The sequence below is a fragment of the Anastrepha obliqua genome, chromosome 5 (genome assembly GCF_027943255.1).
Source record: "Anastrepha obliqua isolate idAnaObli1 chromosome 5, idAnaObli1_1.0, whole genome shotgun sequence".
In the NCBI taxonomy this organism is placed as follows: Eukaryota; Metazoa; Arthropoda; class Insecta; order Diptera; family Tephritidae; genus Anastrepha; species Anastrepha obliqua.
Genome location: NC_072896.1, coordinates 117,220,086 through 117,292,174, shown reverse-complemented (window position 1 = coordinate 117,292,174; position 72,089 = coordinate 117,220,086). Strand labels below are relative to the sequence as shown.

General features: G+C 38.9%; 2 protein-coding genes across 2 annotated transcripts; both read right to left on the bottom strand.

The window, feature by feature from the left end:
• Positions 1-35,218: 35,218 nt before the first annotated feature.
• On the bottom strand, positions 35,219-45,573 carry LOC129248945 (uncharacterized). Its single transcript, XM_054888553.1, has 6 exons — positions 45,342-45,573; positions 38,259-38,816; positions 37,540-38,189; positions 37,161-37,284; positions 36,558-37,109; positions 35,219-36,266 (listed from the first exon to the last, which is right to left on the bottom strand). The coding sequence occupies exons 1-6, from the start codon at positions 45,445-45,447 to the stop codon at positions 35,611-35,613; spliced, it is 2,646 nt and encodes an 881-aa protein (XP_054744528.1). The 5' UTR covers positions 45,448-45,573; the 3' UTR covers positions 35,219-35,610.
• A 5,549-nt stretch (positions 45,574-51,122) lies between these two features.
• LOC129249385 (chitinase-like protein Idgf1) lies at positions 51,123-53,270 on the bottom strand. The gene is made up of 3 exons (XM_054889174.1): positions 52,866-53,270; positions 52,244-52,795; positions 51,123-51,952 (listed from the first exon to the last, which is right to left on the bottom strand). Exons 1-3 carry the CDS (start codon positions 52,978-52,980, stop codon positions 51,300-51,302), a joined length of 1,320 nt encoding a protein of 439 aa, XP_054745149.1. The 5' UTR covers positions 52,981-53,270; the 3' UTR covers positions 51,123-51,299.
• Between the last annotated feature and the right edge of the window lie 18,819 nt (positions 53,271-72,089).

Genomic DNA, 72,089 nt, shown 5'->3' with positions numbered 1-72,089 from the left:
ACGATGCCTTTTTTGTGCAGGGTCAGTTGGCTCATGACGTCATCAAGGACGATGGCGAAGAGAATGGGCGACGGGGGACAACCTTGCCTTTCGATTTAAAATGTCTGATTAATATATTACAAAAAATGTTTTTTGTTTAGTTCAGTGTACGGCATTTTTTTCTTAAAGTATTGGTTTTGCTTGGCATTTGGTTTAGATTGTTCATAATTCTGAGAAGAGGTAATTTCTTGGGCCTTTGCAGAAATATTTTGGGGATGCAAAGCCTTAGTTCTTAAGTCTACTCAGTTGCTCGTATGCTCAAAGTGCTCGGTAAATATTTGTTAATTATTATTAATATGTACAGTTAGTAACATAAATAAGTATACAGGAGCCTGATTTATGGATTTGTTTGACGCTAACGCTTTCCTTAATATGTAATCAAAATATTTTACACATGGTAATTGTGTACTGGGATAAGCTTTCATATGCGCCTTAATTTAGCTGCAAACTTTAGGTACCGTTATCCACGGTTTGCTTTGTCTTTGATGCCAGCGAAACTTATGTCACAAAAATTAGTATACAGCAAACGATTGTTCAGTTAGCATAACATTTATTTTTACGTATTGATTAAAAAAGTTGAAGCTATTAAAGGAAATAATTAAAGTGAGTATAAAAATTTAGGGAAGTACGTTTTGTATTAATTTTTGCGCCATTTTTAGTAATGGCACCAAGAGGAAAAGAGTTTTCTGAGGATTTAATAAACTGATTATAATAATGGGTCGTTTGATAGATAGGAGTTTTGCTACAGTTCAAAAGATTGTGAATAAATGTAAAAGTGCGGGAAGCACCACTAATAAAGAGCGTTGTGGGCGTCTGCCGCTCCCAGAGAAAAAAGCTTAGTCGTACGGAAAATTAGGACCCACCCCAAAGTAAGTGCCCCCAAATTGAAATCTGAAGCTGAAAATGAGACTGGAAAACAATTTAGCATCCAAACTATTCGCCGGGCTTTGCATAGTGCTGGTTATCATGAGCGCAATGTTGGGAAAAGCCCTTCGTGAGTAGTGTCAATCGGAAAAATATGATCAAAAGTTTTGGAGCCAAGTCATATTTTCTGATGAGTGTAAGTTCAGTATCTGTGGATCTGATGGCAGTGAAAAAGTTTGGAGAAAAGTTAACGCGGAATTGGATCCAAACAATATGACCGGCAGTGTGAAGCATGGAGGGGGCTCTGTGATGGTTTGGGGATATATGGCTGCGAACGGGGTTGGAAACTTGGTATTTATCGAAAATATTATGAACCGATATGGTTATTAAAATATTTTGAAAAATAATTTAAAAGAAAGCGCTACGAAATCGAGTCTTTGAGGAACGTTTATCTTCCAACATTGTAAAGGGTTTTTCAATAAGGGCGGGTAGATGTTGAAATGGAATAAAATGGCGTTTGCTGTGTGGCACGTAGCGCCGTCCTGCTGGAACCACATGTCGTCTAGGTCCATATGGTTCAATATGGGCCATAAAAAATTGGAAGAACCACCACGTCTACTGAAAAATGGGCGCAATGCGCGCAACGTTTGCGTTAATGAACACTCATTTTGATAATAAAGTTTTATCATTTGAACGTCCTGTTCAATCGTGTAACTTGCCATGCTGATTTGGCATAAACAACTGAATAAGAAACAAAAGATTTGACAGATGTCACCAAAACAAAATGGCTGCCACAGGGCGCCAAAATCGACCCGCGCCAATTGAAAAACCCTTTACGAGAGTGACTATTATACGAGTACAATGTGCAAAAACAGCTGAAAACACCGCCACTGTCCCCGGATACCAACCCAATCGAACATTTATGTGAACATTTAATGCGACAAATACGTAAACATCCGATTAGAAATAAGGAACAACTGAAAAACGTCTTTCAAGAGGAATGGAATAAAATACCACCAGCTGTAACTGAAAACTTGGTGAAATCAATGCCATCACGACTTAAAGCGATTGTAAAGTCTAATGGTTATCCTGCCAAATACTAGGATTTCATTTTAATTATGTTTTTGATTTCACAAATCAATAATATGATAAACTGTATACTTACTTTTGAGACATGTATTTTTATAAAGTTTAATATGAAAAGCTATTATATAACTTTGTTCCTTTTTAAAACTTTGTCACTATTTGGATTAAATACGATTTTTCTGTTTCATTCATGTAAATAAAACACAATTTTGTTATAACTTATGTTGTTTGAGGGAATCGATTGGGGGAAAATTGAAAACATGTCCGGTGTATACTTACTTCTGTTACTAACTGTATGTATGTATGTATACACACAAATGAAATTATCCCTAGTGCAAATAAATTCATGTGGATCTTTATAAATACCCATTAGCCCTTAGTAAAATGGCAAATGGGAATGATAAAATGCTTTTTAAATTTTTAATTAATTTTTATTTTTAATGTAAACATTTATTGTGCGAAGTTAATGGCAAAAATAAAAATTGACAACGCTAAGAGCAGCAACAGCAAAAACACCAACAGTAATAACAAAAATAAATAAACTATAAATAATAATAATTAATACTGATGAAAACCGCAGCGATGAATTAAAAAACGCGCGGCGAAAACTGTGTAGTGGGGAAGCGGGCAGCACGAAAAGAAACGAAATAAATAAAAATGCTGAAATGGCCAATGAAAAATTGCCAACGCCATGCATAGTCGTAAATTGCGGTAAAAGAAAATTACATAAAATAAAATTAAAAACTGTGGCAAACAAACAAAAATAAACTGCATTCCATGAATTTTAAATGAGAGCCAATTGTTTTTTAATTACATTAAAAATAACGTGAAGAGCGTGAAATGGGCAAAATACGAACAAAACGCAAGGCAACAAAAAAAAAAATAAAAATAAAAATACGTTAAAATAAAATAAAAACTGTGCAACGCGAATATAAAAGGCGTGGCCTGTGTTGCAAGTGCGAGGTTGGGCTAAAAAGTTTAACAAAATTAAAAGGCGAAAAAAAAAATTAAATGAAAAACCAAGCTTTCGCTGTGGCGAGCAAACACATTTTAATTTTATATTTCGAACGCCGAGCATTTATAATGAAAATGAATCTGATTAAATAAAAACAAATTAAGCGGTTTGTAAATAAATTAAAAGTATTTAAATATTTTAACATCGCCGCGTTTTAAGCTTCCACCAAAGCTGTTTATTGTACACATCACATTTTTTTAATGAAATTTTCATAATGCCGTCTATAATATTTTCGTAATTTTGTTTGGAAAATAAGTCAAGTTGACAATATCCTGAAATAAGTATGTCGAAATTTTTAAATTTCCAACAAATTAACTCTTCCAATTTTATACCTTCTCCGCCAGATCTTGCGACTTCTATCTGTTTCTCATGATGAATAATTCATCACAGACGAATGAAAAGGAACAGAATTTGGGTCTGCTAAGGCTGTGCAAAAGAAAGCGAGATGAGAGCTGACATAGGATGATTTCCAGCACTATTTTGAAAAATGGAATCGAAGGCGATAATTAAAAATACGCACAAATAGGAGAAGGAGCCGGGTCCCTGAAATATCGGACCTTGAATCGATAAAGGTTATTTTGCCTTTGATTATAGATATCTGATTCGCACTGACCTCTCCATCCGCAAACTGTGCCTTGAGGGTTGTGCTAGGGCTATCTTTCCGAGCAGGCAAGATTGGAAAGAGGGGAAAGTCGGTACGGATATAGATACCTCTGTTTTCACTGACGGATCCAAAGTGGAGTCTAGAGTGGGAGCGGGGGTTTACTCTAAATCAGCCAGCATTTCGGTCTCCTTTAAACTGCCGGAAACAAGCAGCGTTTTTCAAGCAGAGGTCTTCGCTGCTGGGAGGGAGATATTAATATTTTTCCGATAGTCAAGCTGCGATCAAGGCCCTGTCGTCGCCGTATTGCAGCTTCCTTCTGGTTAACATCTCGAACGTGCCGAAAAAATTTCTCTTATCTGGGTTCCTGGGTACAGGAATATAGATGGAAATGAAATTGCCGATGAGCTTGCCAGGAAAGGGTCGGCAGAACTGGTTCCAGCTCTCCCCTTCTCAGACATCAGTATCCCCTTGGCCGTTGTTAAAGGGAAACTACACAATTTCTTTCTTTAAAAAAGCGCAAGACAGATGGAGGTCTGTCTCATCGTGTGATATTTCAAAAACACTATGGCCCCAATACGATAGAAACAGAACGCCATTCAAACTCATAGCGGTGTTCACTGGTCACTGGGTGATCGGTACTCATGCGAAGAAGCTTGGATTTCCGTACAATCCCTATTGCAGAAGCTGTGGGGATTCTGCAGAGAAAGAGATTGTGGAACACTTTCTCTGAAAATGTCCGGCTCTGGCGGCTAGGCGCTTGAGATTCCTTAGCGTGCCCTTTGGGGATGACTTGAAGAAATTCTCCTGCCTAGATCTCTTTTCCCTGGATGGCTGTAGACGGGTTTTTCTCTTCCCTAAATCTTTTCATAGGTAATGGTCCACATTGTGGTATCAAAACGGCACGTAAGTGCTACTTGTAGTGTACCAGGGGTACTCTTGCCATCTTGCCTATCTACCTATAGATATCTGAGAAAAATAGAAGTGCTATCTAGTGTTTAAGGATCGACCAACATTTTTTGAATTTTTATTTTTTCATTTTTTTTCTTCATTCCGTTTATTATTATTATTATTTTTTTTGTATTTTTTTTTTTTGTTTTTTCTAATTTTTTTTCTCGCTATTTTATTTTATTTTATTTTATTTTATTTTATTTTATTTTATTTTATTTTATTTTATTTTATTTTATTTTATTTTATTTTATTTTATTTTATTTTATTTTATTTTATTTTATTTTATTTTATTTTATTTTATTTTATTTTATTTTATTTTATTTTATTTTATTTTATTTTATTTTATTTTATTTTATTTTATTTTATTTTATTTTATTTTATTTTATTTTATTTTGTTTTATTTTATTTTATTTTATTTTATACTTCTTTTACAATTAATTATATTTTTCACACATTTGTTCATCTTCCTGAACAGCCTACAGCCCCCTCTTCCTCAAACAATATTCATTGCCAATTCCGATTCACTGAACATTTAATGCAATTCATTGAAATTTAATGTGACTTGAGTGAAATTTGCGCGTGGCTTCCTTCACATCTCTTAGCCAGTCGAACTTTGGTAAAAGGGTTAAAATAATAAATTCTTACAATAATAATAACAAAGCTGTAAAACAACAACGTCTGTACGCGCTCCCAGGCAACACAGTCAGTCAGTCTTGTCCTTCCCGATGTAATACGGCAAAGTTAAAAAAATATTTTCATTAAAATTGCAATCGCATTCGTATGGAAATTGTAAATTTCTAACAAAAACATTCAATACCTAAATGATGCGCCTCCATCACTGCTTCACCAAGCATCTACAACTTTTGACACCCCCCCCTTCACCACCGTCGCTCATTGTCGAGTAGCTCATATTTCGCTAGCAGCCGACGACTATCCTCATTCACTTATTTAGCCCAGCAACTCGGGTATCTAAGCAAATCAACCGACCTGAAGATGCTGCGGCATATTTTTCTATGCAAATGTATTTCCTTAACCCTTTCGGAAGCCCTTACCCCGCTGCATTACAATAGTAATTCGTAAATGCGAAATATTTTAATTGCTGAGTTTTCCTAGCAGCCACCCGCCTGCCCTCCTCTTTAACTCTCCTCTCTCTTTACTCCCACCGCTCTAATTACATGTAGCTAACTCTGTAGTGGTTTCCATTTACAGTTAGTTCTCCGTTTTGTATTTATTATTTCATTGCTTCCGTTTTTGTTGTTGCCGTTGTTGTGCTACCCAGTGCAGCCACTCTATGCCACATGAAAAGTTTAACGAAGTGTATAAAGTTTTTATAAAGTTGGCTGGCCAAATTCAAAACTGTAAGTAATTTTTAAGTGGATTTGCTAATGGATCCAATAATTCATTTGAATTTGTTTACTTGCGCTGGAAGTCGGTCTCGGTGCCGGCCTCACTTATGGTTGGCTTTTTGTAAATAGTATTTTCGCATGAAATGAGATTAACGTTTTACGATGTGCGGCAGTACGGGGGTATGGCAGGAATGATGGGACTTATTGAATGGAATGAATGCAAGAAGTTAATATAAAATTTAGGTGTTTCCAAGTTTTGAGTGCTTAGTTGAGTTGATGTGTTTACTCAAATATTACCAAGGTGTTGTGTTGACTACAGACTCATCTTGAATTTCAGTGAAAGCGATGTCGTAATGAGAATGAGTCGTGAGAATAATAAATGGACTGATCTCAATATTTTCTAGTGAATAGGATTCACTTAGGTCAACAGTGGATGAACAAAGCAGGTGGAACTTACGAAGGGTTTTAAAAGCGAATATTCAGCTTTTCGGGGGAATACCAAAGCAGCACTGTACAACTGGTCATACGGCAGCTAGTTTCTCAGCTATCCGTAATGATTTCAGTAGGAACTGTAGAGGCTACTAGCCAATTTTTGTGCCGAGAATGCTAATTGGAGAACAGTACAGGGTCCGGCACTCGAAGTGTAACCAATTAAAACGGCCATGACTTTAGTTAGGAAAATTACTTTTATTCAGTCCAAAGTAAAAAATGTGTGAAAATTGAGAATCAATTTACTTTTGCTCGATATGACCCCCTTTTACCTTGATTATGGCCTTGAGACGGTCCAGAAACGAATCGCAACCTGCCCGAATGTGACTTGCAGGTATTGCGGTCCACTCGCGGACAATGGCTTTTTTCGGCGCCTCGAGACTGATGAAATTTTGAGTTCGGTTTTTGCTCTCCGATATAGAGAAAAATACGTCGCATTAGCGTCTGGTGAATTTGAGAGCCATTGTGTGGACGTTATGAAGTTCGGAAAATTAATTGTTGGCCATTCTTGGTTCATTCTGCCCATGGCTTCAAACCAACCTACAGACTACTTTCCCGATAATATTTCGCATTTACCTTGACGCCAGGTTCGATGAAAACCTTTGGAGGGTGCCCATCTGCGGTTACACCGGCCCAAACCATTACCTGTGGCGGGTCCTGCCTCCTGGTGGTCAATCGATGACACGAATTCTCGTATGAATGGTCGGTCAAATAAATCCCATCGTTTAGGGAGTTAACGAATTTCTCAATTTGAAAATTTCTCTCTCAGAAAACACAATGTTCCTAAATTGACCGCTTTCGACCAAGCGAAGCCACTCCTTCGCTCCTCAAGTCTAGCTTGTTACTTTGGTGGGAGATAATGCGACTTTTTGGGACTTGTAAGGCTTGACTTTGAGATAATTTTTGAGTATGCGACGGATGCTACGATCAGATATTTTCAGTTCTTTCGCCATTTCATTGGCACTTTATCAGGGATTTCGTTCAAGTCGCTTCTTCACTTCCTGAACCATTTCACATGCCGTTGCACTCGTTTGATGACCACCTCCATGACGTTCCGCAATGCTACCAGTATCATTGTAACGAGTAGTGGTGCGATAAACAAAAGCTTTATTTACTTTAAGATGCTCGAGCTCACGAACAATCGCTGGTTGTGATTTTCCAGCCAAATGTAATGCAATCAAACTATTACGTTCGAACTCCATTACTGATTTTCTTTTTTCGCGTTTACTCTCGGCAAAGTGCTTCCGGGCGCTCGTAAAATATACTCTGGTCTGTCATTTAGCCAACTAACAGGCAGCTGATGCTCGTTAGGATGAAGTCCCGCTGGCGTTCATGTTAAACAAAATCAATACACTTATATGATTGTATTTCATGGTGAAAAGATTATGAAAAGTATTTTATTTAGCATACCGTTATTTGGCTCTGAACGAAATTGACAGAAAAAGTTGATGGGCTGACGTAACTGAGGTCACGAAGCGGTTTGCTTATGAAAAAACTATATTAAGATTTGTTTGCCATATACGAAAAAAATGTCTCTCTCTATGTGAATACATGTAAAATGATCGTGCAGATTTCGGCTGCCGAATCTCCCAACATTTCAACCGAAGTTCCACTAACAGTTTTCGTTTCCTCCATAGTTAAAGAGCAAATCTGGTAAATCTATCATCCTTGATTGTATCTATTACATTTTCCATCCGTGCTTGCCAAACAGTCAGACTTGTTTCATAATATCTGCTTACTCCAGCAGTTCCTGCGGCAATTATATCTCGTAGTGATAATATTTCCAGGAAGTTAGAGGAGTTGAAAACAGTGTCGAAATACAGATTATGCCAAGACTTAGTTAACATTTTCCATAAATTAAGAAAAATTGCAAAAAAAAACTTAGCCACTGGACTAAATTCTAGTCGAAGTTTACCTTTATGTAGATACGGAAACCCCGATTTTCTACACAGTACATAATTTTTTGTCCTATCAACGAAATATAATTTTAGGTGTTGTTAAAAAGCTCTAGCGAAAGTGTTGGATCTCAAAATGTCATTCTTGCTATTTAAGATTACACTAATATTTTCACACAAAAAATAAGTTTGTATTAAATGTCATTTCCTCAAAAAGTTCTTCAAGGAAAAATTGCTCAAAGTATTGGGGCTCCAAATATTTCATTCTGGTTGAAAATCGGGCTCAAAGTTAAAACCAGTTCCATAAAATTTCTATCTGGTCTAATTTCCACTTTTGGGGTCAACACAAATGTTCGATCAGTCCTCTTCTAGCTCTAAATAACAATCAATATTTTCTACTTTTAGTGCGTTAAAGTTTTCTAAAAAACTTGGTATTGTTATGTATCATTTGATCAATGATTATTTAATCGTCTTCATTTTACAAAATAAATAAAAAAATAGATAAATGGCGCGTCGGTGTTTGACCGAGCACATATGGCGTACGTCTTGATGTCATTCCATAAACGGAAGGACCTACAGTTTTAAGCCGACTCCGAACAGCAAATGATTTTTTATGAGGAGCTTTTTTATGGCAGAAATCCACCGAGGGACGACCGCTGTTAGAGAAAAACTTCTTCTATCGTTTTGCTGTTTCATGCACGGAGATTCGAACTTACACGCGCTCGAATGTTAGTCACGCACCAACCCATTTCCCGACGGCGGCCGAAGTATGTAAAGGGTGAATGGATTTACTTGGATGGAGGTACTTTCTCCAATAGGGTTTTTGTGTCAGATCACGCGAGACTACTAAATACATAATTTTTTTCAGTACTCATTGAAATTTCATCATGGAAGGACTTACGCCTCAACAACATTTACAAATCGTATAAGTGAATTGCGAAAATCGACCCGCTGTGAGAAGTGTTCATCGCGCGCTCAAGCCAGCTTATGTTGTTCAGCGGCGAAGCTCATTTTTAACTTAAAGGATATGTCAGTAAGCCAATTCGCCGTGAGCAACCCGAAGCGATGCAAGAACAGTCAATACATCCATTGAAAATAACCCTTTGGTGCGGCCTAAGGGCTGAAGGAATCATCAGCCCATATTTGTTCAAAGACGAGGGTGGCGCCAATGTAACAGTGAATGGCTTCTTGATACCAGAGTTTGAAGCCTATGATCTCCACCACATTTGGTTCCAACAAGACGGCGGCTGGCGCTACTTGCCATAGAGTCCGTGAAACAATGAATTTACTGCGTCATCGTTTCGGTGAGCAGTTCATCTCTCGTCTCGGACCAGTGGATTGGCCACCAAGATCGTGTTATATTATATCACACGTTTGGACTATCATTTGTGGGGGTATGTAAATTCTAAATGCTTTGTGGACAGCAAGCTATGATTGAGCCATTGGAGGCCCCAATGACTAAAGTTGTTCAGGAGATACCGATCGAAGTTCTCCAACGAGTCATTCAAAATTGGTGTTTACGGATGGCCGAATTACGGCACAGTTGAGAGTTGCGGCCAACATTTGAAAAGAATTACCTTGAAAAAAATAAATGTCATGAATGGTTCTACACAAAAATATTAAAGGTTGCTCAAACAATTTGAATTTTCGTTGTTTTATTTCAATTTAAAAACCGACACCTATCATGGCGACTACGTACTACTGATACGTGAAATGATTTCGTAGTGAATGGGTGTTTAAAATACTCCATGTTTCTTTTTATAAAGCCAAATATTGCAAAATATTTTCCATAGTCAATTCATATAATTTCAAATCAATCAATCTTCTCGAAATTTTCAAATCAATCAATCTTCTTGAAATTTAACCGTTCACATCTATGCCCGTACATGTGAGTAAATAAGGGCCGACGATGCCGATGCCGCCAGTGTTCTACATTAGAACTTCGCGAACAGATTTATTTATTAATTTTTTTAAGTCAGTATCCACAATTTGAAAGCATTGTTCTGGCATTAAACGATTCCTGATGACTTGCCAAACCTCGCTGAACTGAAATGTTAACACTGTTTGCCATTCTCAGCTGTCAAACCATACTACAATTATCGATACCGATACTTCTCATGGAGCTGAAAAAATACTCGATATTTGCTGCCCTTTAAATTGCCTTTTTAATCATAAGAAATTGTAGTTCGAATTTTGATGAAGCAGATTTAAAAATGGCATTGAAAACTTCAAATTTTCTTCAAGCACATTCCAGCAACAAAAGCGCGTAAGTCGGCAATTAACCAATGCAAATGCACTTATACGAATCGGCAGGCATAATTATTTATCTATGGATTTTGTATATCTTTTCGATGATAAGTTTTCGCATATCTAATTACCTTCATCATTATAGTAATTACATTAAGTATCTTTGCTATTTGCTTGACATTTATTAACAAACAAAACCCCCCAAAAAAAGGGAACACCAAACTACCCTAACTAATAATGAAATGGCAGTAAGACCAACACTGTCCACAGATAATGAGCTTGAGCTACGGCAACAACAAGACAAAATATCACTGCCTTCCAAAAACCACAGAACAGATATTGATTTTCAAATCGATGCAACAAGACAAGTGACTGCCAACAGGCTAAGGTTACTTTTTCCTGGGAGGATGACAACATGTGGAACCGCAGACTGGCGCAAAAAATAAACACTAGCACACTCGCATGCTATCACAAACACATAAAGTACATACACACGCACGCAAAACATGCATAAGTAAGCGACACTTAAGCAGACACAACAGCAACAAAGCAACAACAATGCAGCACATGTGGCGACAAAAGCTAACAAGTGCGGCCAGCAGCTATAACATGGCCAAGAAAAGGCCCATGCCGCATACATACAAACACACATACACACATGCAATGCATTTGAAAAATCTAGAGCGTTCCAATGCGGGCGTAAAAACGCACCAATACACACATATACAAATATACGAATATGTGAGTGTGTGCCAAGGTAATATGACTCCACTGTCGCCGCCACCAACTGTGGCCGGGTTGTTCGAGAGGGACGTAAATTGAGCAGAAAACCATGGGGCGCCAGCAGCTCGGCAACTGACCAGCCATCCAGCCATACAACCATCGAAGTCATTTGAGGCAACCAGTGTTGCGAACTGTGCGGTTTTTGGTTTTTACCAACCGAACTTTACTGACCAGCAGTTAGTAAAGCTGTTGTTGCTTTGCCCCTGCGCTTGCTCCTGTTGCTACCAAGTATTCAACTGAATGCTTCTTCTTTTGCTGTCTCCCTTTTTTATCTGCATACAAATTCTTCTTCTGCTGTTGTATTTTGACACTTGCTGTCTTAGAGTAAACAACAGTTATTTTGTGACCATTATGAATATGAGTAGCCAAGCGAAGGTCAAATGAACTGCATGCACACATACATACGCACATTTTATATACAATATTAGGTGCGCAACTATACGAAAACTTGTAGTACTTTGAGGCGCTATATGGAAGAGTGCTGCAGAAGGAAGAGGAGCGTGGATGAGGGTTGAGTTGGGAATAAATACAGGCAACAACAGTTATAAAAACAGCATGTGGATTTTGGCGCCAGAAATACATCAAGCCATTTCCGGACTGCTTTCTCATTTTTCTTATCCTTTATTTCCTGGCAAAACCGCACAGCCGTTATAAAGGTACTTTTTAATATTTTATTAAATGAATTTTTATAACTACATGAATGAAGAACCGCCAGAAGAGAACAAATTTTCAGTTGAATGATCACTGAAAACCGTTATGTGCTTGTGGATATGCGAGTCTTCTCCAGTTTGGGAGTATTATTTCATTCAATCACTGAATTTCTGGTACACAAATAAAGGGTGGTTAAATTTCAAGGGCCGATGTTGAATGTGAACCACACCTAAATGTCAACGACACCGTTGGACTTCTTTCTTTAAGGTTATTTGAAAGAAAAGGTGTACGTCGATAAGCCAGCAACAATTCAAGAGCTAAGGGATAAGATAATTCGGCATATTTACGGCATAGAACCTCAATTATGCCTCAGCGTCATCGAAAATTTGGACCATCGGACGGAGGTGTGCCGCCGAGACAGCGGTGGCCATTTGACCAAAATTTTGTTCTAACGTAAATCAACCATACCAATATTGTCATAATAAAGAAAAATGATAATAATTTCCTAAAAAAATTCTATTTTATTCAAAAGCAACACCGGCCCTTGAAACTTAACCACCCTTTACTTTCATGGCTGGCATATTGGATTCTACTCGATGAATGTGAACCATCAAGAAAGCTTTCTGAGTAAAATCACTTATCTATCTATGCATGCATACATATCCAGCGAATGCACATCATTTTTTTTTTATATAGAGAAATCGCTCAAAATGGTCTGAGAAAAAAAAAAATTTTAAATCAACGACCTCTTAAAACCAATTAAAACGTGCCCTTTATTGTACTAAAATTTAATGGTCTATTAAACTGCGTACCTCTTGTTTTTAATTTTGTTTAAATTTTTGAAATTTTAACGACATTTTTTCGATTTTTATAAGAAAGAAGCCTTTTCTGCATTAGAATGGCCAAATGAAAAAAAATTTGACTTTATTTATTTAGGGGACTTGAATGGAGACAGCTAGCACGGAAAAATAAACTACTTAGATATGATTGATTTCATAATCGAGAGGAAATCTCAGAGAATGCTTAAAGCAGAGTGGATAAAACTCCCATACAAGATCTCGCAATAACATTCATCGTACTGAAAGCCTATTGGATTCAATTTTATTCCTCTTCGAATCAACCGGTTTCTCACTTCTCTCTTTTATAAATTATCCAATCACTCCTCGCATCTTCTTATATTTCGGTACTTTCTAAAAGAGTTTAACTATTTAAACAAATTTATATACCGAAATTATATTTTGAGTTTCAAAACCAATATTATTAGGTTGCCGAATAATTTCGTAGCGTTTTTACCGAAAACTTTTATCTAAACAAAAAAAACAATAAGTATATTAGGTAGGTAGGTAGGTATAGTGGTTGTCGATTGACACACCTAGGTCTGCGGTAGGCCCATTGTGATACCACCAGGGCTGTCCCCTCTCTTCTCTCTACATTGTCCTTATTGAACCAACCGGTGGCTTTAATATATCTAACAAGACTTGTTATTTTTATATTGGCTACTTCTGCCAAGTTTTTCAGGAAACTTTTTCCTAAAATATTGAACTTTCTTCTATCCAGAGCCATGCACCTGCATAGCAAGTGTTCTATACTCTCTTCTTCTTCAATGTCGTTACAGCTTCTGCAATAGTCGTTATCGGGTGCTCCAGTCTACTGGCATGACTGCCTATTGGACAGTGTGCTGTTAGGACCCCGAGAAGATTTCTCATATTTTTCCTGTTTAGTTTCAACAGTGTGGCCCATGTTCCATTCCGGCCACGTCATTCTACTAGTTACACAGGTCAGGGACTGAGACCATAACCAGTTGCCAGCACTGATAGTGTGTTTATCTATAAAGATCTTACAAGTTGGTAAAGGTATAGGTTAGGTTAGATTAGGTTTGGCAGTCGCATCGTACATAGAGACAACGATGCCACTTAGACCACGAAATGGGTCCGTTGTGAGCCGCGGGGGCTGGGCTACATTTCCCTCTCCATATTGAACCATCCTGAGCTTTTGACAAGGCGTAAAAGTTGTTGATACCTAAAGTGTATAGATTATCTATCTTTTAAAATCGGTTCCTGCTTCTGGCTAGAGCCGGGAAAGGCGTTGAATTGTTTCCAACTCCTCCTTATTTCCGCAGTTACGACAGAAATCATGCGTGTAAACGTCTAATCGCTTTGCATGATTTCCTATGAGACATGTCCTGGGAGGGCCCCTACTAAGGTCCGGATTTGAGGTCTACTCAGTTTTATAATACTTTTGGACAGACGTAAATTTAGCCTTGACCATGTTTGCCTAGCAATTTCACAGGTGTTAACGCTAATCCATCTTTGATTTGTAGAACTGATTAATGCGTCCTTAAGGAGAAGCTTACAAGTTGCGAGAGGTATCTCCATAAAATTACTTATGTCTGGCGTACCGGTACCTTCTCTTGTAAGTTGGTCAGTTCCCTGGTATATCTCTGTGGCCTGGAACCCAGCACAAGATTATACGATATTGCTTGGCCATCTCATTTAGAGGTTGGCGACACCGTCAGGCACTCCTTGATGTTGTTTGGAATGCATCCAGGGCTAAAAGTATAGGCATGTTCGCTTTGTCTGGTTGGATAAATGGTAATGTGGTACCCAATCTCGCTAGTTCATCTGCTTTACAGTTACCTTCTATGTCGCTATGACCCGGGACCCAGAGCAGGTTTATTACTTAAGTACTGTGATAATTCTGTCAGAACGTCGGTACATTATTTTATTGCCTTTGAGTTAGTATTAGGCGATTTTAAAGCTTTCAAGGCCGATTGGCTATCAGAATATATATTAATATCTTTTGTAGTGGGGACACTTGTATTTAGGGCTAACAGGCCTTTCCTGAAAGATACAATTTCAGCTAGAAATACACTGCAGTGATCCGGTAACCGGAATGAGATGTTGGCATTCATTCTTTCCGAATGAAGATCTCCGCCTACTTGATCATTTAGCTTGGAACCATCAGTATAGATTCTGATTCCGCTTCTATTGTCCATTACCCCATAGTCCCAATCTTCTCTCGTTGGGTAAAGGATGTGTTTAAATGCAACTCTACTGAGCTACAAAAGCCTGTCGTTTGATGTAGGAAGGGGTATTCGTATAGTATTCTTGCGTGACCTCTTCTGTTAGTGGCTAAGTTGGAATAATCTCTTAACCTAGGTGCCGATTTCGCCGCCAGCTGTTTGCTGTAGGCCTCAATCGGTAATAAGTGCAGCATGACATTCATCGCTGCCATGGGCGTAGTCTTTAGTGCCCCGCTTATGCAGAGACTACCACCCCTTTGTGGGTGTTTTACTGTCGTTCTTTTCTCAAGTGTTGGTCACCAGACTAGAACACCGTATGCCATGATAGGCCGTACCACTGCTGTATATAGCCCGTGTACTATTTTTGGAGTTAGGCCACGATTTGCCCCCACAATTCTTTTGGATGTATAGAGTGTTGTGACTGCTTGTTTTTTACTCTATCAATAAATGTTAATTATATTAAAAAGTTAGTCAATCATCGTATATTCGCTGTTGCTGTTTATTGTAAACATCTTCCCATCTCTCGACCAATTTGTTGATGCCGTTTCGCCAAAAATTGCCTGGTCTGGTATCAAAGCAGTCTGGTCTGGTTGAGCCAGTTTCATATGGTTAGACAGCGAGCGGAAAAGATGGTAATCGGTTGGTGCAAGGTCCGGAGAATACGGCGAAAGCCGAGGAACCTCCCATTCGAGCTCTTGGAGTGCGTCTTTGACGACTTGTGCAACATGGGGCCTGGCATTGTCGTGAAGGAATATGGTTTGACCTTGTCGATCAGGCAGCCCGGGGCATTTGCGACGTGTATGGAGAAGGTGTCATAGGCGAGTCTACAGCACTTGCCTCGCCTATGACACCTTCTTCACACACGTCGCAAATGCCCCGGGCTGCTTCTGGCTCGCGAAACTTTTCGCCGAGTATTTCTGCGCCAATTTTGTCAACCACCTTGATTTCAATTTAGCGGGTTATGCTTCCCCTAGGGAATCCGCGCTAAGCTTTGGGTCTTTAACCATTTCAACTGATTGTGTAAGTAAAGGTGTTCGTGATCTTAGGGCCTCGTCTCAAACCGATGTAGATGGTCTCTCAGCTTTTTTATTAAAAACTCCTTTTGCCTAGCTGAGCCTCTTACCTTTATTTTCAAACAAACGTCTGTAACCCCGGTATTTAAAAGTGGCAACAAAAATGACGTATGCAATTATAGACCGATCTCAAAGCTATCTTCAGTTTCCTGATTATTTTAAATTGTTGCAAATTGTAAAATGTCCTTTGCCGTTAACAACCTCTTTTCTTCAAGCCAAAAAAGGTTCATCGCCAACCGCTCAACGGTCACAAATCTGGCTATTTTCAGCGATTACTTCTTTCCTGCTCTTGAAAGTATGTCTCAAGTGGATTCTATCCATACTGAATTCTCGAAAGCTTTTGACACAGTATCACATCGCTTCTTTTTGCTGAAATTGACCTCTTTTTGGTTTTCTTTCAACATTTTTGCCAGAATCAAATCCTACTGAACTGATGGGCGGTGCTCTGTAACAGTTGGCAGCGTTATTTGAACACCATTCATCGCGTCTTTAGGTGTCCCCCAAATTAGCATTCCCTTATTTTTTGTTCTTTTCAGCAATAATATTATATTAACTCATCCTTCAAATTTGCTAGTTTCTTACTTGAAGCTGATGACTTTAAAATATCATTCTGCCATTCTTAAGATAGGATAGGTATATTGGGTCGCCAATGATTCCTAGTGATTAGACCCACCAGTACTATGAGGACTTTCCCACTAAGTTTTAAGATAAAGGTCGTTAATTTCCTGTTTGGTTCTTTCTCAAATCACATGGCTACTCTGCAGGAGTCCAATTCAGAGCAATGTCTTCTATGGGTAGACCTCATGAAGTCGTCATTCCATAGTTGAATCGATGCAGAATTGGCACCTAGAAAGGATTGGATTTAGCGCCCAGTATGCTTGCAGGGTCTTCATTAGCCCTGCCTTCATTAGCCAGGTTGTCAGTCAACTCGTTCCCTGCAATACCGCAATATCCAGGCACCCAAATAAGACAAAATCTGTTGTGTTTTGCAACACTGTTCAGTTTTATTTTACATTCACCGACTTATTTCGAAGAGCAGAGAGGATGTTGACGAAACTTTAGTACACCTTCTGTGCGTTTGTCCGGCATTATTAAAAACGCGTCTAAAATGCCTGGGAGCTTCATTGTTTGAGGGTCTGAAGGACGTCTCAAAAGCGGAGCTCCAAGCACTACTTAGATTCGCCAAAAGCGGTGACATCCTACATGATGTCTACTTTCAGAATTCATAGAGGTCGGTCTCCATCTGGTATCGCTAGGGCCCAAAAGGTCTATGCGTGGCTTATTGCCAACCAGGCTAACCTAACCTAACCTCGGACTTGCTTATTGTTTAAATTTTGCCAGCTCACGTCTGCAATATTGAAAACTTTCCATATCCAAGAAAATTGAAATTTTTCATATACATACATACATAAATACATCCATAAATTTCATATACATAAATAAAATTCTATGAACGCGCGTCATTGTGCTGCAAACTTGTAGCCAAAAAGAAAATTAAATAAAATTTAAATTATCATCGACTATGAACATTGTCAAAGCATATAAAAACTCAAACATCTTATCTCATTAACGCAGCTCTATGTCCCTTCCTCCTTACTTACTTGCCCTCAACAAAAAACAAAAAAACATTGATATGTAATTGTTTATGAAGGCAACAAGCAGTTTTAGAGGGGGTCGTTGAAATTCATTTGAAAAATGTAAACTTTTCTTTTGATGCTTCAATTTTTTGCGGATAAATAAAAGAAAATTAAATAAAAAACGCTAATGAACAAAAAATATTTTTCCTGCTTAATTCACTTAATGAATAAAAGGCAAATGCAAGTAAAAGCCAACTGTCATCCCAGAGCAGCAGCAGCAGAAGCAGCAAAAAATAATAAAAGCAGCCAGCTACCTTTTACACCTTATTACCGCGTCAGCTTTCCTAACAACCAGCCAAACAACCACTCGTCCATCAATCCACTTGTCCATACAATCATACACCCATCAGGACATCTAAGCCGGTCTGGCAACCCCTCATCCATCTATTCGTCAACTGCCGTCTACCCAACCCGCGTATCTATTCAATCATCCATCATCGTGTACGCAAAATTAATTTTTTCTCAGCTCATACTCATACAGCCAGCAAGTCGGAAATGAAAAGCTTCTTCTTACTAGTTTTCCTAGAAATCGTTGGCTCTTTTAATTTAATTTTTTTATTTTTTTATTTTTTTTTCTTAAAATTTTTTCCACGCTTTGTTTTTACGCTTTGATACCTGTTTTTCGTCCTTTTCGCGTTCTTTTTCCTCATTTTGCTCATCTGCTGCTCCTCTCTCTTCACTTCATAAAACACATTAGCGCCCACAGCTCGTTTTCTCTTCTCCTGCCTGTACTGTTGCGATTCGGCCTGTCGCCCACATCCAGTTTGGCCGCTTCGTTTGACATTGTCCACAATTGATAATTTGATATTCGCGCTCACTTTGACTGCTGTTCAACATAATTTCTATGCGCTTTGTAATCGTCCACTTCGGTGTTTTTTTCGCTTTTGTTGCTCCTTTATTTGCATGTCCTTTTATTCCCTTATAGAATTAGTTCGGCGTCGCAGCGCGCGCTTCTGTGAATATTCGCTGTTTCTTGGCTTTCATATTTTTTCCACCTTTCAGCCGCATTTTTGGTGCAAAACATTTCTTCTGCGGCCAAAGTAAATAAATGTCATTATGAATTTGTAATTGTTGCACGAACATTTTGGGGGAGTAAGTGATATTAGGTATTTAGTTTATCATGCGTTGGAGGGGTGTCATAATTCTATTGTGGACTTAGTTGTGGCTTCCTTTCAGGGGAAAAATATAATTTATTTATAATTTGTAATTTGAGCTTCTTTTAAATGATCCAAGTATTTAGAAAATATGCGTTCTACAAAAATTTATTTATGTCGTTATGTATTTATTTATTTAGTATCTAACAAAATTCAGAACAGACATTTAAGATATAAATTTCAGAACTAAAATACAAATTTACAATATTTAATATTAAAAAGTATAGAAAACTTAGATGAATAACATAAGAAACCATTACTTTTCTAAAAATATATAGAAGTTATTAACAAAATGAATACTTAAGAAACTAAAATAACAAATACATACTAGGTATTATTTAGATTTCTTACATAGAAAGTAATTTTTTAATTGCGTATAATATCTTAAGAGTATATGGGTCAGTGAAGTGCGATGAGTGACGTTTAAAAAAGCGAGCATTGCAAGTGAATTGGAGAATTATGCCGTCTCCGCGTGATAAAATTAAGCTTTGTGTCAAAGAAAACCCCTAAATCTTTTATCACATCGGACGAGGCAAAATATGTATAATTAATATGATAAGAGGTATGAAGGCGGTTTTGAAGCTTAGAAAATGTTATTTTATGACATTTTTTAATATTAAGAAATAGACGATTCATAAGGCACAAGGTAAATAAATTATTCAACACGGACTGTAGGGCGGCTGAATCACTAGAATTTCTTATTTCAGCGTACACTTTTAGATCATCAGCATATAGAAGAAAATTAGCGGAGGAAAAACACGAACCAATATCATTCATAAACAAAACAAATAACAAAGGTCCTAAAATACTACCCTGAAGTACACCAGAGGTGGCAATGTACTAAAGAGTTTTTCAATAAGGGCGGGTAGATGTTGAAATGGAATAAAATGGCGATTGCTGTGTGGCACGTAGCGCCGTCCTGCTGGAACCATATGTCGTCTAGGTCCATATGGTTCAATATGGGCCATAAGAAATTGGAAGGGCCACCACGTCTACCGAAAAATGGGCGCAATGCGCGCAACGTTTGCGTTAATGAACACTCATTTTGATAATAAAGTTTTTTCATTTGAACGTACTGTTTAATCGTGTAACTTGCCATGATGATTTGGCATAAACAACTGAATAATAAACAAAAGATTTGACAGATGTCACCAAAACAAAATGGCTGCCACAGGGCGCCAAAATTGACCCGCGCCATTCGAAGAAACTCCATCGATAACTACTCTCTTACCCTTTATTAAATGGGACCGAATCCAATCAAGGAAAGTAGAATTAAAAGCGAGACAAGCCAATTTAGTTACTAAAATCGTATGGGAGATTTTATCAAAGGCTTTAGAGAAATCCGTGTATATCGCATCAGTTTGGAAAGCATTGTAGAAATTTCAATGATGGGCTATGGTATGAAACAAGTTTCTTTAATCGATTTAAAGAAGATCAACAATTCGACAAAATTTTTCGTTTTTATTTTCAGTGATTTACGGTTTCAATATTGAACTTGCTGACTGACAACCACGTCAGTCTATGATATGTGATACGAGAGTCGTTTGAAAAGTCCGCGCAAAATAAAAACGACTTATTTTTTATGGCTGCCGCCGTAGCCGAATAGGTTGGTGCGTGACTACCATTTGGAATTAACAGAGAGAACGTTGGTTCGAATCTCGGTGAAACACTAAAAATTAAGAAAAGCATTTTCCTAAAAGCGGTCGCCCCTCGGCAGGCAATGGCAAACCTCCGAGTTTATTTCTGCCATGAAAAAGCTCCTCATAAAAATATCTGCCGTTCGGAGTCGGTTTAAAAAACTGTAGATCCCATTTGTGGAACAACATTAAGACGCATACCACAAATAGGAGGAGGAACTCGGTCAAACACACAGAAAGGGTGTACGCGCCAATTATATATATATATGTATATATTTTTTAGAGTCAACTTTTTTTTTTGGACATAGTCCCCTTTTAGGTTAAGGCAGTGTTAGCAATATTTTGACTGAGGTATTGGGTTTCAGAAAGCTGTGTGCACAATGGGCGTCGCATTCGCTAATAATGGAACAGAAACACATTCGAATGCTTTCTAGGCGAAATTTAGAGTCATTTCGAAAGGATGAAGTGGATTTTGTGCATCGATTCTTCCATAAGGATGAGACTTGAGTGTATCCCCAATAATCCCAAATCAAAACAATAGACTAAGGAGTGGTATGAACCTGATTCTTCGGCTGCGAAACGAGTTCTTGTCAATAAATCGGTCCAGAAGGTATTAGCATCAGTTTTTTGGGATGCGAAAGAAATTTTGTTTGTGGATTATTTCCAAACTGGTAAAACAATAAATTCTGAATATTATTAGAATCTTTCCGAACTCGCTGAAGGATAAAATTCACTAAAAAACCGACCCAGTTTGCAACTGAAAAAACATGTTTTTCATCAGAGCAATGCAACGTGTCACAAGAGCATTTTGACAATGGCTAAAATCCATTAATTAAAATTCGAATTGTCCACCGTATTCAGTAGATTTGGCCCCTAGCGACTCTCATCTGTTTCCAGACCTAAAAAAATGCATGCGTGGAAAGTGTTTTTCATCAGATTCTCACTTCAGGGATGGTATTCATAAATTGGAATCTCGTTGGAACAACTGTATTGATGTTCAGGGAATTTATACTGAATAAAAAAGTGTATTTCAAACCATGAAATTTTGTTTTTCTTATCGAACCGCAAAACTATTTGATCAATGAGCTACTCATCCCTTTTGTAATAAAAATCGAACGGAATTTATTAAATAGTTAAATAACTCGCGAATGACTCGTGAACTTACTTCAGTATAAGAGTGTTTATAAATCGAACATGAAAATGGTATTCTATAAAGTTCATTAAAAAATGTATTTTGTAATATAGGGGCGTAAATGTATACCTATATTATTATGCTCCCCTTTCCAGATTTATACATCAGTCACCTACGCATTTTCGCAATTGCGCGTACACACATTTTTTCAAGTGTCTACAACTCAAAAATCAAGTGAGGCATTAAATCGGCCTATGTTTTTTGAAAGAGAGCGCATAAGAATGGCACCACATGAAATGTTGTACTATATAAAGTAATATTAGCCAGGCTATTATTTTGCAATAATTCATTTCTTATTTGCCGCCAGCAGAGAAATGTACTTAGGGACAGTTTTTGTTTTTTTTTTTTGTGCTGTTGCGCAATGTGTCCCACATTACTTATGGGTACTTTTCCGACGAACAAAAATAAAAATAAAAGCAAATACTTATGCTGCTATGCAGGGCTTGTTGACAATAATTTTTCCCAATACTGCCTACAAATAACAATGGAAATAACAATGCACAAGGCAACCGCATACAAAATCAAAATCAGAATTTAAGTTAAGCAGCAGAAAGGGCGAAGTGAAAGCAAGAAAGTTGAAGAATGTGACACGACCAATTATACGGCAAAATGCCCATAATCACAGTCAACAGCAACAAAACTATTCACACATGCGCCCATACACACGCATTTCGCATTAGAATCCTTCAGCAAACAATGAACCTCGCTTTGTATCTCACACTCACCCACCCCGCCCTGCACACCAGTCGGATTAGACACCGATGCTGTGAGCAGATTCAAATGCATGTATTTGTGTATGTGTGGATGTATGTATGGCTCACTCCGTGGGTGCTCGTCTGCATTGTTGGTGGCGTCGAAGCGTGTAATCACCGCATCAGAGGCGGCTGTTATATCTACAATCTGCACGCAGCACTTAGACGCATACAAGCACACATTTGTTGTACTCACACACATACATATGTAAGTACAATATAATATATGAAGCTACATATTCACATGTCCTGATTCATATCAAATCCTTGTTTAGTGTTGTGTTGAAAGGCATCAGATTAGTGTTTTTCAGATTTTCCAAACTTTTTTCTTACATGCAATTTTTTCTTGCTCTCGTTTATAAATGCGAGGACATACATACAAATGCATATAGTTACATATTTGTCGACATGTGAAGATATTTTGTTGTCTTTCAATATAGCTGCTATTGTTTCCGGTATTCTACTTATGTATATATATATGTACGTAACTGTATATGAATAGTTAGTTTGCCAACGTCAGATCTATTGTTTGCTGCCATTATTTTTGCTCCCCTTATATGTTTTTATATTATATTTCTTTTTTTGTTATCCGTTTACTCGCTTCTAGTTGTTGTTGTTCTTGTAATGGTATATTATTTACATTGCAAAAATAGGCCAAGAAAATATATTGTGTGCAATACTAATGCCTCTTTTTTGGCTTAGATTAGCGATGTTTGCAATGATTTCTTTGAATTTTTTCCACCTCGTGCATTTGCTTGATTTCTCTGCTGTTAGGTTGTAAGAATTTTCTTATAAATACCTACATACATGCGCATACCCCCAGTATTCATGCGGAAAATGCAATTTTTTAAATTATTAATCACAGATATTCATTTGTATGTGGGGTTTAGATTGATATGTATTAGGTGGGCAACTAAGTTCTCGCTGTTTGTAAATAGATGCCACCAGCAGTGTGTGCTAGTCGTTTCTAACATACCCTAAATGTCATAAACCTAGTTTAGACATATGGTAAACAAATTGCTTCGAAACATTAGTGATTTTGTTTTGGTGAAAATGTCTGCGCATCGAGAGCCACAAAAAATTTATGGAGATGCTGCTTCAAGTGAAACAATGAGCCGAGATTGGTTCCGTCGCTTCAAAGACGGTGATTTTAATGTTGACGACCGTCCGCGTGAAGGAAGGTCAATAAACCTTCGAAGACGCTGAATTGTAGGCATTGTTCAATGAGGATCCGTGTCAAACGCTACAACAGCTTGCTTCAGTATTACAAGTTAGCCGCCAATCCATTTCCAAGCGAGTGCATGCTTTGGAAACGATTCAGAAACAGGGGACTTGGGTTCCTTATGAGTTAAAACCAGGGGATATTGAACGCCGCTTTTCCGCCTGTAAACAACTGCTCCAGCGGCAAAAAAGTAAGGGAGGAAGGGTTTTCTGCATCACATCGTGACGGGAGATGAAAAATGGATTCATTACAGCAATCCAAAGAAAATAAAGTCATGGGGATTGCCCGGTCATGCTTTTACGTCGTCGCCTCGGCCGAATATTCACGCCGCGAAGGTTATGCTATTTATTTGGTGGAACCAAGTTGGTGTTACTTATTATGAACAGTTAAAACCAAGCGAAACCATCACTGATGATCCGTATCGACTTCAACTGACGCGATTGAGCCGAGCACTGCGCGAGAAGCGGCCGCAATACGCGTAGAGGTATGAAAAAGTGATTCTACAGCATGACAACGCTCGGCCTCACGTTGGGAAACTCGTTAAAACCTACCTGGAACCACTGAAATGGGATATCCTACCCCACACGCCAATTCTCTAGATATTGCGCCGTCCAATTATCACCTCTTCCGACCGATGGCACATGGTCTAGCTGATCAGCAGTTCCACTCATATGAAGATATCAAAAAATGGCTTGATCCGTGGACACCAACATCAGTTGCACCCATCTAAATGTACTGTTTGGTGCGGTGTTATGGCCACTAGTCCATATTTCTTCGAAAATGAGGATGAAACGCCGGAATCGATTTCAGGAACTTCTTACAGAACATTGATTGGAAACCTTTTGCGGCCAATGGCGGAGCAGTCTCCTAATTTGTGGTTTCAACAAAATGGAGCAACTGCGCATGCTGCTAGGCAAACTATGGACATTAGCAGATCTTATTTGGCCCACCCTGTAGAAGTTTATTCAATAACCATTGTGTTCACCATGATTGTCAATAACATTTTGTATTCGATTTGGCATAGAATTGATCATCTTACTCCAGGTTCCTGTAGGAGTGAAATAACATGATTCTTTGATTCTTTTGACATAAATCCTATTGATTTTTGAACGTTTCTTTTTCGATTCGCTTCTATAAATCTCCCCACAGGGGGAGAGCTCGGGTGACTCGCTTGGCCAATCCATAACTTTAACATTAACCAATCACGTGCTAAAATTGAGGAGTGTTTTGGTTTACTATCTTACATAAGAAGCCACCGAAGTGGGATATTCGCTTCAGAAATTGGTAGCAGCACTTCTTGCGGTATGCCCGCCCTCCTAAATTTGTCCATTTTATTCGTTATGAGGTGAATTGGTCCTACTCCATACCAAGAGAAGCATCCCCAAATCATTATGTTGCCACCAACTCTTGTCCTTTAAGACGTCTGACATTTCACCCAGCATCGTTTCTAAGCAAATTCATTTTTGTTTCATCGCTGTAAGGAATGTTAACCCTCTCACAATTCCACTGACATGGTAGCATATCAGACACCACGGCCGGTGGGGGTCATAAGGACCACAAAAACAAGGGACCTCGGGGCGCAAGGCTCCAGCACCTTGTGGCAGAAAATAGCCACAAATGAGCACATTGAAGGTGCTACAGGCGATTTTGCACCATGCCACAGGGGCATCAGCCACCATGTGCAAGAGATTCGCCGAGGAAAAAATATCCATAGCTCTACTACAAGAGCCGTGGGTATTTGGTGGTCAAGTTAAAGGACTATCTAGCAAGGAATGTAAGTTGGTTTACTATCACTGCCCGCGTCCAAGGGCTGCGATAATGATAGACAATAACACTAACTACTTTCCACTTTCAGAGTTTGCCAGCCAGGATCTGGCAGCTATCCAAATAGAAATCGCAACGGAAAAGGGGACACAGGAAATTGTTTGTGCGTCTGCCTACTTCCCGGGCGATTCCAACGATATACCTCCTGTAGAGGTGCAGGCGCTTATTGAGCACTGTCACTCACGGAACATACAGTTCGTGATCGGATGCGATGCAAACGCGCATCACTGTATCTGGGGCAGCTCGGATGTCAACAATAGAGGTGAGTCTCTCTTAAATTATCTGTTAAGCAAAAACGTAAACATTAGTAATAAAGGTACTAAACCCACGTTTATTAACGCTATTAGAGAGGAGGTACTAGACCTTACTCTAACAAGCCCATACATTGCTAACTTTGTGAGAAATTGGCATGTGTCTGACGAAGCCTCTTTGTCAGACCACCTACACATAAGGTTTGATCTACCAGGCAGAAGGGACCTCAGAAATGAGGTCTTCGATCCTAAAAGAACAAATTGGAAACGATATCAGGAATTACTAGAATCAAAGGTTGATTCACTGCCTATCAACATAAGTTCTGTTGGTGAACTAGATGAGGCAGCGTTTCAACTAAGGGATACAATAATTTCAGCATACCACGAAAGCAACGTAGTCAAAACACGTAATGTGACTAGAAAGGTCCCATGGTGGAATGATAAGCTTGCCAAAATGCGTAAAGAAACAAGACAACTTTTCAATCGTTGTAAACATACAAAGGTATGGGACGACTACAGGGTTGCTCTAACAAATTACAACAAAGAATTGAGAAAGTCTAAACGCGAGTCATGGAGAAGATACTGTGAAAGTATTATCGAAGCGCCAGAGGGCGCCAGGCTCCTTAAAGCTTTGTGCAAGGAACACTCAAACGGTGTTACAACTTTAAAAAGACCAGATGGGTCGTATACAAAAAATCGGAAAGATACTTTGGAATATATGCTTCAAGTACACTTCCCGGGATCTATAGATACGTCATCGACAGTGGGGGAGGATCAGTTAACACCAGACCAAGGGGTCGTGGCTAACAAAAAATCCTGGAGTCTGTCAGGACGTATCTTTACCCCAAACAAAGTACGATGGGCCGTTGGGTCCTTCCAATCATTTAAAGCACCAGGGGTAGACTGTATTTTTCCAGCCCTCCTCTTACGAGGGATAGAAATACTAATAAAACCACTTGTTGCCATTTTTAGGAATAGCTTTAGTATGGAATACATACCAAACGTTTGGCGTAAGGTCAACGTGATATTTATTCCAAAAACGGGCAAGAGGTCCAGTGAACTTCCAAAGTCATACAGACCTATTAGTTTAACTTCGTTTCTCCTAAAAACAATGGAAAGATTGGTGGATCTTCACATTAGAGAAAATCTAGAAAAGAACACACCTTTGCATAAATCGCAATACGCATATAATAAAGGGAAATCTACAGAAGGAGCTCTTCACTTTCTCGTATCAAGGATAGAGAAAGCTCATTTTTCTAAGGAAATCGCCTTATGCGCATTTTTAGATATCGAGGGTGCATTTGATAATACAGATTATCGCTCGATTGATAGAGCATTACAAAATAAAAACATTGACAAGCCGACCATAGGGTGGGTAAAGGCAATGCTGGAAAGCAGAGAAATCAGCTCATCTCTAGGAGATGTATCAGTCTCAGTCAAAGCATTAAAAGGATGCCCCCAGGGTGGTGTTTTGTCACCTTTATTATGGTCCCTGGTTATTGACGACCTCCTAGTCAAACTAAGTGAGTTAGGCTTGGAGGTAATTGGCTATGCTGGCGATATTGCAGTGATTATTCATGGCAAATTCGACAGAACAATATCCAGTATTATGAATCAAACATTAAATTTCATTCTAAACTGGTGTCGTGCAGAAGGACTTTCTATAAATCCCAGCAAGACTATTATTGTACCCTTCACAAACAGATATAAGTTGGACCTTGGTTCAATCACTGTCGAAGGAACAAATATAAACTATTCCAATGAGGTCAAATATTTAGGAGTTGTTCTGGATAAAAGATTAAATTGGAACTCTCACCTTAAATCGGTGATAGATAAAGCCACCAGAGCCATGTGGGCATGTCGCAGTCTCCTGGGGAGAACATGGGGTATTGACTCCAAAATGATTCATTGGATGTATACAATGATGATTCGACCAATCATCACCTATGCGTCCCTTGTTTGGTGGCCCAAAACCACACAAGAAACAGCCAAGAAATTACTGGCAAGTCTTCAAAGGCAGGCCTGTTTGTCTATAACAGGTGCCATGCGAAACTGTCCCACAACTGCAATTGAAGCGATAGTAGGACTATCCCCACTGCATATATTCATTTGGAAATGTGCAGCCAGAAATGCACTAAAAATGCAAATCTTGTCAAATAAGGAATACAGTGACTTTGGTCATATGAGTATTCTAAGAAAAATACCGGATAAGGGTATTAGCTGTTCAGTAACAGACTACATGATTCCGAAACGGGTCTTCAATAGAAATTATGAGATAATTATCTCAGACCGTGATGAATGGGAAATTGGAGGACCTTGGGTTAACCCAAAAAGTCTAATATGGTTCACTGATGGTTCAAAAACAAATACTGGAGTTGGTGCCGGGATCTTTGGACCCAACACAAAAATTTCAGAACCCATGGGCAAATGGCCCAGTGTCTTCCAGGCCGAAATCCAAGCGATTTCGATCTGTGCACTGACAAATCTAAAAAGGGGTATCAAAGGGGCCCACATAACTATATATTCGGACAGCCAAGCGGCACTGAAAGCACTAATGTCTCATTCTTTGGAGTCGAAACTAGTGGAAGAATGTGTAAACAATCTTCAAAAATTAAGTACAAAAAATACGGTTGTACTTTGCTGGGTTCCAGGTCACTCTGGAATCGAGGGTAACGAAATTGCTGATGAACTGGCAAGGGCTGGATCGACATCAGACCTTATAGGACCAGAACCATATTGTGGTATCAACTGGGCGGAAGCTAAATCCAGGGTAGACCAGTGGGAACATACTCTCAGAATAGCTTACTGGGAAAATAATCCTACAAAAAGGAACTGAATAACTTACGAAAAGTAGATATCAGGAAAATAGTAGGCTTTCTTACGGGCCACTACTATCTAAACTATCATCTTAACAGAATTCAACTCCTCAGGGACACTGAGTGTAGACTCTGTCTTGAAGATGATGAAACAACGGAGCACTTATTGTGCGAGTGCGTTGCACTGGCTAGAACCAGAATGCAAATTTTCCACCGTGATCAACTGGATCCGGAAGAAATAAAGAAAGCTCCTATTACAGATATACTAAGGTTTATACGTATAGCAGAAAAATTGTTGGAAGAACATGGCTTTCAACCAACTCCTTTCCAAAGGCAGAGAACAACTAGGCAAACTAGAACCTGATGTAGTGGTCGGGCAACTTTCGCGGATGATCAGAAGGATCATCCATATTAAATTAGGTAGCTTGACACAAAAGATCTTTTAGGTCGCAGTGTCGGTCATTGGACCACCTACTAGGATAAATTATTATTATATCAGACACCATTTCGACGACTTGCCTTTACAAAGTTCCGGCTTGTAAAGTTGGTGAAACTATTTTAATTTTTTGCTTAAAGACTTATATTTTTATTTATTAACATATTTATTGAATTTAAAATGGCAGTTTATGTTAAACAGGTTTTGTTCTCATTTCACAAATTAAACATTAAAACTTAATCTATGCAAAAATAACGAAAAATATTCGATATGTTAAGAAAAAGTATAAATTCAGTGGTTAAGTTAGAAATTATTTCATGTTGAACATTACTTAAAAATTCGTCCTCTAAAAGTTATGTATTTAAAAAAAAAAACAGTATTCCATTCATTCATTAAAAAAAAATGTTTGCCTTCTATATTAAGCTTAAACTTACCAGTCTAGTAAAAAGAGATCATATGAATCGTGTAATAAAAAGTTACAAATTTTGTTGGCAGGTCTCACAAAGTGGCTTAGAGCATTGGAGGCAAATTGGCTTTAAGCAATTGCAGCAAAAATATCTAATTACTCTTTTTGTTTTTGGCGGACAAATAGCGCAAAGTTTTCTTCCACTCGATGAGTTAGATCGAATGGTTGGTGGGGGAAGATTTTTACCGAGAGCCCTGTTTATCGTCATTCTTAGTTCTCTTGGCAATATTTCATTATACACCCGAAATTTCATGTGATCTATTAGTATTTGAAAAACTGCCATAGGCCAACGACGAGTTTTACGGCTGCTTGAATATATCGAGCATTTTTTGTCAACTTCGTCGACTCCTCCTTTGGTATGGTTGTAATTTGCTTGATTTAATTCTTGATTGTAAGTACGTTGTTGTTCAGCGATGGACCTGACTTGACTTGAGACAATAAGTTCTTCATCATTTGAAACTTCATCGTTTTTTTAAAGTTCAGTTTCTGGCTGAAAATCAGGGTCGGAACCTTCGTCATCGAAATCGCTGAACTCATGCTCGGTTTCTTCCTCCAACCACTGTTGTATCTGCTCGTCACGGCTTTTAAAAGTTCCAGATGATGTTCACTTGGAGGAGTGTATCCTCCCATTTGTATTTAACTGATACATCAAATCAAAACTGAAAAAAATATAAGGTATTGAAATAATTTCACTGATACGTTGTTCAGGAGACACTACGAAAATATAACAAAAATACTGAGGCGATTGTTTCTCAGACACCTACGTCAATAGTGATGTGGTTGACTTGTAGACACTTTTTCGCGCACTCTGACGCGTGTGCTCACTTCAACTACCTTTTATACACTAACGTACTCATGAGAACGTAATAAGAAGCTACTTAAAATTCGAGAGTATCTGCTTATAAAAGAACGGAGAAAAATAGTGTTTTGTAGTATTTGGTGTCTGTTATATACCACGTCAGTTACAGAGGGTTAAACCATTTTTTCATACCCTCTGGTCCACAACATGACTTGTAACCTTGAGTGAAACTTTTCCACTACCTTAAATTTGCTTGTTTCAACAGAAACCGAATAGCTTTACGAGCTATTCTGTCTGGTAGGTGCATGGTGTACAATTGACACCGTCCAGTTCTCGCTGATACTACGTGGTTGATTTCAACTACAATGGACCCTTGACAAGATCCGCAATTAAATTATCAGCAGTGCAAATCGTTTGCTTTTTGCCACCACGTCGTTTTGTAGATTTTTTGGGCTTTAGGACATTTACACCAATATTTTTGAACCGTCCAAGTGACAGCTATAAAATTTTTTTGGATTTTTTTGTTTTCGAAGATTGACAACAAGTCTGCGCACCCTAACTATGCAACTCTACCCACGACCCGTCTTTGAAAAAAATTCATATTAATTATTAGTTATTAAATTAATTATCTAATTCGCTACTTACGTTACCTTCAATATTTTGCACTAAATTAGTTAAATGCAACAGTTATCCGGAAAGTTCCTATTTTAGTGGCCACGCAGAATCACACTATGAAAATAACCGAATCTGTGCCATCAATAACGCAACTTATTATTAGGACAGGCTTCATAAAAACCCCTTTATTGATCAAAAACTTCCTTTTTTTTTAAAGCAACTATGAAAGAAAGCGTTCGCAAAGCTTCCAGTGAAACAACCTTTTTATTACAACCACAGCAACATTTTAAGAATTATGATGTGATGGCACGCACCTTGAATGTCCAGTGCCTTAATGGGGCTGGGTCGATTTATGTTAATATCACTCAAGAGACTCGACAGGATTGCCATGTTAAAAAAAGCATTGGTCCTGACAACCTTAAATGTCATTTAAAACAGCCCAAATTTGGTGCGTGTTTTATGGTAGGAGAACGAAAACTCCCACCATGATTTGCATGAAAGTGAGGCTTTCACCCTCTCGATCTTTTGCGGTCACGTTCGAACCTATCTGGTCAAAAACTGTGAATTGTAATGTAGTTATATCGCCTCGGCAGACAGAATTTTTGTTAACCAAACCAAATTTTCGAAAAGTTACAGCCCTACTTTTTTCTGTTTTTTGAACTAAAAACAAAATGGTGCAATAGTTCGAACAACCGATTTAAAACCTTCACAGATAAACGCAAGGGAATATTTTTCTTGTGGATTTTCTCTTAAGGATATTATTGATCACACTCTGTGCACCGAAGACCCCATAGCTACTAAAGGAACTATGAGATTGTAGAAAAATTTGAGGATCGTGTTCTATGTGAACACGAAACATCAAATTATATGATGCAAAATACAATTTTTTCTAATAGCTGTCACTCTGCTACACGTAATGGCACACCTTCCGGCATGCATTTGCTTTGAAAAGGATTATCTATCATTTGTAGACGATGCGAAACCAGTAACCCAAGGGGTTATGACTTTCGTAATAAAAGTTGAGAGAAAAGAGTTATTTGTTGAAAAAAAAAATTACTATCAAAGTTGACTTTTATTTTTCTAGTCAAATAATAACTTAGTTCTAATAATAATAATGTGAGCTTTACTTTTTTCGACAGAAATTAAAGACTTAGCTAAAGAACAAAAAATCATTCAATACAATTTAAATCCGTGGATCTTGACTTCTTGGTATCAAAAATACATATCTTGCAGAAAGTCTTGCGGATTCACAAGATCATCGTGAACTTTTATCAACAACAATACTTTGTGTATGACTTTTTTTTATTTTGAGTCCGACTTTAAAATACGTTAGCGCACCAGGACGCGTAAATTAGAGGTTGAACTCGATCGAACACTTAAAAAATGAAATGGGTTTATGCATGCATATACAACATTCAACTGATAGGTTCGTCGTCTAAGTTATTTAATAATTAATTTATTTATTTTTTAAGAAATCCCGCCGTTTCTTGAGGATTTTGCACCCTCTTATACCTACATATTATGGCAAAAAATTCCACTCGCAGATCTTAACAACGCTAAAGAATACGCTATAAAGTCGTTTGCCACCCGGGTCATTCAGTGGTGGTAGTGGCTGAAGAAAATGTCTAAGAAATCGAAAAATTAGGACTGACCGGTTAAGGATTAAAAATGTGGCAGATAGGAGGAGAACTACAGAATAGCAAGGAATGAATTGAGGTGATTTTAAGTGAACACTTAGACATGAAAAAAATTAATACGCATGGGCATTCAACTCGGCAAACAGCGCCAATTGAAGAAAAGTAATATATCAGTTTTGTCTCTCTTTCAAAAGGTCCGAAATTCACAGAAATTTACCACCAAGCTACTGATCGGTTCTGGCCCCTATTGACTGCTTTTTGTTTTTCGTTTGTTTTTCGGGACAGACTAGCAAGAACAGCATTCAGACACAATTAAATCCATTGTACTGCACTCGGATTCCCTTTTTAATTTTCTTTAAATCTACTCGAACTCCGAAGAAATCTTTTGACTGCTGGTTTTTTTTTTTCAAATTTAAAAACGGAGATACGGGGACGAAGACTTTCGGACATTTCGGAGGGCGCCTCTCTTATATTACAGCACCTATAAAGTGTATACATAATTTAATTTTGCTTTTTGGGACACCAGGAATGTAAGAAATTAGGCCAGCTTAAAAAGAGATTCTCTGTAGTAGAAGAATCGCAGACTGTCAAAGGCTAAAGCCTTCAAAATTCAAATATAAGTGCACTTGTATATACATACATACATACATTCTCCTTTATCGGAACTTCTAGTCCGCTCAGTAATTTGACGAACTCATCCTTAACCTCCCCTCAAACTTTTGTATTATTGTAAATATTTTTTAATTATTTACTTTCAAACGATACTTTGAAGAACTGTAATTACTGCGATGAGCTTTCGGGAAAGCGATAACATTAACATAATTTAATTAATAAAATAATAACTACGCCAACAGTCACTTATCCACATCAAAGGGCCAAGCGCACTAACCACTAATAACCCCCCTCGTTTGCCCGGCCTTCACTCCGCAACAGCAATTGAAACTTTTTCCGACTGTTATGTTCTCAAGCAAATGTACTACAACAAAAACTCTCCGTTCAAACAATAAATGTAATAAATAATTAAACTTTTTCTTTCACTCATTACAATGGCTATGTGGTAACAAACATAATTATCATACAAAGGCGGTAGGATTCTCGTATTGACAATTAAGAGCAGGTATGCCAGCTCATTTAACAGCCTAAACCCACTGGGCTGCCGCTCCGTTTGAGGCAAATATATTTAGTTGCGTGTGTAGCAATCATAACAACTTTGAAACAATATTTTGTTAAGCTTTAGAGTCCTGTCGTCTTACCTTTCTTGCCGCTTTTGCATGAGTTTTTCTAACTTTTCGCAACCCCAGCGAATGCCACCGAGCGCCAACTGTAATACGAACTGACATCGCTGTCCCGCCACTCGACGTTGCTATTCTTCCTTTGTGCCTAATAACCATTCTAGTATCTATAGTAAATTTCTCACAGGAGTTGTTATCCTCGTCGATATCACTCATTTAGATGCCATCAAAAGGGTATAGAGCATTGAAGGTGATGGTGGGTGTGCTGTGCATTAGTCCGCGTGTGCTCAGGTGTATCTGATTTCCATCTAAGACTTTTCAAATACTTTTTTAAGATACACAATATTGTGCCACTCACCCGGGCAGTAATTAAAATTTACAAAAAAAATGCATAACTTTCTCTTGGCTTAATGATAATTTTGATTTTCTTCAGTGGAAATGTGCGTAGCTCATTTCGATAAACATTAATTGTCTTTCTGGAGGTTATTTTTCTAGTTGTGAGTAGCTTTGTGGGTTTTATTTGGCTGCATAGTCAACCCTTTCGATATTTCTTTGATGCGGGTTTTCCAAAACATGTACCCACAAAATCAGACTAACTAATCAAATAGGAAGAAATTTCGCAACTTAATCCAATTCAGCTTAGTTTGATGCGAAACACTCTTAATGCCTTGCAACAGTTGTATGAAGAAAATCATTTCTTCAGATTAGCTACATAAATATTTTAAGGCCTAAACCCTGTTACTAATTTAATATTAAAAATAATATCAATAATAGATATTGGCGCATACATCCCTGACTCTTGTTTAGACCAAGTTTCCTCAAGCTTCAAATTATGGCAATCATCTTCATATTTGCGTGAAAGAAGGAAGTCAATGCGAATGCCAAATGGTTTCTATGAGAAGTATTTAGAAAACGTAAAAAAATCCACAAAATCGTTTTGATTGATCGAAGAATGAGTTGCGTGAGTTAGCTGACATTGTAAAGACATCAATTGAAGTGTTGGCTTTATATTGCATGAACATTTCACTATGAGAAACCGCCGCCTTTGCTCACTGTTCCATTTCATCAAGACAACGCACCGTTTCACAAGTCAACTAAAACAATGGCAAAGCTATATAAATTTAACACGAATTGTTTCCACATACGCCGTATTTGGCAGATTTGGCTCCCAGCGACTACTGGCTGCTCGCAGACCTAAAAAATATTCGCGGTAAGAATGAAGATGTTATCGCTGAAACTGAAGCCTATTTTGAGGTAAAAGATAAATCGTTCTACAAAAGTGGTATTGACATATTAGAGCGGCGCTGGAATGATTGTGACGTTCTTGATGGAAATTACGTTGATGAATTAAGCTAATTTTGAACAAAAAAAAGTGTTTTCCTTGTTGGGGCCGTTACTTTCCACCCCATGTGCTATGTAAATTTTTACACGAGTTAGAGCTTACACTAACAGACCGATTTCCCAGATAAAAAATTCTTAAAAAAAATTACTGTCTTTATAAAGGCACATTTACTTTATTTTTTAATTTTAATTTAGTCTTTGATAGAAAGAAACAAACTTTCGTAACAAAAATTTAAAGGAATACCAATGGAAAGCTGGAGTTATTGTTCAATGGAATATTGAAGTTGAAAGCCTCCATTGCAGAATAATGATTGGAAAATCAAAGGCATAGTTCACAGCCATTTAAACTTTAAGACCAATTAATTTATTAATTTCTTTCCAATATTTAATAATTCCTTCCTTTAAAATGGCAACAGTAAAATATTAAAAATAACATCTAATACTAAATATCTTCAGATATATTTTAACCGCAATCAACTTTGCATTATTTGAAATCTAACACTTGAATTATATTCTTTTAATTTCTTTTCCATTCACTTAAAGCAGCCTGTATTTAATAGCCCTCAACATGGGGAACTTATCGCCCGTGCATTGACCAAGGAAATCATCCAAAGTGAGATCGAACAAAGCTACGCCACCCAAGTTCTTCGCCTTCACATAACCAGCTTTGCTTGCGGCCGTATCAGGATCCTCATAGCTCACCCAAATGCCATTGGTGTCATCTTCGTCTGCAGTGTGGAAAGCATAAGTGCCATAACGTTTGGTCGGATCGCTGATGCGGCGTAGAGGTGCATTAGCACCCTTTGCATTGATATTCGAAGGGTTTGGCAAGCGTTGACACACTTCCAACCAGTTGAGAAGGCCTGGTGTCTTTGTGAATGGACCAGCTGGTGCTGCGCCCTCCGTAGCTGGCACCACAGGCAAGCCAGTAGTACCAGAATCCTTAGTCATCTTCCAAGCGCGTCCATAGGTAGCAATGCCAACATTGATCTTGCTGGCAGGCACACGTTGCAACAGCCAGTTTTCCACTTGGAAGTTAATATTATAGTGCGGTAAACGATTTTGATCGTGCAACTCGTAGAGTGGTGCGGTGTAATCTGCTTCCTCGGGGTTGCGTTCAGGCGTGAGGAAATCGAAAGTGGCTAGATTTATCAGATCCAAACTGTCCGCAATCGCCGGCGCATCGAAGTACCCTGAAGGGGGAAAAAATAGTGATTGAATTAGAGAAAGAAATTGAGAAGTGTGCAGAGTAATTTACTACTGTAACTGTAAAATCAGTAGCTGTAGACAATCGGAAGAGTAAAGAGTGGTGAAGTAAATAAAGTTGAAGCCCGAGTTGTTACATCAAAAAGCTTCAAGACGAAAAATCGGTCACCCAGCTAATGGAATTTGATTATTTACATTTCACTACTAGACCCAGCTCTCTTTACTTCATCTCCTCTGTCTCAAGTTGGTTTTTTCATAATAATGCTTAAGGTACTTACAACTCGAGTTGACATTCGGCAGGACCGTCAGCGATAACAACATATTATCTACACGCAGCGTATTCTTTAGATCCTTAACCAAGTCGGTGAACTCTTCCTTGTGCTCATCCGCCTTCTCATCGACAATAAAATCACCAGTAAAGAACTTCTTGAAACCCTTCCACACCGAACCGATGTCCGAGTGCACTTTTCTTGGCTTGTTACGTGGCAGTTGGAAGGCTAAATCTACACCATCGAAGTTGTAGCTTCGCAAAAAGTCGCGCACTGAGTCTATGAATACTGCTTGCTTGTGGCGGCCTGCTTCTAATAGGTTAATATACTTCTCGTGGTAATTGGCGTCGCGGTCTCCCCCAACACTCAGCAGAAATTTCACGTATGGGAACTTCTCCTTGAGCGCCGTGATGGTGGCAAAGTGCCGCTTCTGGATGTCTAGGTTTTCGTTAAGGCTCATAACCTGGAAGGTGTCCGGTTTGATGCCAACATAGCCGTATATGACGTGCGTGCAAAATTGTAGTGCTATTTCCATGTCAGCAACGTGGAATTGCGATGAACCTGTTAGGGAAATATTATTGGGGAAATAGTAAGTATTTTGCGGGAGTTAACCTGAACGCGTGGCGCCATCTGAGTCGTAAAAGCACACAACATTGCGTTCCAACACGGACGCGGTCGCCCAAAGCGAGCATACCAGAAAGGCTAGCGAGACAAGCAAAAACTTCATCTCGTACGTCTAATCAGTTTGAAGTATCGAATAGAAATAATATTTCAACGTCTGGAATAATTTTTCATATAAAAACTTGCTTTCTTAGAAACTTATCAGCAATCGCGTATAAGGTTCAGCGAGATCATTGGAAATACGTTTATTAGCAATGTGATAATACAGAAATAAAATGTCAACGTTTTGTGGGTAAAAAATTCTTTGTTTATTTTGTTTATTTTGCAAAATTAAAGTATGTAACAAAGTATATTCGAATCGAAGAATTTACAAACGGAATTTGGCCGCACGCAAAATGGGATACTTATCTCCAGTGCAAAGTCCACGGAAATCATCATAACTTAAGTCGAATAAAGCCAAACCGCCTAAATTCTTTGAATGCACATAGGCCGCTTTGTTGGCGGCCGTATCGGGATCTTCGTAGCTCACCCACATGCCATGTTCACCATTGGCGTCCGCCGGTCGGAAAGCATAAGTGCCGTAACGCTTGGTGGGATCGCTAACACGACGCAGCGGCGCATCGGCACCCTTTAAGTAGGCATTCGCAGGATTCGGCAACTTGGCGCACACCTCAGGCCAGGAAAGAAGACCAGCCTTCTGACTTTGCATTCCGGCTGGTGCGGGGCCGTCTGCCTCCTGCACCACGGGCGCACCAGTCATGCCCGAGTCGGTAGTTAGTTTCCATGCGCGTCCATAAGCGGCAATACCGACATTAATCTTACTAGCCGGGCACAACTGTGCAAGCCAATAATCGACCTGGAAGTTGACATTATAATGTGGCAAGCGATTCTGATCATATAGTTCATAGAGTGGTGCTGTGAAGTCGGCTTCTGACGGATTGCGCTCGGGTGTGAGGAAATCGAAGGCCGCTAGGGTGACAAAGTCCAAATTTCCGACCAAAGCTGGCACGTCAAAATACCCTGTACATAGAGTTTGTTAGATAAGTAAGTAAATTTTGCATGTTTGAATAATATTTGATGGGCACTTACAGGAGGAATTGACATTTGGTAACACCGTTAGCGTTAGCATCATATTATCAGGACGCAAAGCATTGCGCACATCGCGCACAAACGCGGTGAACTCTTCCTTGTGCTGTTCGGCCTTCTCGTCTACTATGAAATCGCCCGTGAAGAGCTTCTTGAATTTTTTCCACACCATGCCGATATCGGAGTGCACTTTACGTGGTTTATTACGAGGAAATTGGAAGGACAAATCCAAACCATCAAAGCCATACGAACGCACTAGCGAATAGGCTGAATTAATAAAAGAAGTCTGCTTGACTTTCTCGCCCTCCAGCAGCTCAAGGTACTTATTGGGATGCTCGGGATCTATATCTTGATCGCCACCAACACTCAGCAATACTTTTAGGTGTGGATATTTACGCTTCAGTGCGGTGACCTCGGAATACTGATGCTTATACACGTCCAAGTCTTCGTGTAGACTCTGCACCTGATAGGTGGTGGGATTAATACCGGCATAGCCGTAAATCAAATGTGAGCAGAATTGCAGTGCGATCTCGAGGTCAGGTGTGAGCAGTTTGCCGAGACCTGCGGATTTTTATTTATAATTTTGCCATGAGAGTGAGTAAAATGTGGATATAGAAAAATTTATTTATTGTGTACGTATTTGAATACTGTGCAGTCATAAATAGAGGTGCATGCGTGACAAAAATACAAAACAATAATACAAAAATGCTTCAATGGATGTGGCCCGCAATAACGCAAATAAAGCGGCCGCAATGGAGCGCGAAACGACGAACAGTCAGAATCAAAATATTTTTATCATTACAGGCAAATAAAGTAATTTGCCGAAAAAAATAGCAAAGCAAACAAAAAAAAAATGCTCAAAAGCGACAACTGTGCGACTCGGTCGAGCGTTTGTTTATTTGGATTTGATAAAATGTTTATTTTTGTTTTTGTTTTTGCTTAACCTTATCCAGCATGTAAAGCACCGCTTGCTGTCTCTGATCAAAATTGTCTCTAAACAACGCTTGCGTCATTAACAGGTTCCAGCTATTGGCGTTGTGACTCACTCGGCAGCCAGTTAGGCGAGTTGTAATAAAATTAGATGTGGAATATTTAAAAAAAAATTTCAAATGTGCTGCGAGGTGTTGACGATCAATTGAGCGACTAGTGGTACAGAGGTGTAGTGTGAAAGCAATAACTATCTTTTGTATTATAATTATTTTTGTGCACACTGTGGAATTTCAATTAGTTGTGACTTGTAAAGGGTCTTTCAAAGGTGACGCTTAGATGTGAATAGCGAATAATTTCTAGGTGGGTTTTTACGTAATTTTTGGCATTTGTTAAGTAGACACAAAATAAAAAAAAATTATTAAAATTTATTATGAAAATGGCCGATCTTTAACACAACAACATAACGTAAATATTTGTGATTTTTTTGGTGGAAATAACCGTACGCATCAGTCGACCATTCAAAGGTTGGTGAACAAATTTCAAGAAACTGGTTCGAACGAGGATAGAAAAAGGGTTGGCAGACCAAAAACTGGGCGTTCTGTTAAGAATATTTCGGCTTTAGCGCAAAGTGTGGATGAACAGTCTTCAACTCGATATTCTTGAACGTCGACGATCTCAATAATTCGGCATTCATAATCGACCTGTGAAAAGCGGCGTATGCATACAAGATGGGAATTACAACAACGATAGCTGCAGATTTTGCAATGAACTGGAAGAGGGGGGAACGTTAAAACACCTTCTATGCTCTTGCTCTGCGGTGGCTAGAACCAGTTTGAAATGCTTAGGAGCTCTTTAGGAAAAGTTAGAATGCCTCTCGAAGTTAGAGCTTCAGAGCTTACTTAGATTCGCAAAAGACGTAGACGTATTACAAGATGTCTACTACCTACAAAGAAACGTAAAGTTCTAACTCCATCTGGTAACATTAAGGATCAATACGTCTATGTGATGTGTTTCAGGCAGCCAAGTCAACCTAACCTAACCTATCTGAAAATTATATATGACAAATATTTTATTTTAAAACAGCGGCGATCAGACTTTGCTACCTGGGCGCTCTCCCCTTTGAAAGCCTAGAATCTATCCCTGAACCGGAGCTTGGGTGACTCCTAAAACTCGCGAACAGTACGCGTATCTTCAGTGATGCATATTTTCGCTAAACAGGACTCTGATCTGGTATGGCTGTGGACCAAAATGGTCTCTGCGCGGCTTCAACTAGCCAATATAACCTAACCTACTTTAAAACAACATCTAGGCGCGCCTTTCGAAAGACCCTTTATATTTATTATTGTGTTTATTGTAAATTATATGTTGATTCAGACGATTTCAGATGTGTTATTCAATTTGTACAATGTTTATAAATATAAATTTATATAAGCATATAAAACTACAAATACTGAATTCCATTCGACGCTTCTCTGCTCGCTTAATGAAACATTTGTATGGAGAACAATAAATTAAGCGAGCAGAAGCGACAGAAGAGACCAACCATGATCGTAAACCATAACGTTACCTTAAGCTGGGTCCCGGGACATCGGAACCTTGAAGGTAACGAAAAAGCAGACGAACTGGCAAGAGTCATGAATAACATTCTTGCAGAATCGACAGCGAGGAAGTTAACCCTTGGCAAACCGCTTTTTGAAAACCTCAAAGAGCAGCCCGCATAGACTAAACAACCTTTCATGTAAAGTTTTTCAATCGCACAGACTGGATATTGTCTCGAATAAATAATCGTATAACTTGTTGGTTAGCGAGGATGTGGCAACAAAAAGGGGCGAAGGCGCTAATTTGATTCTTCGTGACTCACCACTTCAACCAACCAGGCAGCCTTTAAAGCAATTACATCGTTTCGTATAACGTCCAAGAACGCTCGTCAGAAAAGGGAGTTCTGCAGCAGAAAGGTTGGCAGTGAATTCTGAACAACATTTCTATTGGATTCCAGGCCATAAGAGCATTGAAGGGTACGAGATAGTAGACGATATAGTGAAAAACGGGGTCTCTATATCCTCGGACTTTGTCAACGAAATAGTAATAAAAAATACGAAACATAATCGAAAAATTCAGGACAAGATGGGAGAGTTTGTCCACTTGCAGTAACGCAAAGTTCAAGTGTAAATATGACTTATACAATCGTACCTGATTTATACTATCACTAACACTAAAATATTATAGAACTATTGATGATAGGCGGGCTGACGGGGCATAGCCCAGTAGTAGCGTCTGTTTATAAGGTAGGAATCTCAGGCAGCGAGGAATTCAAGAAATGTAGGGAGCAGTGCTCAAGGGAAAGTGTGGAGCATCTCCATTACGGATGTTCTGCGTTATTCAAAACGCGCTTTAAATATTAGGGAGTACCACAGTTTGGTGGCTTGGAAGACATCTTAGCAGTGGGTTGAAAATATCACCTTTAATTCGCAATAGGAACAGGCACAATGCGCATCACTAACGTAGCCCATTTGGTATCGCTATGGACCGGTCTATGTGTAATTGCAAGTAAACAAGGTCAACCTAACCTAAATATTTTTGTATTTTCGGCCTATATTTCGTGTTTTTTTCTAGTTCTTATATTTCAACTTCGGCAGCTGCTTAGTGGCTGATGAAGTGTACGCAGCCATCACCTCCTACTCTGCATATCACTCGCGAGTTCATAGGTGCAGTGTGTTAAACGATTTGCTATTCTATTCCTCGTTCATTGCCTTACACTGCGACCCTCTGATAAGCCAGTGACCTATCTTTCTATAGCTGATATAAAGCTTCGAAAGCAAGTGATAATTTCAGTAGCTATTTTCAGTCCAAATCTGTTTACTATGTAGCAAATAAATAATGCTAAGCTATAAACTAAGCTATCGAGCTATCGTTTATTGCTCGCTAATGCGAAGGCGAGAACAACAAATATGTTTGTATGTATGACGCGGATTACAAGAGAACTATGCATTGACTACTTATTTACTTAAGTAATTATAAGTGAGATCAGCTGCGAAAATATAGTGAATTGCTTTATATTAATTACTTCCTTAGAAAAAGTACAGTAGGTGTAGTGCATATAAATATAGGTACGCTATGTAGGTTTGTAGCAAATCACTTTATTGAAGAATAGTAAACAAGAAAGCCTCAATTAAGCAAAGTGGCTTTATTGCTAAATAGACAGCAGAATTCTATGGTTATCCCCTTACAAAGTGTGATTCCCATAGTACGCGTGAGGTACTCGCAATCGGAAAAATGTGAAGGTTATAATAATATCGGGTATCTTCTTCAAGAGTTTGAGAGCTTAAAATGGTAATACAAAAAAAAAATATTGTCGGAATGAATCTGTTTTTTTATTATAATCTGGTAGATAATTTCATGGAGTTTATTTTTAGAATTTAATATCGGGCATATGCCCGCCGCGGCCAACAGTTACATGGTACATTCGATCAGTGGAATTTTTGATTATTTTTTTCAATCAATCTGAATAATAAATCCAAATGAGCCCAATCAGCAAAATAAGACGAAAGCAATGGTCATTTGGCTTCAATGCTTGCAAGAGCTGTTTTTCATGGGCACGTAAGCCAAGATCCTTACGAAAAATATGTCACGTAGTCGAAGGCCAACAAGTTGAGCACAACGACGAAACGACATTTAGGCATCTTCTTCCACACTTCGCGAACAGATTTCTTTTTTATTTTTCCAAAGTAAATTTTTCTAAAATTTGAAAGCGTTGTTCTGGCGCTAAACGATTTAAAATTACTTACCAAAGTTACTGAACAAAAATTTCAACAGAGTTTGCCAAGCTGCCAAATCATATTTATCGATTTCGATAATTCTCATGCAACCAAATTAACACCCGATGTACATATAATTTAATAATAGGTAGTTTGCACAAACATTATTTATGGATTTAAAATTTATGTACAACTATCTGAATATCCAATATGAAACCATGGTTTCATATGGTCTGGTATACAGCGCGGTGAGACTCAGAAATAGAGGAAGCTGGACAACAAGATCGTACGGTCACAGCAAGATCCTCATATGGGAACCCACAGTACTCAAAAACAAATCAATTCCCGACCTTAACTTCAAAAAAGAATTTGCAGCACTTTTTCCACCGAGGACCGAATGGAGGAAAGTGAAGGTGATTGGTAGATTCAACATTGAAACTCCCACCGAAGTTTCTAAGATGAACTGTGGTGTGAGAGTTGGCCTCTATTCGGAGCCACTCAAATTATCTAAATCAATTCGATTTAATGACTATGCCAGCGTGTGCCAGCAGAACAATTAGCAATCAGAGAAGTATGCAAATCACTAAAGCAATGCAAAGAAATTCCTAGTAAAAGCTTTACATTCTAATTCCATTTCATTCAAACTATAATAGTTTTACAGCGTAGACAGGAACTAGAATTGCTTGGCCATTGGCTGCAAATTACTCTGATATGGGTTCCCGTTCATAGGAACATAGAAGATAATGACATAGCAGATGAGCTAGCAAGAAAACGTTCGACACTAGCAATCGCTACCCCATTCAACACAATAAAAACATCCATTACTTCACGCGACTTGGAAGGTGGAAGCAATTAACTACATGCACTACAACAAGAAAAACATGGGCATCGTACAACATGCAGAGGATGAATTCCCTGTTAGGATGCTCTCGCCCAAGCATCTCACGTATCACTGCAACCTTTACTAGTCACTGTAAGGTATAGGATTATGCACCCACACTGGACCTTCCTTTCAATCCCATCTGCGGCAGCTGTGAGGTGGCCGGGGTGACAGAAAGTCTTTTCCACTATTTATGCGAATGTCCAGGTTTAGTTAGAGCAACATTCTGCTCTTTCGATAAGTTTTTCCAACAGAAAATTAATGAAATCTCAGACATAGAGATGCTATACGTGGATCTAACGCAATGGATCTGACTCAAAAAAAAAAAAAAAACACTAACAAACCAAAAACTAGCAAAACAAATAAAACTAAAAATAACAAAAAAATCACCTCAACAACACCAACAATAAAATGACAGTGGGTACATTATAGAGGGTACTCCTTCAAGTGGTTGGATTTATTCCAAAATACTGTCTTTCGTCATCCACTGGTGGTTCTAAACAAATCAGTGATGTTGCCTACATTTCTAAAATTCCAAACCCATTGTCTGCATATCTTAAATTTTAATTTTTACTATGAAAGATTGTGACTCTCTACCGCAAAATAATATTCTCGAATTCTCCTATCCTAAATAGTGACAGCTTTTTTAGTATTTACCTATTATTTATTCAAAGGAGTTGAACTTAGTTGTGCTATAAAGTGGAACGTGGCAGAAATGCGGATACTGAGGTGGACCAGCGGCATAACAATGTTGGACAAAATACAGAACAACTTTCTTCTTGGAGCAGCAAAGTCACTACAAACTTCAAGAAACACGCCTTCGCTGGTACGGCCATGTTGTGAGAGGACCAGAGCGCCAGGCTATGCGGCAAAGGGAGGAGTTAAAAGGAGAACTAGGCACCAAAAACATGGAAAAATACTTAAAAAAAACAACACGCGATACGCCAACATAAGTGAGTGAAGAAACGACTCGTGACCGTGTGATCTGGAATATGGCACAAGTAGAGCCGACCCGAAATGGGGTAAGGTTAGGCAAGAAGAAAAGAGCAGGAAGTCCATGTTAAGAGTTCAATGCAGAAAATATCTGCCACAATGACAAGCCAACAATTTGTGCTCTGCTTAACTTTCATACCTACGTTTGGCTATCGATGAAAGTCTATAGTTAGTTGCATTAGTAGGGCACATTTCGCACGCTAGATTTATACAATGAACTATGCGCTTTATCATCAATGGACACTTCGGATGGACAAAGACTCTAATTCTTTAATTCTAATCTTTTGACAAGGACTTTAATTCCCACACAATTTCGAAATTTATTGTATTAAATATTACTGATAGTTTCCAAAATTTTTAAGAAAAATCGCCTTAGCTTTTACTATCTGTACTGGAAATATGTTCTACCAATAAATTAGCGCTTTTACAAACAATGGACATGTACACACACACACGCACACGAATAGACAAGTAAACAAACAAAGAAATGGTGTTAATGAGATTTATCTAGAAAGACTTTTTGCTCACCTTCGCGTATGTAGCTGGCTGAATCATAGTAGCAGACGAGATTAGCGGCACTCGACTGGGCAACTAGCAGGCCCAGCGCAAGTGAAAGTAAGGCGAATAACTTCATCTTACAATAAATACTGGATTAGCAAGTTGTGAATAATGCTGAGACGATATTTATGGCTCGATTTTCTACTAACAGAACGAACTGCACAAAACAAAAGTAAAACTGAGACTAAAATCGTAGAAATATAAATGTCACTGAGCAACAAGTGCACTGAATGTTTTGGGCAGCTGGGCGTGAGGCGCTCTATAGCAGAGCTTGGCGCTGCCAAAGCTCACATCAAGTTCGGCACATGAGAGCGGGAGTTAGCGTAGTGATAGACCTGTAAATGGATCGAGATCGAGCAGCTGATCGTGCGAGCTTTGAGTGCGTTTCGTGCGGTAAATGGAGCGGCTGAGTGGGTATGCAAAATGTGATAATGAGGCGGTGTTGTTAAGTTTTCTTATGGGTGGAAATTGTTTGACGGCGCTTTTGCGGAGGGGCTGTTAAGATGTTCGTGGGTGAGTAAGCATTCGAAATTCTGAGCACATACAAATAATATTTACTTATGAATGCGTAGTTTTACGCGCTTGTTTCGAATGCCAGAGACTGAGATTGACGCAGAGACAGCGCAATAAATGGATGTAGTAGATAACAATGAAGGAAAAGTTTACATTTTTATGTTAATTTTTTTTTATTAGTGTTTTTTTGTGCTGCTGTTTCACCATTTGATGTCGTGTTTATTAATATACAGATTAATCGATTAAATCAACAAACAAATAAGTAAAGCACAAGTCGACACATGCGTTGAGTAATCGCTCAAAAACCACACGCCTTCAGGGTCAAGTGGAGAAGGTTATTCTACAGCGCGACTTTTGGCGCTTGTTATTAATGAAACTAATCAATTAGAAATCACGTAATACTCGAACGTGACGCCGCATTCAAATTTCCATTACAACCGTAAAAAGCTAAACTCAAATTAATTTCTAAACTGCATAAATAAGTCCATAAATCAAACTTATAAGCAATGTTTAATAGCGCGCAAAATAGGGAATTTCAGACCTGTATACAAACGGCGAAAGTCAACACAACTGAAAGCGTAGAGAGCCCCTTCAATACGCGCGAAGCTCGTCTGGATTGCTGCAAAATCCGAATTGTCGTGGCTCACACACATACCATTTGCACCATTAACGTCCGGCGGCCACATTCCATACCTACCAATAGTGGAGTGTCTGGAGCGTTAAAAACGTTAAAACCTCGGATGTCTCAGGGACTAGATGAAATTAAATTATCTTTGCGAAAATGTGTTGTGAATAACATAAATAATAATCTCTACCTATTTAAAAGTTGTGCATTTGATTTTTAAATAGCAAAAATTTATGATTGCAATAACTTATGTGCTATAATGCAAATAACGTTGTAGAATTTATTGTTTTTGTAAAAGAAGTGGAAGCAAATGAAAAAATAAATAGATTATGGGTAATTAAATGTTAAAAAAAAATATTATGTAAACTATTCGTTTATTTAAATAATTAGCATACAAAAAAAAATAAAAAATTGTTTTCTGTTATTATAGCATAAAAGTAAAATCGAATTAATTATTAAAAACAAAAAAATTATGACTATTTAAAAGAAAAAAATGAATTAACAAAAAAATTTGTCTATTGAAAAATTTACATTTTTTCATATATCATCTTCAATTTCACTGATGTTAATCATAGGCGCTACATTTAGACAGCTGTCGTCGTTGCACTGTAGGCATGCTACACTGCAGTATAATCCACTTTTTCGGCATCCGTATGCAGCTCCACATCCTTTTTTGCAATTGCAAAATAACATTTTTAATAAATTTTCCGGAGCAGGTAATTGATTCGTAAATATTGGATGATAGGTATAATATTATTGGAATAGTTCCATCCCCAATTTTCGATGATTAAATCATTCCCTAACCACATCTGGATTTGTAGGTAAACCCGTTTAAAGTGTTCAAATGCTGCATCAGATGTGGGAGGTAACGAAGATAAAAGAACACTTGTGTCTTTGACAGTTGCTTTGATGAAAGAATTGAACCTGAATGTATTCAAATCTGTAATTTTTGCCGAAGCACCATACAGTCCCAAAATACATGTAATACCAGCTTGAAATATATTATTTGCATCTTCATGTACATTTTTAAATACTGCTGCTGAGTCATGTAGATCATTCCGCTTCTCAAAATTTTTGATAAACTTAATTTTTCCTTTATTGTAAAACGCAGAAGTAGTATCACAGCCCGTGAAAGCATGTAAAAATAGAACATGTTTTTTAGATGCTGGTAGAGATTTTTCTAAACTTTTCAATGAAAATATTTGTTGGTTAACTTTGCCTCGGGATGGTTTTAAAAAATATATTTCACGATCAGTAGGCGCCACTGACGTTAACACAACCAAGACGTCAATGTCTTCAGAAATTACAACAATATTTTGAGATTCTAAACTAATTGCTGTATCAACATTTATTTTATCTGCATCGCTTTCCGCTTGGCATGTAAAAATATTGTTATCAGCTAATTTTATACTTAACATTTCGATTAGGCGAGATTTATGTTTTTTATTCGTTAGAAATTTATCTTGAGCGATTTTTAACGGCATATTTTCATCAAATTCAATATCTGTACTTATATTTTTTAGTGCGCGACGATTCCTTTCAGCAGATTTAATACCGTCCTTCTTATATCCATCAAATACCACGTATGCGTTATTATAATTATTCCTCAAATATCTTACGTAATGTTCGCATATCATTTTGAATGTTTCATTTAATTGCCATTTGCAACGATATAACAACATCAATAACATAATGAACATTTTCTAAGCTTTTCAAATTAATCTGAATTTCTGGGAATAATTCGTAGAAAGTTGATTTTTTTGTTTTTCGCAGTTGGCCATCTTCAAACAGAGCAAGTGGATATGGTGCCAGTTCATAATTCATATAAGTTTTTAGTTCATAATCTGTTTTTTTCAACACACAAATACGTTGAAACAGCAACAATGGATCAACGGGAATAACATTGTCATGAATTTTTATTTTATTATTTTTAGCCAATAGATTATTTATTTTATCTTTCCTTAATAACTTCAATTCGCGTACATTTTTCCCTTCGATTTTCTTCATAACTTTTAAACCTTCTTCAAAAGCATTGTAACAATTTATACTTTTATCACCGGTAATTCCAGTGGCAATTGACATAATTGCATCTGTATCAGGAAAAGGACTGTGTTCTTTGAAAAAGTCTACCAATCTTTTTACATCGATACCATCCCTTTCAATTCTAGCATCTGTAGAATCACTGCGTTGATGACTTTTATTGAAAGATGTGTCACAAAAATTTTCTATGCTTTCAATAATATCTTTTCTATAAATAACTCCTCTGATCCATTTATAAACTACACTTTCAGTGGCACCTCGTTCAAAAGGACCCACTTCGACGCTTATTCCTTTCATTAAAGTCTGATCACTTGCAATACCAGAAAAAAAATATCTGATCGCCTAGATGTGAAATATCCTGTTGTATATTTTTCGAACTCTGCTGGATCCATTATATACTGTAATTCCTTCATATCTTGCAGATAAATTTGTGCAGCCTTCGCATAGGGAAAATGTCCTGATGCGTCGAATAGTGGAATCATCAGCTCAGTACTATGTAGACGTAAATTCCAATCCCCCATAAGGTCGGCAGCAATGAAGTCTTTCAATATTGTTACCATTCGAAAATACGTAATCCATAGTTTTGATGTTTTATCTTTATTTTCAAGCTCAACTAACTTATCTTCAAAAATTCTACTCAGCATTTGAAATCCTTGATTTTCTGTAATTTCATTGTAATTGAACATTTCAAAAATCATCGATATTTATTCGTCATTCAATACATTTAAAAAATCCGCATTATTTTCCTTAAGATCTTCAAAAATTAATTGTGATAAAGCCTGCTGCAATAAGGTATGAGCACGTATTGCTCTAGCATAGGCACGTCCTGACGTTATGTGATCAATCGTATTCTCTGCATAAATGGTAGAAAGAACTTCTTTTATCCCACTTCCAGCCATAATATAACCAAAAATATATAACGTTGGGAAGTTGTTTTTCTTTATCTATTTAAGTAAAATTTAACATAGAACTGAAAAAAAATTATTTCCAACTAAATATTATATTATGCTCCAATATATTAATTTTTCATATTTTTTTGTTTAAACAATGAAAAAATTAATTGCACAATATAATATTGGTAGAAGTTACAATTTAGAGCATACAAAAGAAAATCCTGATGGTTACATGGCAATTCATTCAGTCCCTCAGAGATCCGAGGTCAAAACCCCCGGGCACTCCACTACAAAGCGTTGCTCCAGATCAGTTACCTTAAGTAATGAAGCATTCTCATCTCGATATTCGGTACTGAAATTGTTTGATATTATTGTACACATCTCAGGCTAACTGAGCTGACCAGCTGATTTCGGTAAAAATGTGTGCAGCTATAGAGTCCGAGCTCGGTGTCATTTTCCAAGCGCGCCCATACATTAATTTTTCAGCCAATAGTTTACTTGGAATTCGATGTTGTAATGTGGCAGGCTATCCTGTTCAGTGAGCGGGTAGATGGGTGAAGTCTAATCACCATGTTCGGGACTACGTTCCGAGCCGAGGAAATCGGGGGCCAGTAAATTAATGAATTCGAAGTTATTTTTGATACTTTGCACGTCGAAGCACCTCAAAGAAGCGAAACTGAGAAATTGCAATTACGTGAAACATTACACGACATGAAAAGTGTTTCCGAAATATCGGTCGACTCTCGGCAGACAAAAGTAAAATTCTGCATTTATTTCATGCATAACAAACTTCTTTTAAGATCATCTCTTGTTTGGAAGTGACATAAATCTACAGCTCATTCTATATGTAGGAGAACATCAAGCCTCAATACCATAAATTGGGGAGGGATTTTTAAATTAAAATTAGGCTACTAATTAGGCTCACTAAGCTCTACGAGTAAACAGGTCTCAATTTACTTGGTATCAGGGCATAAGGAAAAGGAGAGAATTGGCGTGCTTGCTAAAACAGGCACCCGCTTGCCTCGGATGAGTACGTCGAACATATATCCCTCGTTTCAGTTCTGAAAACGGAACTAGATGAGGAACTAACTCTGGAAGCGCAGTCTATTTGGGAAGCCTCGACCTCCCACAGGATTGCCAAAATAATGCTACAAACTTGCAACACGAAAAGAACCAACTTTATTTTATAACTCCAAAGAAAAGAATTTAAAATATTGGCGGGACATTGTCTCACTCCATACCACGCAGCTAAAATAGGATTGGTCCAGAACAACATGAACCATACGAAGCAGAAAGGGGTATGTTAGAACACCGCCTTTGCCCTCTGCTCTAAGCAGAACTCGTTACAACTGCCTGGGATCGGTATACTTTTCATCTCTGAAGGATATTGCTGAGAAAAGCTTAAACTGTGTATTAAAACTCACCAAATTATGTACCACGAACTATATTTAACACGACTCCAATAACACTGGCAGCACTACGAACCCTTGCGGTTTATGTGAGACCTATTCAGAGCAGCTAGATATACCTGACCTATGGTTCACTAATTACGAAGGATTTGCAAGTCGTTGAATTTGTTACTAGAATATTTCTACTTCATGCATTTGGGTTTGAAAAAAATACAAAGAATAATGGAACTTGCATGGAAGCAGGGACGCCGCCCGCCAAAAATATTCGCGCTTTCTAGGTCAAGTTGGAAAAACTCTTTTATTGAGTTACTAATCAATTAAAAATCACGTAAAATGGGAATATTAGATACAATCAAATTTTCTATTAGAACTAAATAAAACTAATCGTATGAATATTCTTAAGCACAATAATCATTCTAAACTACATAAATATGTACACGAATAAAACTTATAAGAAGTGCTTAATAGCGCGCAAAATGGGGAATTTCAGACCCGTACACAGGCCGCGAAAATCATCATAGCTCAGATCGTAGAGCGCCACACCACCCAGTCCCTTCGTGCGCACATAACTCGCCTTGATCGCCGCGAAATCCGGATCATCATAGCTCACCCACATACCGTGTTCCCCATTGTCGTCCGCCGGACGCAACGCATAATTGCCATAACGCTGCTCCAGATCGGTTACCTTACGTAGAGGAGCATTTTCGCCACGATAATCAGCATTCACATTGTTGGGCATTTTGGCACAAATCTCGGGCCAACTGAGCAGACCGGGTATGAGTGATTGTGAGCCAGCTGGCGCGGGTCCATATGTTTCAGGAACGACGGGCGCACCTGAGAAACCCGAGTCCGATGTCATTTTCCAAGCGCGCCCATAGGTGGCAATGCCGAGATTGATCTTATCTGCGGGACATTGATTTTGCAGCCAATAGTTTACTTGGAATTCGATGTTGTAGTGTGGCAGGCGGTCCTGTTCAGTGAGTGGGTAGATGGGTGCAGTGTAATCAGCTTCTTCGGGATTACGTTCCGGCGTGAGGAAATCGAAGGCCATTAAGTTGATGATTTCGAAGTTGTTTTTGATCTTTGGTATGTCGAAGAACCCTAAAGAAGCGAGAAGGAGAGATAACTTAGGTTAGATATTTATCGGAATTGCAGGAATTATTGAGCGCAGAAGAACTGATAGCAGAGTGCCATAAGTGGTCCAAAATAAGCTGGTGAGTATATAAGAATCATTATGAGAAAAAAAATTATTGAGCCCAAAAAGATTGATTCATAAGTCTCACTTTATGCTAAATCTCTAACAGTTTTTGCCTATTAAAATTTAATTTTTGCACAATTCCTGCTAATATTTTTCCTACAAATATTTTATCTTATATCTCACAAAATACTTACAAGTCGAGTTAACATTAGGCAGCACAGTCATCGACAGCGAAAGGTTCGAGCGCTCCAAAGCCGTTCTCAAATTTGTTGAGAATTCTGTATACTGAGCCTTATGTTCATCAGCCATTGGGTCGACCACAAAATCGCCAGTAAATAACTTTTTAAATTTCTTCCAATAAGAACCTACAGTGCCGTGCACTTTGCGCGGCTTATTACGTGGCAGTTGCAAGGCCAAGTCGAGCCCATCGAAACCATTCCGCTTCAGCAACGAAATAGAGCTATCAATGAACGCTTGTTGTTTTTCGCGTCCACTCTCCAAGAGACCGACATACTTAAGCGGATTCGCCTCATCCACATCACGATCGCCACCAACACTAAGGAACACCTTCAACTTTGGATACTTCGCCTTCAGCAATGTAATCTCATGATAATGGAACATATCAAGATCGACATTCAGACTGTAGACTTCGAGTGTTTGCGGTTTGAGGCCAGCGTAACCGTAAATGAGATGCGTACAGAAATTTAGGCCGAGCTCAAGGTCAGCGGGTAGCAGCTTGGCAAAACCTGTAAGCAGAGCGCATGTAATTAAACTGGGTAATTACATGAAGAAGTGGAAGGAAGAAAAATGCTTTACCTAGTCGCAGATAACTGGCTGAATCGTAGAAGCAGACCAAATTCTTTGCAGTAACTAATGTAGCTGGCGTCATCACCAGAGCAAATAGTAAAAACAGCGCACTGAGGGAGCGCATTTTGTTGGTTTTTTCTCACTTTTCAATTAAAAATTTCAAAATATCACGCTTTAACAGAAAATTTTGCGAACTTGTCTTGTGCAGTTAAAAATCGAAACTGATCGCGGAATGCTGATTTGCAGTTCCCGAAGTCAAGCTGCTCAGCACAGTCTCTGAATGGCGTTGATTATGACGCTGTAGCTTGACGAGTTGCTTATCTCGTAGTTGGTGCTTGGTATATGGCTGTTTGTTTATTCTACATTAATAATCAGGTTTTCGGATGTTTACCTACGGTTTCTAGGAATCAAATACTTTTAAGAATGTACACAGCGATTTTTTTAATGATCACGTCATACCACGCCGATGAGTACACTGTTCGTTTGAGTACTTGAAGTGACAAACTTTTTCTCATTAACATCACTAACTTTACTTATAAGCTGGTTTTTAAGTGCACATGTATGTATGTACGTATGCAATTATATTTTTTTTATTCGCTTGTATAATCAGCAAGTGCAGTGTATGCAAATAAACAAGTAAGTAAATACATAAATACACCGCATTTGATGGGCGACTAGTCATGAATGGAAATGTGTTTCTGGATTTCTGATGTTGCATTCATTTCATGTTTTGAGATGTTTCTTGTTGAATCAATAGACTTTGACATGTACAATATGAACTAAAACGATGTGAGTACCTCGTAGGAAATTTTATTTAATAGCAAATAGTGAAGAAACTGGATTAACACCAGTCGAAACGAAGTCTTACAATTTCCTACCTGAAGCATATAGCATCTCAATTTGGAGATCCGGCAACTGGTAATCCAACACAAGCGGACTAAATTTGAAGAACTGCTGTAACGTCCTTGACGAACCCGACGAAGCCCAACGGCAAGATGGATATCACCTTTAGCGGTCGCACTTCGTCGACCCGAAGAGATGCGCAATCTATTTTAGCCGACAGTTTATACTGCACCCTCTGGCCGTCAGATCCAAGCGTAGATCAACCAGACGACTGCACAAATTGACGAATAACAGTACGCCACTTGCTTTCTCCAGTGATGTGGTTCAGGGGGCCATCAACAAAATGAAATTATCTAAAGACATTGGCTCTGACGGACTAAACATGCTGATGTTGAAAAGGCTAAGTCCATTGGGAGTAGAGTACCTCACGAGGGTTTTCAATATGTCCATGGCCACTTTCATAATTCCTGACAAGTGGAAATCAGAGAGAGTGGTCTCACTACTGAAACCTGGGAAGCCCGCCAACCAAGGGGATTCTTATCGGCCGATAACTCTCCTTTCCCCAGTAATGAAGGCTCATGAAGCCCTTCTACTCCCACTCTGCACGAAGCACCTAACCTCAGCCTCACAGCAGCATGGCTTCCGAAGAGTGCGCAGTACCACCGCAGAACTCACCGTCATAAATACTCAAATTAACTGCAGGCTCAACCAAATCCACCTCTGCAAGAGGACTGTCCCAGTAGCGTTGGACCTAGAATAGGCTTTCGACACTGTCAGCCACGCCACACTACTCGATAATATTTTACAATCGACACTTTCGCCAGAGCTGAAGAGGTAGACCGCGAACTACCTGAGTAGTCGTCATTCGTCGGTGCTATTTCGAGACCAAATCTCTAAACAGAGGAAAATAAAGCAAGGAGTTCTGCAGGGTGGTGTCCTTTCTCCTTTGCTTTTTAACTTCTATGTCTCGCAACTCCCCCAGCCACCAGAGGGAGTCTCCCTGGTCTCCTACGCCGACGATTGCACGATAATGGCGTCGGGCAATGACATTGATGGCCTGTACACCGAAGTAAACGACTACCTCGCTTCCCTTTCCCGCTTCTTCACTGCGAGGAACCTGCAACTTTCGCCCACGAAGTCCACAGTGAACCTCTTCCCCACCTCGACAAAGGAGGTCAAACTTCAACCTAAGGTAAAAGTCGACGACACGTCAATACCGACTGTTAATAACCCCAAAACCTTAGGAGCTACCTTCGACAGTTTACTCTCTTTCTCAGCGCATACAACCGCTATTACCACTAAAGTCCAAAATCACAACAAGGACCTCAAATGTTGCTATCGACATTTAAGGCAATAAGCCAACCGGTTTTAAACTATGATGTACCTGTCTGGTCGCCTGGAACCAGTGACTCGCAGTGGACGAAGCTTCAGAATTGTCAAAACTCTGCCATTAGGACAGGATGCCTTTTGATGCCCCACTTCAGTTTTCGCAATACCATAAATAGGAAAGGAAGGAAAAGTGTGCACACTTAACCGCAAAAAGATTATAAAATCAATGTAAAAGGAGTCAAAAAATAATTATCAAGTTGGGGGATACCCATAGTGAAAAGATCTTTAATGGTAATGGACCTTAGCAGACAGTTAGCAGGCTCGCAGCGAATTTGACAAAATCAGATGATGGGATGACGTAGCAGGGGTAATGAATTGTTTTGTTTACGAAAAACCGAAGAATGTGTTAATAATATACGAAAAAAATTAATACCACGTCACTTCGTTGCCGCCTGAACAACGACAGATATGACGAGTGTGTGAATACATGTGAAATGATAGTGCAGAATTCGGCTGGCGAATCACCCCCGTTACATGGCAGCCGACGTTTCTCTCACAATTTTCTTTTCCACCATAGTTATTAGTTAAACCTAGTATTCTATCATCCATAGCAGCTACCTGCTTTCTCAAAGGCAAGCCGACAAGTGGAAGAAAAAAGCGCGCGAGAAATCGGCAAATTGAAGGAAAGATGTGTAATTGGCGCGTAGGTACACCTTTTTGGGTGTTTGGCCGAACTCCTCCTCCTATTTGTGGTGTGCGTCTTGATGTTGCTCCACAAATGGAGGGACCTACAGTTTCAAGCCAACTCCGAACGGCAGATATTTTTTATGAGGAGCTCTTTCATGGCAGAAATACACTCAGAGGTTTGCCATTGCCTGCCTTATTTTGGTGTTTCATCGAGATTTTAACCTACGTTCTCTCTGATTTCCGAATGGTAGTCACGCACCAACCATTCGGCTACGGCGGTCGGAAAGATAGTGACTATAATAAATCAAAATAAAACAAGGTTTAGCAAAAAAAGCAGGAAGCCGTGCTTCAAGAGAGAGTGAGAGTGAGAAAGAGTAAGGAAAGGACATTAATTAAAATCATAAAGAAAACACAAATTAACACAAAAAAGTGAAAGACAAATGAAAGTTGGAAAAACAAGGCTGCAAAATTTGTATCACCCATTGCTTCGGGAATCTATGGAATGGTTTCTGCTGATTGATGAAAATGGGCTATAGAATATTATCAGATCCTTAGCACTACATGAGAAAAGAAGATGGCATAGTGAATCGGCCTTTATCATACATAAAATTGAATTCAGTAGATGCCTTCAAAATGCACTTGAACAAATATTTCGTGCAGACCATTCAGACGTTCTAAACTAATGCGATGCCGATTTCTCACCGCAATATTTGGCAAACGATCATAGAACAAAGTGACACATATTCAAGTTCATTCATAAAGAAATTTGTTTTTATGATAGTGATTAAATTGTTATTGTTCAATATTGCAGGATGGTTCCATATGTAGAAGTCCAGGCAAGTGGGGAAAGTTACTGATCGCCATTCACCTGCGAGTGGCTAGGACGTTTCTTCTACATATGGTTCAAGCAGCTCACAACTTCGGAGATTAGGCCAAGTATCCTATGGGTAGCTTTTCGAACACCCATTCCAGAGCGAACCAACGTGATAAGACGAAGCATCCCAGAATACCTGGTTGTGCGCTGGGTTTGGGACCCGCCACTTAAAAATCCCCCACAATAAAAACAGCAGCAAAACCTCGAACGAGAACTTCCTGTACTGTTGACGGTTCCTGCAAATCCACTAAGGATAACTATGTGAGAGCATATACCTGGAATGCCCGGTCCCTCAATGGGGAAGGTGCCTCTGCACGGCTGGTTGATGCCCTCGTAAGAGTAGAGGCTAGCATCAGGAGATGCGATGGACGGGGCAGAAAAAACATAGAACCTTGCGACGTCTATTACAGCTGCCATATAAAGAAGCGCAAATTCGGAGTTGGATTTGTTGTGGGAGATACACTTCGACGCCAAGTACTGTCGTTCACTCCGGTGGACGAGTGGCTCGCAATAATCCGCATGAAAGCGCAATTTTTCAACATCTCCTCATTTGCGCCTACGCACCAATGGAAGAGAAGGCCGATGCGACGAAAGATTCCTTCTATTAGCGCCGGGAACGCTCCTATGAGCGCTGCCCCCGCCACGACATAAAAATCGTGCTTGGCGATTTCAACGCCAGGGTGGGCAAGGAGGGAATTTTTGATCCCACAGTCGGAGAATTCAGCCTGCACAATGAAACATCCGGTAACGGACTGATCGGCTTCGCCGAGCCCGAAGCCTGGCAGTCTGCAGCACCAGATTCCAGCATAAGAAAATACCCCAAGCTACCTGGCTGTCTCCTGATCGAAAAACGCGAAACCAGCTCGATCATGTTGTGATAGATGGAAGACACGCTTCTAGTGTATTAGATGTACGTGCGATCAGACGACCTAGCATCGTCTCGGATCATTACCTCGTTGCAGCCAAACTACGCACACGCCTCTGCGCAGCAAAAAACGTTCATCTACCTACGTAAAGAATGTTTTTACATCGAAAAGCTGCAATCACAACAGACAGCCAGAAGGTTCGCCACTCGACTCTCACTCCTGCTCTCACAGAGTACTGCCCAACAATCCGTCATGCACAAGTGATGGAGCAACATTTCTCGCTCTCAACGTACCGTGGTCGAAGAAGAAATCGAATAACGGTGAGCCCGAAAAATCTGTTGGTATTTGCCATTCGGAGTCGGCTTGATATTGTGGTCCCTCCATTTGTGGAACAACATCAAGACGCACACCACAAATAGGAGGAGGAGCTCGGCCAAACACCCAAAAAGGGTGTACGCGCCAATTATATATAAATATATATAAGACGAGAAAGAAAAAATACTGCCTATAGAGCCACGCTGTGATCGGGTGCAACGCGAGCCATGTGGGAGCGCTACCGGGAGGTAAAAAAGGAAGAGTGGCGTATTATCAGACAAAAATTATTATCAGACAAAAAAAAACGAGAGGCCGAAATACGTGAGTGCGAGGAGCTTGAGATGCTGGCCAATAGGAGCAACGACCAAAAAATCTACCAGAAAGTTCGGCGGCTTACAGAAGGTTTTAAGACCGGGGCGTTTTCCTGTAAGAGCAAAGACGGCGACCTGGTGCTCAAAATTTGTATGAAAATTTTCTGAAATTTGTTAAATTTTTTTGAATTTCGAATAAAGCTTGGAACTTTGATTTATAAGGCTTTCGCTTTACAATGTTTAGCAAAAATGTATGTAATTTAATACTTCCTTATCAACTGTTATTGAAAAATGAGGCATTAAATCTTATTAACGATTTCAAGTTTTCCAAATAAAAAATGTGTTTTGAATACTTTGTACTCAAAAAATAAAAAATAAATAAAAAAATTACTATGAATATGGGTAGCGTAGCATTAGTGTAGGCATTATGTAAATATTTTTCATATGTATGTACCTATGTACCTATTTTCGTATAAATTAAAAAAATTTTGAAATGTAAATAGAGATAAGGCTTGTTAATGGGTTGACTGATTTGTTTTTTTTTAATTGCACAGGGGAAACCAAACTAAATAATAGCAATAATGATAAAGATTGACAATCATAATATTTATTAAAAATATATTTGATTTCATTGACGATTATCAATTTGCCAAGCACAAGGCTAAGTCCAGCCAACATGTTGATATTGCGTGTGAAATTTGATTGCAGAAAATAGAAATGAAAACAGGGCATGACATCAAAAAGTTTTGAATCATTTGAAAAAAGATGAATGGAGAATAAAAACGTGTGTGTGAGTGAGTGAGGGCAGCTTAAATTAATATTTTATTTAATTTATTGTACCGAATTCTCATCTGCGAAGAACTGGCGAATAAATAAGAAAAAAATACGTTCCATAAGCCGATAGCTACCAGAGTGCGACTACATTAGATTAATCTGTAATTTTAATTACAATTTACTGAATAAATAATATTAAAAATAATATCTTCCATAGGCAAATATGGAACTTAATTTTGTATTGAATTAATGTTTTTTGTAAGCAAATTGCGGAATTCATTATTCAATGAACTTATTTCAATAGATGAGAAAAACGCTTGCCAATTAATTATAATTTTTGCTTCTCTTTACAGAGGTCTCTCCTTATCGAGTAAAGTAAATGCAATAGAAGCCTTCAAAGTCTAGCTGAAAAAGTTTTTCGTTTAGACAATGTGGACATTCTAAACTGATAAAATGCCAATTGTTGAACCTGACAATTCAAGTTCATTCATAGACATATTTTTTATATTGTTTAAAATTTTCACTTAATTTTTTTGACAGCCAATAAATTCATACGTGCGCGTAAGACAGTAGCTCTAGACTACGCGGATAAATGATATAAGAAAAGCAGTTAGGCAAAGCGAATGGGTCTGGTGGTGAACGAGGGCAAAACGAAGTACCTCCTGTCTTCAAACAAACAGTCGGCGCACTCGCGTATCGGCACCCGTGTCACTGTGGACAGTTATAATTTCGAGGTTGTAAAAGACTTCGTGTATTTAGGAACCAGCATTAACACCGATAACAATATCAGCCTTGAAATCCAACGTAGAATCTCTCTTGCCAACAAGTGCTACTTTGGACTAAGTAGGCAATTCAGAAGTAAAGTTCTCTCTCGACGAACAAAACTAACACTCTACAAGACTCTCATCATGTCCGTCTTAACATATGGCGCATAAGCTTGGACGATGACAACATCCGATGAAGCGACGCTTGGAGTGTTTGAGGGAAAGATTCTGCGCAAGATTTTTGGGCCTTTGCACGTTGGCAACGGCGAATATCGCAGGCGATGGAACGATGAGCTGTATGAGCTTTATGACGACATAGACATAGCGCAGCGAATAAAGATTCAGCGGCTACGCTGGCTGGGTCATGTCGTCCGAATGGATACAAACGCTCCGGCTCTGAAAGTATTCGATGCGGTACCAGCTGATGCTGGCAGAGGAAGAGGAAGTCCTCCTCTACATTGGAAAGATCAGGTGGAGAGGGACTTGGCTTCATTTGGTGTGTCCAATTGGCGCCGGCTAGTATGAGAAAGAAACGACTGGCGCGCTTTGTTAAACTCGGCCAAAATCGCGTAAGTGGTTATAGTGCCAATTAAGAAGAAGAAGAACACAGTTAGCAGAAATAGCCTTCACGGGTCACTTGTGTTGAGCAAAGTTTTGTTCTCCAATCTATAAAAAAGCATTAGAGCTGTTTCATATGTCGATCCACCCGTTAATCTGAACGTAGGAATATTCATCTCGACTGCGGCATAGATGTGGCAGCAAAACTGATTTCCATAATAAAATTGCCACAATAAAAATCGCTTCTCTAAAAACCTACTTCATTTTAGACAATCATGCTTGCTGCGAGATTCTTAGGTCGATGCGAATCAACTAAAAATGTGTTCAGGAATGTCGAAGATATGTAAATATATTATTTCAGTGACTAGGGGGGTTTCGGGATATGAGCAAGCTGAAAAGTGAGTAAAAGTTTTCTTCTATAAAAGGGTTTAAGATAAGGCTTGAGTAATCGAGTCTAAGCAAACAATCTCAATTGATTTATTTATTTATTAATGCTGAATAAGTTTATTACATTGCGAAAGTCCCTAGGAGTCAAGATTATCGGACTGCAGGTTATTTAATATTCTTGCAAGTTAACACATGGGCTGAAAAGTCCCCCGGGCCTAACAAAGAAAACACGTTTTTTTCAAAATTAGCTTTATTCATCAACGTACTTTCTATCCAGAACAACGCAATCATACCAGCGCCGCTCCAATATCGGTCAATCCATAAGTACGTGCGTTTTTTAAAGATGGTTTTAAAATTAATAAAAAAGATGTTTAAAGTATTTCTTAATCTATAATATATTTTCCTTCATTATTAACAATGTCTTCCCGACGTTTAAACAAATTGTTTAACTCTCTGCCCTTTGCTTGTTTGTCCTTGGAGCCAAAATACGCTTCGTTATCCCTTTTTATAGCTTCTTTTGAGGAGTAGTTTTTGTTACTCATATGGGATTGAAGTCCATGGAAAAGGTGATAATCACAAGGTGCAATATCCGGAGAGTATGGTGGATGCGCCATTTGCTCCCATCCGAGCTCGTTCAGCTTGTCTAATGTTTGACTTGCGGTATGAGGTCTTGCGTTGCCGTGGTGAAATAAAACTTTGCGTCTATTCACTAAAGACGGCCGATTTTTGTTAAGTGCCTCATTCAGGTTTGATAGCTGATGGGAAAAATAATCAGCAGTTATCGTCTGGTTTGGTTCCAGAAGTTCATAATAAACTATACCGGCCATATCCCACCAAATAGACAGGAGAATCTTCTTGAGGGAAGGCCATCTCTAGGGGTCGGTTCTGGTGTTTCATCTTTATCTAACCATTGGCGTTTGCGAATAGGATTATTGTAAAGGACCCATTTTTCATCACCAGTAACGATACAGTTCAAAAAACTTTCATTTTCAAGCCGTTGCAGCAGCTGAGAACACACATTCACTCTCTGCTGAAGGTTGGTGACGGAAAGTCTATGCGGCACCCATTTTCCCAGCTTTGAAACCTTTCCCAACTGAACCAGGTGCCTGTGAACTGTTCCATGCGATGAATTTAACCTCTGAGCTATCATATCGACTGTTAAATTGGCTCAGCTTCCACGAGTTCGAGCAAGGCGTCGGAGTTAAAGGCTTCAGGACGGCCAGCGCGCGGGTCATCCTCCACATCGCAGTTACCACTTCGGAATTTTGAAAACCACTTTTGCGCAGTCCTTAGACTCACGGTATCCTCTCCGTGAACAGTGTTTATTTCTGTAGTAGCAGTTGTTGTATTTTTACCACTTTTTATAAAAAATACAAAATATGCCTCTTATACGCGTTCGAAGATTCCATTTTATTTTTTAACTGCACGTGCTTCTATCCGCGATTAAAATCACTTGTTGAATGCACAATACATCAAAGAAAATATAAATAGTTCCGTTTATTCCGCGAATAATTTTTTGTATGCAAAAATCGGACAAAAGTGAAATTATGGGTAAAATACGCACGAACTTATGGACTGACCGATATTTCACTACCACTCTTGTAGAACGATTATGTTTTGCCTCAAAATAGGTTTCAGTTTCAGCAATAACTTAATCATTTGAGTGAAGTTTCTTACCGGCGAGCATTTTTAAAAAGCAGTAAGTACCGTGGTTCGATCCTCTCTGCAGGCGTAAAATCTAAAGGTAATCGAAATATTTTTTTAATAATAATCGCACGTATAACATCGCATTAACATTCGAGTGCTTCATTAACAATTTCGTCATAATATTTTAGTTGTTTATCAACCGCATGTAATTTATTTATATTTCGAGCTTTCTGGTGTGAATTTTGATGTTTTCCACAATTAAAGGGACTAACAGTGTTATACCGCCTCCGAAGGATAAATTTTTTTTTTTATGAAATGCTTTTTCATGGCAAAAAAGTACCGAATTGTAGTCGCACACAAAACCATTCGCGACGACGGCGATGTGTCTACATTTAGTCTCGTCTCTTTGAAATGAACATATGATAGTTACGGCTATCTGGTTCAAATCAAATATTTGCTGTAAAAACGGTTTGGCTATAATAGCTTGATTGACAGGTCAGGGCCATATGGCAGAGCTTCTAGCGTGAAGCCTGTCATTGTATGGATGAAACACAAGTACTTTCCTATTCACAAATTCAGGCCGCTGTTGGTCGATAGTCGGTTTTTATCCCATCAATTGTTGGCAGTAGAGCTCCAAATTAAGTGTTTGGCCAGATGGATTTCTTCACGTCCAATCCCACTAAATATATATTGGTGTTTCACCGAGATTTGAACTTACGTTCTCTCTGAATTCCGAATGGTAGTCACGCACCAACCCATTCGGCTACCGCAGCCTACTTAATATAATATGAGAGCAGTTAATTTGGCTTGGCGATCATTTGGGATGGCTGACCACAATTTGACCAGAGTTTTTTTTTCGATTTTTATGCTCGTATGCTTTTCATTTATCATCACCAGTTACTGTATTTTTGAAACGAATCGACCCATTACATTTCAGCAATAAAAACCCAGGCGTTCATTTGGTCCAAATGGTCTTTTGAGTCAATTCGTATAGCGACGATGCATCGAATTTGTGCTTCAGGTTTTTCAGCCTTTCACAAATGGTTTCAAACTTCTTTATTGTTAATATTTAGTTCCTAACGGAATAAGTTCTTACACATAGGACCACTTCTACGATATCCATGATTTATTTTTCGGCAATTGACGTGCACCAGAGCGTGCGACAATTTCTATGTACATACTATCGAAACGGAATACTTGCAACTACCACATTGCTATTGCATTCTATGCTGTTCTGGATATATAAACAGTACACATTCTTTCAACCGCTGCGCAGATCTTTTATCTTGCCGGTAGTCGTCCTGATAATATACTACCTTGATCAAAAAGTACACGGAACAACCGTCCAGTGACGTTCTAAGTCAACTGGTTTGAGTCCTGTTTTTACTTTTGTTAGGTTACCACATCTATGTTAACATCCTACGAAAATGTTATCGCCATAGTAAAAGTCACGCCGTGTTGAGTAAATCTGCTTCTGCATGTGTTTTCGAGTGTTAGTTCCCGATTTCCATAAAAAATTTCGAACAAACCATTAATATGCCGAAAAAAATTAAAAAGTACCCACTTTAAGGACTGCCCTGTAAATATTTCTTTGTACTCTTCTTCAAATTGTAGTTGTAAATTAATTGCGTGGCGTTAACCTAAAATGTACACAAATTAATTTCAATCTACAAAGCAAATCGGAGTTACTCAATTGCAATTTTGAAGTGGAAAAGAAACTACAGTAAAACAAAAAAGTTAAAACAAAGCAAAGTAATAATGCAATTAAAGGCGCTACTGACCGCAAAAACACAGAAGTTTTTAACGTAATTACCAATAGACTACCAGAAAAAATGTGTATAACAGCCAGGCGAGAATGGCCAACTGAAATTTTAATTGCTTGTATTGAATTATTGGCGCCTGCTGTCTTGGCTATGAGCCAAATATGTACGATTTTGCAAAACTAAAAAGCGCATCAACTGCCCACCAAATCGCCAAGTTTCCATTCAACGATTGCTCACTGGCAAAAGAAAAAACTGCGCACAGTTAAAATGCCTTTATCGCCACTTAGCGATCTTTGTCAAATAGTAGCGCCGTTTTTGGGCTGCTCACTTAGCGCTGCAATTGTTCGCCGCTGCACATAGTTGCATTGTTGCATTATTGCAGGCCATACTGGGCTTGTAAGTGGCGTATGCATATGCGCCTGCGCGCCGTGGCAAATAAAAGCAGCTACTTGCATTCAAGCGCGCGAGTTGTAAGGCAAGCGCGTGTGTGTAATTGGCGCTTGCAGCAATGTGCAGCCAATTTGGCTGCTTGCAAAAATCTCAACGGCAGCACTTCCCCACCCGCCAACTGCATACAGCTACTTATGGGAATTGTGTGTGTTTCTTAGTTCTTTTTCTTTTTTGTTTAAAGCTTACTTGTGGGTGCACTCGGCGCGGGCTTGTACCAGTTTGTATGCCAAACGAAAACGCGTTGACATGCCACCAGGTAATGCACTCGTACGCGGTGCCAAAGTTTCTATCTCCCTCAGTGAGCAAGTTTTTTTTTTGCTTGCTTGCTTGTTCGTATATTTACATGTCTCTTGCCGCACCGCCTGCTTTGGCCTAGCCACTGCTTTTGAATACAACTAAATTAAGTTATTGTTTTCGTTGAGCGTTAACCTTTGATTTTGCGTCTTTGTGCGCCTCTGTTTCGCCGCGTGTTTCTTGTGCTGTTCACGCCAATCTCAGCGCAGGATCAGTGCGACGCTTTTGTTGCGCGCGTTCAGGCCAAAGCTCACGACTGCGCCAAGCAGTGAGATTTTTCTGTCTGATAGCACTATTGTTAAAACAATTGCTTCCGAAGTAAAAAATAATTCAAAAATAATTTGGATACTGCAATGAGTCCACTATGAGACGATTTTTGTCAAAGAATTCAGACGATTTATGTCAAAGGAAACGATATTAGGCAGTACAAATGGAAAAATAAAAGGTAGTAAGTAAATCGAAAATATTTGCCTCTAGGCAACTAATAGAAGGAAATGCGTGCGATTGAAGGACCAGCTGGACCCCTGGAAGTCTGCGACCTGGTTCTGGCTAATTCTCCTAATTAACTTCGCAGCTGACGCTAATAAGAAACTGGATTCTAATTAGTGCTAAATACAAATAAACAGCCAAATCTTTTTTCGTAAAAGCAGCCCCAAATATGAATCTTAAAATGAACTAAACACAACTGCAACTACTGGACCACACAGTATTTAGACAGTATAAATACATTCTTCGGGAGACTCTCACCAGCTTGCTAAACTCCCGACCCCCGAAGCCGAAGAGCCGAAGGGCTTCAGCTGCCTAAGTAGACCCGTGTAACTTTGGCTCAGTTAGACTCTCACCACCTTCCTAAACTACCAACCCCCGCATGCTGTTATCGGAGACCAACCACCACTTATTGCAGACGAAGAGCTTTAGCTGCCTCACAAGACCCGCTTGCTTTGGCTCAATTAAAAAGTAATAATAATTGGCGGGTAGACTCCTGTTAGGTGTTTGGCTAAGCTCCTCCTCTTATTTGTGGTGTGCGTCTTGATGTTGTTCCACAAATGGAGGGACCTACAGTTTTAGGTCGACGCCGAACGGCAGATATCTTTTATGAAGAGCTTTTTCATGGCATAAAAACATTCGGAAGTTTGGCATGGCCTGCCGAGGGCAACCACTATTAGAAAAATGTTTTCTTCAATTTCATGTTTTATAATATTCGAAGCTACGTACCTTGTAAATTTTTATATTCAAAATATGCTTGAAGACCCTAGAATAGCATAGACACTGGGTTCTTACTGCTCACGCACGCGGCTGGAGCTTCATTTTTTCTTACCGCAGCTTTGCTTTTTGTAATTATTTTTTATTGTTGTGGTAGCAAATTAAAAAAAATTATCAGAACATCATTAAAGGCACCGTCGCACCACAAACACTATAACATTCCTCCTCCTCGGCTGATTTCCACCCGCAGCTATACTCGTAATTCTCCAAAGGCGGAATAGATGCTGGAGCATCTTCTCTACACCTACCCAACATTTGTAGGACAGGCATGAGGTCTTTGAGCAAACCTTATTTTTGATAAAGTAACCAAAGGATGAATTTGCGAAGGCACCAGGGTTGAGCATTTTGCAGTACCACTAATTTTTTAGTTGGGTTTCATTTTCATTATCCGCTTATTGCGTTAATTTTTTAGCGCACTATGCTCAGTCCCGTGAGGTACCAAACTCCATGTTTCGATTTAATGCAAATTGGTTTTTCCGATTTCATGTAACTGCCAATAGTTTCATCTTCGAGTTTTGTATTGAAACTAGAACAGTTTTGTCGCTTTTGAAGTTGTAGTCGCTAGCCACATAAACCAGTCGAAGCATTTTCTGACGCCTGCTAAAAATTATATGTTTACAACTTCTTTTCCAACTCCATTCGAGTAAAAACAGAAAAAACAGCCAACCAATCGTCGCATCAGCTAAGCCTCCATTAATGCAATCAATTCAAAATAAAATCCCATTAGCTTAACTTATCTGCTATTTTGTCTTCCAAAGAAGCTCAATTGTCCGTCGTACACGATTTTGGTTGCAAACAATGCAACTTTGGCGCGTAATCAGCCACACTTCATCGGCCAATCGACGAAATCGCCCCCTCTCGGTAATGATGTCGAAAATGTTGCATCTCATTTAAGTGAGGCGACCAAGCAACGCACATATTTGTCATTTCATTGCAGGAGCACCAGCAGTAGCTTACAGCCATAGCGACAATCTACAAGTAAACTGCCGCATTGCAAGTGAGTCATGCAGATGAAATCACGTTGATCGAAGCCAATAAGCAAAATACCAAGGCAACGCATGCAAAGGCACACGAATTCACATGAAGGGAATCCTTACGAGCGCTGAAGCTCGAGTAAGTTGCCAAGATCTAGTCGGCGATCGCCTGGCGACAGTAGTGGCCGTTGATGGTGAGTGTGCAAGCGCTTAATTAGATGCGCGCGATACAGGCGACGACGCCAGTAAAGAACAAAAAAAAAATGCACATAAAAAACGGGAAAAACATGAGCCGGCGCACATCTGATTTTTGTTGTCTGGCGTCAGCAACAAGTAAAAGAGAGCGTAAAAACTCCGTACATACAAGTCGTTGATTTCCAACAGCTCATTTTATGCCCTACGAACTTTAAGTGCTTAAAGGAGTAGAGAACTCCCCGCCAGCCACGCGCTGTCCTCTTCGTTTGCCTCTACGGCAATCTGGGAATTCCACAGCAGGCAATGATACAAAACCGTTTCGATCGATCTGCGCTGATCCTGCTGCAGTCGCCAGTTGTTTTTATTTTTCACCACTGTTCTTCCTGCAGCCCCAGCGTGGTGCTGCTGGCTGGTTCATCTGCCTTTGAACTGTGTCTGGTACATCTTGTTTACAAGCTGTTCCATGTTCGGTATGCCTGGCACGAATGCGGCACAAAATTTAATTGAATCTTGCAATGACGCGGCGGTGACGCCATTACATACACGTACTCGTACATAGTGCGATTGTTAATGACATACTTTGCATTCCGAAAAGCAGCCAAACGGCAAACCCATAGACTAACATGACTGCGGTACCAACTCCATCGAAAATTGCCGATCTGCTGTTTATTTGGATAAATACATTTGCACGGCAGGATCTGCGATCGAGCAGGATTGGCATATCGGTTATTAATTCAATAGAAGTTGAGTTCGGTTCAATATTTTTTCCCACAATGTGATCGAAGGTATTTCTCTAATAGTGGTCACTAGGCGGCAGACAATAACAGTGCATTTCTTCCATACAAAACTATGACTTCTTCAAATGCCATTCGGAGACGGCATAAAAGCTTTTGAGGTTTTGCAATGTCAAAGCAATCACCACAAATTTAAAAAAGAAGCTCGGCCTGCGTCTGTCTTCAACCGCCTTGTATTGTGTTTTATGCTGCATGTGCCACACTAATATTTTTGTGTTTTCCTGCGTTTGTAAAAAGTATATTTTCTGAGCTACCCTCGTGAGCTCATTTCCCTCACCTCACAATCGAGATTACAACATCGGATAAGCAATTCGTTGGACAATTTCGATGATCATTACCGGCTATACATATTTGCGGACGCAACTAAAGGGAAAATAAAAGCGTGGAAGTACATTTGGGTATTTGAGTTATGAACTCGAAATATGCAATAATCCAACGCTTATTAGCAAGAAAAATACAGGTTTTTTAAAACATCTCTGAATGCTGATAGATTTTTTTCGTATAAATTATTTATTTGGGAATGAAAGAAAATATTGAATTCGTCGCTACAAGTTCTCACGATAATCCGCGGCAGTTCGTATGCAAGAGAGCGACTGTCCTGGGACCTCCCACTTTGCTAAACTCGACCAAAATCGCGTAAGCGGTTATTACGCCAATCAAGAAGATTATGAACGAGAGAACATCCTTCCCTCAGTACATATATGTATGTATAAAGATCAGCAAGATGGCACCACGCTGTGCACGGTCAGGGAGACCACGGCGATACTGCGTGATTTCTTCCCTAAAAAAACTGATAAGCCGTTTCGGGGATATATTCTGGCCACCCCGGTCGTTCCATCTTACTCTTATGGAATTTCTTCGCTGAAGGTACCTCAAAAATAAAGTCTATGAAACAAGCCCATAGACCAGCTTAGTCCTAAAAGAATTTAACTTTTGATTCTTAATTCTGCTCTGCATTATTGCTAACCTGTATACGAGATTTTTGCATTACTTCGTTACTCAAAGATCACTATGAAGGTCGCTATTCTTAATATACCTTTTTTCATGCAACTTCAAGATATATTTCGCTCTGCTTTTTGCTGCGTAACAGTCCCACTCAAAGGCTAGGACGCCAGTGCTACCTCAGGTTAGTCGTTCGAAACTTTCCCGTAAACGCAACCAAACAAAAATGAGTGAGAAGTATGCGAAAGGGCCGAACTTATCTTACGCCGCGGCTGCAAAAGTGATTAAAAAATCAACAAAGTTTGTTGTGATGTGGAATCAGGCGTATAAGGTGTACAAAGATGTTGATGACTTTTCCGAGCGCGGTTTGAAGCGAGTGACGACAAAAAAGCAGGATAAAATGATCGTCCAACTTTTTAAGCGAGACCCTTCTTTGTTACTACGCCAAGCACGATTTGGGAATCGATGTGAATATAAACACCATCGTACGTCCACTGAGGGGGGCGAACATATCCTACCGTCCCACATCATTAAAACCCCTGCTCTCAGAAAAGCACATTGAGAAACAACAAAATAAGAGAATGATGAAGACTAAACGGTTTTTTGAATAACTGCGACTCGTAGTTTTGTTCATACTTTCAAGAAAAAAAATTTTAAATATATATCTTTTATACTTCATGAATAATCGCGGCTAATTTTTTCTGACACAGACTGTAGGATGGCGCGTTTACTATGCTCCGCAGGATTTCGTTTTGCAGACGGGTGATAGTGGTGATGTACTTTTGGCTAGGGCATCCTTAGAGTTATTTACCCTATGCCCAAACTGGCAGCGCACAAAGGGTATCAAGTACTATGCCTAGATATTTGGCTTCGAGAGAGAATGAGAGAGAGAGAAAGAATATATATCTACATAAATTCACAACATTTGCAGAGAATACAAATAGACAAAATTTACAAAAAACAGAGACGGTAAACGCCGGACACAAACCATGGCAACAACGTGCACTACTCCGAACGTTTATCACCCGGACAAACGCAGCGATTCCAGGACCGCAGCAACGGCACAAATTACCGTAAGGCAATAACAATAAATCCGACGCCGGAATGGATAGCACTTTATAGTACGCGCAAGCACTAGCCAGGAAACGGAAATAAGCGCCAAAAAGTAGCCACACAAAAAAAAACGTCAAAAAGTAGGCACCAAAAAAAAAACGCCAAAAAAATTGGGACAAAAAACGTCCCAAACAGTAGGCACCAAGGAAATATAACGCCAAAAAGTAGGCACCAAAAATATATTTCCTACAAGTTTGCACCAACAGACAAGCGTCGAAAAATAGGCAGTGTTATTTCTCACTAGAAATTAGCAACCACAAGGAAAAAGTCAGGAAAAATAGCCTAAAGGGTATCTAACATATATATAAGGTATAGCTCTCTCTCCTTTTCCTCTACGTTATACCCTTTTTTTCTCTCGCGGAACGAAAACGCCCAAAACGTTGCACGGCCTTGAAATTTTACTCTCCATTCTCGCTCGTCCATCGACAACTAAGAAGTTTCACTTAAAAAAATAAACCTGACACCAATTAGAAACACTAGGACGATAAAGTAATATAATATCCAGCTGCGGCGGGTACACTGCTTTGCATATCGATGCTTTCCTTAGATCGGAAAAACATTAATTTTTGAGTGATAAAGATTTCAGATTTTCGGATTTATCAATAAAGGGACAAAACTCCGTTTTTGATTATCCAAGACTTCACAAAAATAAAAAATAAAGTTTGAAGGATAGAGGATAGAGGAAGAATTCGCTACTTAAAAAGTGTACCACAGCGGCGCAAGGCTCGAGAAATATGTGGTTTAAACTTTAAACTATTGCGGCTAAAAGGAATAGTGCGGCATAAACCTAGATAGTCAACTCCATGCTTGCTATTTCAAGTTCTTGGAAAAGAGCAACGCAAAAGGACGCTGCCGTGAGTCTGAATTTGGTATCCCCTGACAAAATATGCGACTGTGTGACTCTGCCACATTTTTTTAATTTTAATCGTTTCGGACCGAATGATTCGTGAAATTCATACACTGCCTCTTCAGCGTTGAGAAGTTGAATTGGAAGCTCTAAGAGCTTTGACTTGCTATTACTCAAGAACACTAAAATCAACCAGCCAAACAAAAATTAAACCAGAAGAAGAAGTAAACTCTTGCTAATTCTTATAATTCCCGTTGCATTTATATACATACATAGGTATGTATGTATAAGTACCTCAACCAATTTTGCCGCAGCAATGCTCTATGCTTCGCGTATATAGTCGCACATTTCAAACAATTTATTGGAGTCATTCGATTTGTTTATTTGTGTCTAAACATTTTTAATGGCAACAATAATAATTAAAACGCGTGTGCTTGCGCCCACGCTGGGTGGCACAAACGTTAAGATCGCTGCAGTTCAGCCATGCACCCATTTGCATATGTATGTGTGTGTATGAGTGCGCTGCATTATATATGCACATGTTAGTATGTCTGTGTGAATTAGGGTGATCGGCATGGTTTTTGAAAACCGGAGGAGTTTTCTACGTAAGTTCCTCAAATAAATTTTTTTGTAGTTTAATAAAATTAATGATGTAAAATATTTTCGGCTATATTGCGGTGTCTATAGCATTTAAGATACCTTATAATGTTCGAAAATTTCTTCTAACTTTTCATTGCGTACATCTCGAATGGTGCTTTTGATGTTGACTTGCAAAGTTTTAATTTTTTTGCTTCTTACCAGAGACCAATGACTCGACTTAGTCTAGCAAAACATCGTTCTAGAGGCAACAAATCATTTGATCCTAAGATCAGTGTGCGCTAATTCGTGAAGTTAAGTCCAACACCGAGTACTTTCTATAATACACCATTTATTCCAAGTCTTTCAGACCTTGTTCGCGCCCCTTTGGAAACGAAATAGCCTGCTTGAGTTGAATGCACACATTTTTTCTTACAGGTAGAAATTAGGGACCGTGACTGTTTTAATTTTGTTTTTCTTCTTTTTTTTCCATTTCTTCTTTTTTATTTTTCTTCTTCTTCTCCTTATTCTTCTTCTTCTTTTTCTTCATCCTCTCTTTATCAACCTTGTTTTTATTTAAAGAAATATTAGTTCTCGCTAAAGCTGAATGTCCAACACTCATTACAACGTTTGGGAAGGTATCCTTATAGTCGTCGGTTTCCCAATC

Bases quoted from the DNA above. Each gene is read 5' to 3' on its own strand.
- LOC129248945 (XM_054888553.1), bottom strand. From the start codon at position 45,447: ATGAAGTTATTCGCCTTACTTTCACTTGCGCTGGGCCTGCTAGTTGCC. The intron at 38,817-45,341 runs GTGAGCAAAAAG...AAAAATCCGCAG, and splicing joins AGCCAGCTACATACGCGAAG to GTCTCGGCAAACTGCTCACA. The intron at 36,267-36,557 runs GTAAGTACCTTA...TTCCCCCTTCAG, and splicing joins GCCGAATGTCAACTCGAGTT to GGTACTTCGATGCGCCGGCG.
- LOC129249385 (XM_054889174.1), bottom strand. From the start codon at position 52,980: ATGCGCTCCCTCAGTGCGCTGTTTTTACTATTTGCTCTGGTGATGACG. The intron at 52,796-52,865 runs GTAAAGCATTTT...CTCTGCTTACAG, and splicing joins AGCCAGTTATCTGCGACTAG to GTTTTGCCAAGCTGCTACCC. The intron at 51,953-52,243 runs GTAAGTATTTTG...TCGCTTCTTTAG, and splicing joins GCCTAATGTTAACTCGACTT to GGTTCTTCGACATACCAAAG.